The sequence below is a fragment of the Pleurodeles waltl genome, chromosome 8, assembly GCF_031143425.1.
Source record: "Pleurodeles waltl isolate 20211129_DDA chromosome 8, aPleWal1.hap1.20221129, whole genome shotgun sequence".
Taxonomy (NCBI): Eukaryota; Metazoa; Chordata; class Amphibia; order Caudata; family Salamandridae; genus Pleurodeles; species Pleurodeles waltl.
The window spans coordinates 1,231,376,913-1,231,449,001 of NC_090447.1; positions in this window are offsets into that span (position 1 = coordinate 1,231,376,913).

Consider the following 72,089-nt stretch of genomic DNA (forward strand, 5'->3'; position numbering starts at 1 on the left):
CTCCATAGCTAGGAAGATGGAGCTATGGCGAAGAATAGTGGACAGGGTCAACGCAGTGGGACAGCACCCAAGAAATAGGCATGACATCAGGAAGAGGTGGAACCACCTACGGGGGAAGGTGCGTTCCGTGGTCTCAAGACACGACCTTGCGGTTCAGAGAACTGGCAGCGGACCCCCACCTCCTCCTCCACAACTAACAACATGGGAGGAGCAATTCTTGGCTATTCTGCATCCTGAGGGCCTCGCAGGAGTAGCTGGAGGAATGGACTCTGGTAAGTCAAATCTTTAATACTATATCCCCCACCCTACCAGCATGCCATCACATACACCCCCATCACTCCACCTCCTCACAAATGCCCCAATATCACAAACCAACCATCCCAACACCAAGCCCTGCATGCAACAACAAAGCATGGACACCCATCACCAAAGCATGGCCACTGCACATACCCATACACCCCCCTAAACCATCATCACACAAGGTCCCACACAGGAATGCAAGCACTGGGGTACACGGTCACCCACCCATTGCACACCATGACACACAGAGATGCAATAATCATGCTTTTACACCCCTGCAGGACACCTACCCAACATCACCGGTCAGGAGGGTCCAGACATGTCTACAGCACCAACAGAAGAGGCCCACAGCGATGACAGCAGCTCTGTCCAACTGGAACTAGACGACCAGCCCGGCCCATCTGGGACCTCGGGACAGTCGGTTCCCCTGACACAGTCACAGGCCACCACCAAGCTTCCCCCCTCTGGAAACACCAGCAAAGCACCCACCCAGCGGGCCCATACCTCTGTCCCCAGGACATGTCAATCAGCAGTGTGTCCACCACTACAGGGAACCCAGGCTAACCCACCACCCCAACAACACCAGGGACCTGGGGGCAGTGGGCACACGGTTCAGGGGACAGAGGCACAGGGAAACAGGGGAACTGGGAGGGTTGCTGTGTGACAGGGGGAGGACAGGCCCAGGGAACCCACTCTCCACGAGGCCCTCTCGAACATCATGGCAGTTTACCATCATTCCCAGGAGACGATGGCAACGGTACTGGCCAAGTTTCAGGAGACCCAGCGGCTGCAGGAGGAACAGTATTTGGGCTTCAGGGAGGAACTCAAATCCATCAATTCCACCCTGGGCACCATCGTAGGGGTGCTGAAGGAAGTCCTCAACCCCAGGAGGGACATTGTGGCACAACAAGGGGCCCCTGACACTAGCCTGGATGATGAACTGCCCACCACCTCCACTGGCGCTAGTGGACAGGAGGCACCGCCACAAGACCACCACACCAGCACCCCACACCCTGCAGATGGAGAACCACCCCGCAAACGGTCCCTGAGATCCAAGACAAAGACAGAGAACGATGCCAAGACCCCCGCCAAGAAATGAGACCACCCTGATTGTCATCCTTTTGTCCCACCTTGTCACCCTGTCCATCCTCAAACTGCCCCAGCTCCACTTCTTATGTCCCTTTGGACAATGCACCTGTGAGACTAATAGCTTGGACTCTGCCATGGACATTCCTCCACCATCACCCCTCACCATTTTACAACCCCCTCCAATATTGAACGCTTAAATAAACACCCTTAAAGCACAAAACAATCTGGAGTCTGTCTGTGATTTCGAATTAGTGTATTAGCAATTACATTGACAAAATGCTCTTTCAAATGTAATGTCAACATACCATTGTCACACAGCTCGAGTCCATGAGGAAACAAAGCAGATGTCACACAGTGGGACCCACATCTGTGAAAACGTAAGGGAAAGTGAAAACTCAGTGACCATACACTGGGTGAAAAGGACAGACAGTAGAGAGGTAGTATTGTTAAAGTACATGTAGCAGGCAGGTTTGTCTTCTTACCTGTGTCTCACTGGAAGTATTGCAGGATCACCGAGTTCCTGTTGTCGATGTCCTCTTCTTCTGCTTCCTCGTCTTCACTGTCCACAGGCTCCACAGCTGCCACAACACCTCCATCTGGACCATCCTCCTGCAGAAAAGGGACCTGTCGTCGCAAAGCCAAGTTGTGAAGCATACAGCAGGCCACGATGATCTGGCACACCTTCTTTGGTGAGTAGAATAGGGAACCACCTGTCATATGTAGGCACCGGAACCTGGCCTTCAGGAGGCCGAAGGTCCGCTCTATAATCCTCCTAGTTCGCCCATGGGCCTCATTGTAGCGTTCCTCTGCCCTTGTCCTGGGATTCCTCACTGGGGTCAGTAGCCATGACAGGTTGGGGTAACCAGAGTCACCTGCAAATGGCGAGGGACAACTGTTAAACACACACTAACTCTTAGGGATCCAGACAACTATTCCCACTGATTTGGTTCCAGGTGCTCACCTAATAGCCACACACGGTGCCTCTGGAGTTGCCCCATCACATAAGGGATGCTGCTATTCCACAGAATGTAAGCGTCATGCACTGAGCCAGGGAATTTGGCATTTACATGGGAGATGTACCGGTCTGCCAAACACACCATCTGCACATTCATCGAATGGTAACTATTCCGTTTTCTGTACACCTGTTCACTCCTACGGGAGGGGGACCAAGACCACATGTGTCCCATCAATGGCACCTATGATGTTGGGGATATGTCCCAGGGCATAGAAGTCACCTTTCACAGTAGGCAAATCCTCCACCTGAGGGAAAACGATGTAGCTCCGCATGTGTTTCAGAAGGGCAGACAACACTCTGGACAACACGTTGGAAAACAAAGGCTGGGACATCCCTGATGCTATGGCCACTGTTGTTTGAAATGACCCACTTGCAAGGAAATGGAGTACTGACAGCACCTGCACTTGAGGGGGGATTCCTGTGGGATGGCGGATAGGTGGCATCAGGTCTGGCTCCAACTGGGCACACAGTTCCAGGATTGTGGCACGATCAAGCCTATAGGTGATGATCACATGTCTTTCCTCCATTGTCGACAGGTCCACCAGCAGTTTGTACACCGGAGGATGCCACCATCTCCTCACATGCCCCAGCGGACGGTGCCTATGTAGGAGAACAGCGAGCACAGAGTCAACCAACTCTGAGGTACGTAAACACAGCTTACTCAGAAAACTATTCATAAACCGAAATTTGCCTGTTGGAGTGTTGAGCCAAAGCCTAGGTATGTGTGACACAGTTAAAAATAAAGCCATGTGGGCCCCTGAAATGGCGGCTGCCTGACCTGTAAAGTGGGACAATGGGATTTGAGGTAACTGCGCTGGCGTTGTACACCGTTGCAGTAGGCGGTCGAAGACCGCAGCACAATTCTGCATTGGTTAACATTGGACCCTATGGGTCCCAGGAGCCAATGACGATGTACGCCGGCGGTGACGGTACGCACCGCCGCGGACGTGACCGCCATTTTCTATCTGTTCAATCACTCGATACCTGATCTTCGACAGGAGAGGACCTACACTGCAAGTGCTGTTGTGTCCTCAGTTTGGAAGAGACAATGGCTCGTGCGTCTGGGGAAAGGGCCCCTGCCTTCAGCACGAGGAGTTGGAGAAACTCGTGGATGTGGTCCTCCCCCAGTACACGCTACTCTACGGTCCTCCAGACAAACAGTTAAGTACACTGGGAGCATGCTGTATGGGCAATACCTTTGTGGAGTGGTGTGGATGAAAGATAGTGGGGGGAGAATGAGGCGTGCATGAAACGACGGTGAGTGCATGTGCCACAAGACAAGGGTAGGGATGCTGGCCAATGACTGTGACGGTGCAGTTGGTAATAACTTCTCTTTTTCCCCTGTACAATTCCTGTAGGTCAGCGCCCACCAGAAGAAGGATATTTGGCGTGCCATCGCCAAGGAAGTCCGGACCCTGGAGGTCTACCACAGACAGAGCACCCACTGCCGGAAAAGATGAGAGGAAATTCGCCGCTGGAGCAAGAAGACGGCGGAGGCCCAGCTGGGGATGGCCTCCCAACGTGGGAGGGGGGCCTGTTGCACCATGGCCCCCCTGATGTTCAGGATCCTGGTGGTGGCGTACCCGGAGTTGGATGGGCGCTTGAGGGCATCACAGCAGCAACAAGGGGGTGAGTACAATCTCATTCTGCTGATTCAGCGTGCATTGGAGGTGTCTGGGTGGGGAGATGGGCTGTGGGTTCCCCTAGGCCAGGGCGAGTTTGCTAGTTAAGTCCCCTTTTTCAGGCAGACCCTGTGGCACCCCACCCCATCTGTGTACAGTGCCAACTACACCTAGTCAGGCTCCTGTGACATCCATGTGTGCAGAAATCAGCCATAGCCTTGTAAGCCATGTCCCAGGGATTGAATAGTGGACCCCAAGTGCGCGGCGTAGTGCATGGGGCTTCTGTGTCTGTCGTGTCCGCCAACGGTAGCGGTATTGCATGCACTCAACATGTCTTTCTTCTGTCTTTCCCCCCCTTTTTTTGGTCTCCCTGTACTTGTGTGTATTAGCATTATTAGGCGGAGGAGCAGTGACACGGAGCAGGATGGAGCTGCATCCCACATGGCCCTGGAGGGCGAGACTACGGACTCCGAATTCACCAGTGGGACGGAGGGCGAGGGGAGCTCCACGGCGGGGACAGGAGCTGACACCACCGATATGGACTCCTCCTCTGATGGGAGCTCCCTTGCGGTGGTGGGCCCATCTGTGCCCCCGCATCCACTCCCCCTCCAGCACCACCATCCCAGCAGCCCCTCAGCCTTTGCCCCGTGCCCGCTCACCCAGGAGGGTGAGCATCACCTCCGCCCCAGGCACCTTAGCCCCTGCCCCTGTCACCCCTGCTGCCCTCAGTGAGGAGGCCATTGACCTCCTAAGGTCCCTCACTGTTGGGCAGCCTACCATTTTGAATGCCATCCAGGGTGTAGAAAGGCAGTTGCAACAAACCAATGCATTCCTGGAGGGCATTCATTCTGGTCAGGCAGCCCTTCAGCTAGCTTTTCAGATTCTGGCCTCTGCACCAATGGCAGCCATTGTCCCTGTCTCTAGACTCCCCCTCCAACTTCCTCCACCCAGACCCACACCCCTGTACCTCAGCCTATCCCAAGCACACCATCAGACCAGCATGCACATACCTCAACACACAAAGGAAGCTCAGGCAAACATAAGCACCACACATCCCACAGGCACTCACACAAGCATCACACACATGCAGACATGCCAACATCCACTGCCTCCACTGTGTCCCCCTCCTCCTCATCTCCCTCATCCCTCCCTGTCTCGTCTCCACTCACACCTGCATGCACTACATCTTCAGCCACTACGTCCATCACCAGCACACCCACAACTGGACCCGCTCACGTGCAGTCACCACACCCACTCACATTCACACATCCCCTGTGTCCTCTCACAGTGTGTCTGTGAGCCCACCTCACAAGGTACACAAACGCAGCCACACACCCACCCAACAGCCGTCCACCTCACAACAGCCTCCAGCCCATGCACCGTCACCCAAAGTCAGCAAACGTACACCTCCTACGACCACTACCTCTTCCTCCACTCCCAAACTCCCTCCATCTACCCGACCCAGTGTTCCTAAGAAACTTTTCCTGGCCACCCTTGACCTCTTTCCCTCACCTCCCCTACCCCGTCAGTCTCCTAGGGCCTGACTCTCCAGGTCCCAACCTAGCACCTCAGCCACAACATCGGCGGGACCAGTGGTGCCACTGGATTATGGCGTGCACCAGGCAGCAGGGCAGGCAGTGTGGCAAGGAGCCACAGCACGGACAGTCCCCCACCTGTCAAGCATCAAAAGTTGGCCAGTGCCCGGCGGGAGAGGGGGAAGACACCAGCCACCAAAGCCGTTCCCAGGGGTCCAGTTGGGATGGTGGAGCCAGCTGCGACACCTTCCAAGGTGGGGAAGGGCCACAAGAAAACCGACAAGTCTGGGAAGATCAGCACAGCAGAGAAGACCGCCATCAGCCCTACTGCCCAGGAGGCGACTGCCAGCAGCCCCACTGCCCCAGAAGGACCACCAGCAGCAGCCCCACTGCCCATGAGGCGACTGCCAGCAGCTACACTGCCCCAGTCAGGACCGCCAGCAGCAGCCCCTCTGCCCAGGAGGCCACTGTCAGCAGCCGCACTGCCCCAGACAGGACTGCCAGCAGCTGAACCGCTGCCAAGAACACCGCCGCCACAGGCACCGCTGTCAAGGACACCGCCGCCACAAGCACCGCTGACAAAGACACCGTCGCCACAAGCACCGCTGCCAAGGACACCACCGCAACAAGCACCGCAGGCCCATGAGCGCCAAAAACGCTACTGAGGCCACCACGAGCAGGATGAAGCACTCTGGGCACAAAGCCCTCTCCAGAACCAGTGGAGACTGTTATCCACTACCTCTGTCCTTGGCAGGATGAAGCACTCTGGGCACAAGGCCCCCTCCAGAACCAATGGAGATTGACATCCACTACCTCAGTCCTTGGCAGGATGAAGCACTCTGGGCAAAAAGCCCCCTCCAGAACCAGTGGAGATTGACATCCACTACCTCAGTCCTTGGCAGGATGAAGCACTCTAGGCACAAAGCTCCCTCCAGAACCAGTGGAGATTGACATCTACTTGAGAGACTGTGGCTTTGCACTCCCCAGGATATAGCAGTGGGCAAACCACCCACTGTAGAGACTTGAGAGACTGTGGCTTTGCACTCCCCAGGATTGAACAGTGGGCAAACCACCCACTGTAGAGACTTGAGAGACTGTGGCTTTGCACTCCCCAGGATTGAACAGTGGGCAAACCACCCACTGTAGAGACTTGAGAGACGTGGCTTTGCACTCCCCAGGATTGAACAGTAGGCAAACCACCCACTGTAGAGACTTGAGAGACTGTGGCTTTGCTCTCCCCAGGATATGGCAGTGGGCAAACCACCCACTGTAGAGACTTGAGAGACTGTGGCTTTGCACTCCCCAGGATTGAACAGTGGGCATGGGGCCCCTTCGTGGATTTGGTGTCGTGCACTCAACCGGCTGAGGTGCCCACCCTTTCCCTTCCCCCTGAGGTGCCTGTTTTATTTCTATCTGATGCCCCTGCAGTGTTCTCTCCATCTTGTTCGGGTATCTTGTGTGGGCCTCGCCCATGCCTTTTGTGCCCAGTGATCCATGGACTATGATGGTGGACTCCCTTCGACTTGTGTTCTTGGTGTATTTAATTGTATATAGTATAAATGTATATATTTGTAAATATTTTGGATGTATGTAATTGAATATATCGCAATCATTCGACTCATTTCCTTTTGTCCTTGCATTCTTCCGGGGGGGTTGGGGGTGTAACTGTGATGTATCATGATGTATTAGCGTGTGTGTTGTAGTGGGTGAGGGTGGGGGTGTTGCGTGTGTGTGTCAATGTTTTTTCCCTCCCCCTTCCCTGTGTCATAGGTGCAGTTATCTCCGTGGTCTTCGCCGCCGGTGTTGTTGCTCCTGGTAGAGGAGCAGGAAGATAAAGGCTGGAAAAATCTGGAGCTCTGGTTCCATGGCGTCCTGGTTTCTCGTGGGGTGTGCAGAGGTGAGCGTTTTCCCTTCGAAGTCCGGTTTCAGCTGTGTTTTTTTTAGCTGTGAATCCGCCCCGGAAAATGTGGCGGATTGGTGGGTTGTAATTCTGTGGGCGGTACATTGTCCTCCGCCTGTCTGTTAGCGGTGACCGCCGCTGTGTATGTTTCTACCGCCGTGGCTGTTAAAGTGGCTGTCTATGTTGGAGGTTTCCGCCATGGTCGTAATTCCATTTTTTTACCGCTGGCCTGTTGGCGGTCTTACCGCTGCTTTAACACCGACTTCCAGTGTTGTAATGACCACCTATATGTTGTAACTATACCCGCATGTTTGGATGATATATAGTGACGGTCTGGGCTACTCATCCTAAAACCCCAGAGGAGTTAATAAAACATTGATGACATCCGTTGGTATCTATTGGCCACAATAACCACCCGCCAGGACGTATCAGTGATGCATTAAACGTACCATTCTGGACCCATTCGCCTAGCTGATTTTCAGTTGCATTTGTATCATCATCATCATCAGCTTTATTTCGGTAACAATATACCATAAAAGCACATTACAGAAAAATATTTAAGAAGCTAAAACATAAAATCTATGATTTTAAAAGAAAAAAAAAGAGAAAAAGACTTTAAAATACAATCAAATTTAGGGAACTAATCAAAAATACATACAGGTTTAAATAAATAAGTAGGTGTGGGCGCACATTATCTAGTCTATACAATTAATCCTGTATTATATTGCACAGCTATATAGTTACATTGCCTGCTGTCTGTGGCAATGGTTAAAGTTTGCCTTTTAAAATTCCAAGTCGGGAGGGCCAAATTGATTTGAAGAATTTTTCCAAAGAGCATGCCAATAGCGCAGATGGATCCGATTTTAGTATCCTTAAAGCTGTCCGGCAATTCCTAAATCCCATCCGCTTGTATAAAGGGATTATCCAACGAACCCTCTGTTTTGAGTATGCGGGACATTGGAAAAGGACATGGGTCATGGATTCTTCGTAGCCACATCCCATTGGACATAACTTGGACTTATCAGCTGAGTTGGACAATTTGTAAGTTAAAGTGCGCAGGGGGAGAGACCTTACTCTGAATCTGATGTACAAAGGGCGTGCAAATGGGGAAAGTATTGTGTCCATATAATATTCAAACTCATAATTGCATTTAATTTTCAAAAAACTGCCAGTCATAGTGGAGAGAGAAGCATCAGTTAAGTTCAAAGTTTGTACATTGAGCCAGTATGCCTCCTTTAGGATCTGAATGGCATTTTTTGGAATGGAAAGTGGATCTGTCCAGTAGTTCCCCAGCCCAAGTGCAAAAAGAGTTCGCTCTACATAAATGTACTACTTGAGTTTCGCAGTGGCGCTGGTGCTCGCCAGGTTTCTCAGACCAAGTCTGTAGGGTATAAGAGAATCCAAGGTCCAGATCCGAATCCAGTGCAACAATGGCCTTAGGGCAGCAATCTGATTTATTGGAAGAAGATTTAGATCCATTCGAATTGGCAAAGATGGAGTACTAGGAGGAACCCTTAATAGCTTCTTTAGAAAGGAGTTTTCCACTCTTTCCAGGTCCTCCAGGTTACAGTAACCCCATAGTTCGGCTCCATAAACAGCCCCCCCACTTGCTTGGGATTTATATATTTCGATAGCCGAAGTAACTGCAAAACTGGGGGACCCGGCTGCAAATCTTGCAATTCCACCCGCCCTTTGTTTTAGGCACATTGCTGATTTTTGGAGGTGGGCATGTCATTTATGTGAATCTTCCAGTTTTAAACCTAGCTAATCAAAGGCTCCCACTCTTTCCTATAGGGTTCCCTCCAGGCAGATGTGTCTCCTCATCTTGTAACTTGCATCCCCGAATACCATATATTTAGTTTTGTTTGAGTTAATTTCTAGGTCATGGTCTTTACAAAAAGCGACGAACGCCGTAAGCAGATTGGAAAGACCAGTGGCCGTTTGTGATATTAAAAGTGTGTCATCAGAGAATAGCAGACATGGGATCCTTTGCCCTCCCAGTCTGGGGGCATCATTGGAGCATTCTAGAAGGTAAGGGATGCAAGCGTTTATAAATAATAAGAATAGTGTAGGAGCCAGGACGCAACCCTGCCACACGCCACGATTTGTAGGAAACTCAGATGTTAACTCACCATTCAGGCCCCAACGGATTCTAGCACAGTTGTCGATGTAAAGATCTTTAATTATGTCTATCATGGAACCAGGGACCCCTGTGGTGCACATTACTTCCCATAACTTTTGGCGTGGGACAAGATCAAAGGCAGATTTCAAATCCACAAATGCCACAAAAGACGGCCTGAGTTCACATCAACTGTTTTCCATTTGACACAGAGGAAATGGAATACCTGGTCAATTGTGCTCACTTTATCTCTAAACCCCGCCTGAAGATGGCTGAGCACTTGGTTATCCACTATCCATTTCTTTAATCTATTTAGGAGCAGATAGCAAAACATTTTTTGTGAATTATCTAAAAGGCTTATGGGTTTATAGTTCCCTGGAATTCCTCTCTCTCCCTTTTTGTGTATAGGCACAATGGTTGCTTCTTTCCAAGATGGAGGATATGATCTGTTTTCCAGAGCGGCATTTGAGACCCTGTTCACGTACGGTCCCCATTTGTTCAAGTCAGCTTTATACATATCAGAGGGGATGCCGTCTGGCCCTGGAGCCTTCCCTGATTTTTGCGCAGTAATGGCAAGCTCGGTTTCTTTCAGTGAGAAGGGTGCCAGGACAAACAGGGCTAGATTTTGGGATAGTGGCTCCCCCGGACTTGCAAAATCACAGTTGGATAGAGATCCATACAGTTCCTTGAAGTGGTTAAGCCAAACTTCAGGAGGAATGTAACACTCATTTTTACAAGACTTACACGTGGAGGCATAGTTTCTTCTAGCTTTGATAATTTCTTCTCTATCCTTTGTCCTCAGTGCTTTTAACAAGGAACACTTGGCCTCTCTACTTCTTTTGTCAAATCACTTATTGCTGGGATGGAAAGATTAGTGGGCTACAACATGGCAGTCGAAAAGAGGTCCAAGTGAAGAGACATAACCTCAGTAGGGGTAAGTGAAAGAGAATCAAAGAAGAGCTGGTGACTAGACACTAAAATGCATAGTTTGCCCCACACTTTATTAGAGTTCTGAAAGGAGTCCCATCTCACCACACGCTTACTGCCAGACTCATTCAGCGCTCCAAAGGATACGGAAACAGGGGGAGGCACGGTCACTAGTATACTGATTTCCCACTTTCATATCTTTTATATGATGCCAGACCCTTAGGTAAAAAAGAACAAAATCCAATGTACTGCTATAAAGTCCCCTAAAGAAAGTCGGTCTTGCAGGATTATCAGCAGGAAAACGCCCATTACCAGGGCGATGACCGTTAAGTATCATAAGATCAATCATCTGCATGGCCCTAGTACTAGCTTTGGGGGGATTTGTCTGAGGAGTATAGGTAGGGATGTTCCCTATGGCATCTTCAATCTGTGTAACCTCCGGAAAAGCAGAGTTGGGCTCGATTGGGGTATTAAAGTCCCCGGCTATAATAATATGGTGCGTTGGGTGAAAACTCAATGCAATGGTGTTCAGAAGCTCTATGGTAGAAGACCGCTGGTGTGAGGAATCCAGTTTGTTGTAAATATTTAAGCACATGACAGGGGGACCTGGGTTTGGCTGTATAATTACGGCCAAGATATCGTAGGAATCTACCTGTAATTCCTTTACCCCACCCACCTCCGTCATTTTTACCCAAGTGATGATGTCCCCAGCAGCTCTACCAGCGGGGGGCGGTTTAGCTCTTTTAGAAAAAGAGAAAAACCCCTGCCTATGCATGCTGTCGATAGCCCAGGTTTCCTGAAACATACAGATGTTGAAGTTATCAATGTACGCCCCCCAATCTGTAACAGCTAGTTTGCTGCTGATGCCAGCTACGTTCCAGGACAGGAACTTAGCTGTCGATGGAGCAGTAAGATAATTAAGTTCATGAGAAGCTTCAGCTGGGAGGGGGCTACTAGAATGCTCATCAGGATTTGTACTTGTTAAGGTATCTGTGGGGCCAGATAACGGCCTCCATGAAAGAGCAGGTCCTAGAGCTGGAGGGTTGTTAGGAGATGGTGATACAGCTGAGAAGAGGCTGGTGGTAGTATTGCGGGGCAGAAGCAGGTGTAGTCAATCAATGTCAGAAGTGACCCCCTGGTAGTCAAGATCGCACATATTATCAGCTTTGGGGACAGGTCCGAAGGCCTTCATACAAGCTCGTCCAGGTACTGCCCCATTAAAAACAGGGTGACCCAGAGCCTTGAGCGATGTCGTGGAAGTCAGAATTTACAAGGGGTTTGGCCTTACAGTACCAGTATCGCTGAGAAAAATAGCAGTTCCCTTTTGTATATAATTGCGTGCTTCCATATGTAACAGCCCTCTTACCAGTTGGGAGCTAGTAAGATTGTTTTATAACGTCTCAAGCACCAGATCTACTAGGTAGGCGATCAGCTGATAATATGTCCGGATGAATAATTGAGTCACAGCCTCTAACATGCCGTAGCCAATGCGTGGCCTTATTGATGAGCGAAAATGTGTCTTCCTGTAGATTCGGGGATAAAGAAGGTATATTGCACATATAAATATACTGGCCACTACTAGAATGCGCACGCTGGTCGTATCCCGATGTAGTGTCCCATTCCAAATTCACGCGGGAGTGGGTTTCCACTGGAGGGTGTATTGCACTTTCAGAGATGATCGCTGGAGTTTTGCGGCAATGTGCTGACTTTGTAATGCCCGAGCAATCATTGGAACTTGGAGACGGGCCAGAAGAAGAAAAAATATCAGTGTTAGGAAGGACAATCTTAGTTCCATGAGCGCAGGGGAAGTCTCTCCTCGATGCGATGAATCTGAGGGAGCTAAGAATTTATGTCATTAGGGTTTTCAACTCTCCTACTTCATTTTTCAAGCTGGTCACCAAAGATGTTAAGTCTTTTTGGAGAGAAGCACACGCAGATTTAGATAGGGTTGCTCTGGGGGAGGGTGGTAGTGAAGCAGGATTTATTTGGGTGTGATCCTGGTCTTGTACCTCCAGTAGCGAAAAGCGATTAGAGCACGGAATTTCGTGAATAATGGCGTCTATTTGCGGAACTTCAGATATGGGGTGAGTTGCAGAGGGTATTGGGCTAGCGTCCATAGAGATACGTTGAGGAGCCGGCACCAGTTGGGAGTCTCTATTAGATTGTGAGCCGCTGTTGGTATGAGACCCAGCAACTAAAAATGGAATAAGAGTGCCCGTCCTCGGCTCCTTCAGTGTGTTTCTCTCTTTTGTGCTCAAAATTAATTCCACCTCTTCTATTAATGTGTCAATCTCTTTTGTCACACAATTTGACAAGGGTCTCATAGCTTTAGTGAGTTTAGGAATCTTTGGTGAGCTGAATCCGGAGCGGGCTGCCCCTCGCCTTGTGTTTCCCCATTAAAAGTATACATACACAACGCAAACAAAGGTATCGTGCTTTAACAGTTCTAAGAATTAAGTGAGCCACGGGCCCTACCTTGGGGCTCAGAGGGGATGCCCAGACCGGCCTTGAATGGTCTTGGACGGGCACGGATGGGCCCGCCCTTGGCCCGGGCTTCGCCCGGCGCGTCCCGCCATGCCTGGTATTACTATATCATTCATTGATAGTTTGAACACATACGGTATTTGAATAACTGCTGTGGGACCATATATATCAAACATTACTCTGTCCCAAACAATCCCATCAGGAATTGGTACTGCGGAAATGTTCACAAAGGATAAGTCTCTTCGGACTTTATGTGATGAAAAATGTGGCTTTAAAACCTCCTCCATCATTTCAACTGTTGATCTTTCAGGGAGGCAGTAACCATGTATTCATAAGAAAAAGGTGATGACAAAACCAGTCCAAAGTAGAAAGGCTAAGACAGTCATAGAGAGCCATAGATAGTTCCATGGAAAGATTAAATAAGTTTCTTTAAGCCAGTTTTGTATCTTACGTGCACTTGACAAGTCAGCTGTCGAAGAGGCGAATGAGTCTGAAAAGTCATTGCTGAAGTCGGCAAAATATCCAGAGGCAGTTCGTGCAAATAGCGGAGCCGTTGTCAGTGGTGGAGGTGGTGTTTCCTTTGGTGGCACACTATAGATAGCACCATCCGTCTGTGTTGGAGTTGGGTCGACTTGGTCAAATATTTCTAAATTGTTTGATGTTAGTGGAACCAATGCAAGATCATCTTCCACCCTACCCAAGCTCAGAGGGTTGGTATAACAACTTGTAGAGGAACTTCTTTGCCAGTAGTAAGGGGGATTCAGGAGCTACTGGGTGTTCCCCTTGGTCGGCTGTATAGGATCGGCCACATGGTGTAGTTTGACATTGTTGATGGAGACAAAACGATTTTCTTTGGCACCTGCCAACGGTGGTAGAATTACAGTTCTGGTACCATGTATCCCTAGTACTGGGACTGGTGCTCGATAGGAAGGGCCAAATTCCTTTTTCACAGCAACTTTCTCACTTACAAGATCCCCAACTTTGGGAATCCAACCCATAGATGTTACAGGCATATCCTTGATTCTTGTGGAGGCAGAACTGATAGAAGAATTATCGTCACAGAACTGTTGCAATTCCTGTAAGACAGTGACATGTTTATTTATGTCAAAAGGTGTTTCTGGTGCCTCCACGCCAGGACCATCAAGATCCGGAACATACATTTGAGTTCCGAACAGGCAGTCATGTGAAGTACCACCCCCCAGGGACCTTCTAGGCAGATTATTAAGTGCTCTCTGGACCCCATATAGATGATTAAGCCAACTACGACCCGTACCTAAGACTCTGGCTGTTAAGGATTGCTTTAAAGCACAGTTTAATCGCTCCACAACACTATTTCCCTCAGGATGAAATGGAGACGAGTACTGGAGTTGGACCCCCAATGAAGCCATGGCGTCCCTGAAAGCCCTTGAGGCGAAAGCAGGGCCCTGGTCTGAATGGAAAGCCGCAACCGCATATGTACCGATAAAGACTCGAAAATCTTTAATAACAGTCCGAGCTTTAGCCGAGCGTTGTGACCCCATACAAATCTGGAGCAAGAATCAACCGCAACTAAATTATACGTGTATGCACTATCTGGTATTAGGGGACCAGAGTTGTAACGGTTTGTTTGAAATTAAGAGGGGTGTCTGCGGCGGGCGCTTGGCAGTGGAAAGTTTTATTTGTTGACAGATGTCACAACAAAGGACATACTGCTTGGTCTCTTTTAGAGACCTGGCCACCAATAACTGGCCTGCAAGATCAAAATTGTAGCCGCCACACCAGCATGGGCAAATGCCACTCCCTCATGCGCTGCTTTAATCATTTGTGATCTTATGTCTCTATTTGTAATGTCTCATACACCTATGTCTGGTATCTTAACCTCAGCGTTCAGCATACGTCCCATTCTATAGTGATACTTGTTAGGAAATCCTTTGTGATAGGGCGTACCATCAGCGGTAGCTGTCACTGCAGCCCAAATGTCTGCATCCGGTTTTGAACTCAAATGAGTCACTGCGCTACAGTGGCCACTGCCACTGCTGACTTTGCGGCTTCATCCGCCAATGTATTTCCAGCAACATGTATCCCAATGTGCTGGTGTCCAAGTGTATGTACAATGTGGACATTTGGTAGCGTCTCTTTCAGATCTGCTACTTTCCCACTCAGAAGTCTGGGTTTGATGGTGTTGCCTTTGGAATCTCTGAGCCCATTCTGGTGCCAATAATGCAGGTATTCATTAAAGGACTGGACACAATAATATGAATCACAAACAATCAGCGTAGGCTGTGCAGGATCCGTGTGTTCCAGTGCCATCAGCAGAGCTTTTAGTTCTGCCAACTGTGCTGTGCAATCCCATAGGGTTTGCGTAAAGGTATGTAGAGGACAACATTTATCACCCTCCATGTAGCCACTTACGATTGCACAAGCAGCAGAATATTGTTTTTTATTACGAACTGCAGGTTGTGCTGAGCCATCGGTGTACATGACTCTACGATATTGTTCAATGGGCAATGTATTTGCTGGAACTGGGTATTCTATTTCGTATTGTAAAAATTCTTGAGCTTGTAACTTTTGGGTCAAAAATGTAGTCTACATCAGTGTCTGTCAGAGACATAGCCCATTGTATCCAACGTGGATGTAATGTTTTTGCGTTTGGAAAGCTGGCTTTTGTAACAGACTCTAGGGCTGGGATTGGAGAAACGACAATAATGCGTTTTCCTTGGGCAAGAGGTTTTTCTTTAATGACAGCCATCTGTACAGCAGTGAGAATTTTCTCAGTGGGAGCAAAGCGTAGTTCTGCCGCTGAATATAAGTGTAATTTGTATGCAGTCGGGACTGTCTCACCTTCTTTGAATGTCACAAAGGTGAAACTGATGGCCCCAGCTATTACTCTGATGAACAAATGTGTTTGTTATCCCTCGTGTGTAAGTGTTGTGCTGCAAGCATGTCTGTCTGCAACTCTCAAAGAATGCGTGTATGTTCAATTGTCCAGAATTTACTTGAAAAATCGGGATGTATTAGATCATATAAAGGTTTTATGTGTGTAGCATAATCTGGAATGTAAGTTCTGCCAAAATTTAGGAAACCCAATAAAGATTGGAGTTTTTTAATCGTATTTGGTGGCTGTAACTGTGCGCATTTCTCTAAGAATTGTGGCGCTAGGCTCTTTCCTTCACTTGACAGCTCATATCCCAGGAACAGGACGCTGACTCCGATGACACTCTTCAAGATCATGCTTACAGCAAAATATTTGATGAATTGACTTGCCATTCTCGATTCAAAATTATGCATTTAAATTAACATTGCTTTGGCATGCTGTGCTTGTCATGGTTGACATTAACATCTCTGTATGTGTTTTAGCGGAATTGTTTTTATTATCTTTTTAACACATTATCAAGATTTTGTAGCTGATTTTTATGCTTTTAGCTTTTTAGTTCAGAGCAATTTTAGTGTTTGGGTTCCTGTACCTTCATCATACCTGTTACGGCAATGGGGAGGGTGTAGTGAATCCTAGTTCGTTTTAATGGGACAACAGGAGTTAGCTTAGCCTCTGGCTTGCAGACTCGTGCCCCCATCACCTAGTGACGTTTAACCTACTTAGCTTGCTCTGTCTTAGCCCATTTAATTATTTAATTCTTCTAAGATAGCTGCCTTGTTTATAGTTAGGCCACTTGTTATGCTTTGCATTATCAGTGTCACCACGCTAAGGCGTCAATATCAAGCAACAAAGACAAACAAGCAGTAGGTGTTCACACTTAGGGATTTTCCCTCTCTAGACTTTCGAGGGATTGTTTATATTAATTGCCGTCCCAAGCATGTCTTTTATCTATTGTTTGGGAACACACCTACGTCAGGGGTCCTTGTAGGTCTGTATAAATACATCGCACTTTAGACAGATAATCAGAGGGATTCCGACCAGAGGGCATCGCCACCATCGCTGATATTGATGCTGCACGTCGTCTTGACGCTGACCCAGTCTTCGTGTCCCTGCGGAGTCTGAGATAGAGACCTCATTCCAAGGTAACGAGGGTTGGGGGCTCCTCTCATGGACATGGCATTGGCAGATTAGGTTTAGCAAACCCAGCTCTCCTTTAGGTAGGAGGTTAGGCCTTTCACATTAGGGTATTAAGGCATATTACATCTCGTATGTCTTTTCTATGCATTGCAAGATGGTGGGAGTCTTCGTAATAATGACTCTCGTCTTCACGAGTCTTGCATTATTGATTATCCTAATCATTGCAGCCCATGCAACTTATCGCAAATTGCAGTTATGTTAAATAAAAACTATTTAAACTTTACTGCATCTTTATCATTGCCTGTGTTTGTATGAGACATGATATATCTGTGAGAAAGGGGTAATCTCCGTTTAACCACGACACTCCCTGAGATGTCTTATTCTCGAATCCATGCGTAAAGGCTGCCACAAATCACCTTTTACTATTGTGTTTCTGGTGAGGTGCTGTTGGTGAGCCGGTAAGGTTGGGACAACAGTTGCGACTTGTTGTAGGAGAGGCATAGTCGACTACAAGCAAAAGTACTATCATCCTTTAACCAGCAGTCTTGCCCAGAGCAAGGGTCCAAACTACGACAAGGGAGGTGATTTTTGTTTTTTTTTAAGTTGAATTTGGAGCCAAATTTGGCAATTCTGACAACAATGCGGTTTACCCGTCTTAAATGTTGTAGCAATTCATCATCCGTAAGATAAATATCATCTACATAGGGCAATGCTTTAGGGTTAATCTCATGCAAAATTGCAGTAACATGAGCTGCGAACAGTCCTGGGCTGTTCTTATACCCCTGAGGTAAACAACAGATTTTTTTTGGGGAGCCTGGTGCACTGAAACTTGTTAAGTCTCTACTCTCAGGTGCTATATTCTGGCAGAAAAAACCCATTGGAAATGTCCAGTGTTGTTTTGTATTTTTTACGCACTATGTTTTTCATTAGTGCTGTGCTATGCGAGTTTTGGATAGCATAAGTGCATCTATGACTGTTTAAATGTCTGTAGTCTAAGACTATTCTATATGAATGGTCTGGTTTAGCTACTGGGAATAATGGATTATTCATTGGCGAGACACAGGGTTCAATTACGCCCTGGTACTCTAATTGTGTGAGTATTTCTCTCACCGGTGCTTTTGATTCATGTTTTATAGGATACTGCGGTTGTGGTTGAGGTTCACTTTTAATTGGAGTTACATGGTAGGGGGATTCTTTATCCCATCCTACATGATTTCTGTATAATGCAGGTGCATGTGCTAAAGCCCATTCAATGGAATAGGATTTGGCGAGTTCCTCTGGAACAAGGGGCGAGAAGGAAGGCTTAGTGACATCTTCTCCATATGGGCAGGTACGGACAGATTTAGGTGGGCAATCTTGTTCGGCCAACAAAACATCAAATACGTTCACCACACGATCCCAAAAGATTGCGTCTATTATGCGTTCAACGTTTCCTTCTAACTGCAGTGTTACTTTATACACCCTATCAGGCGTGGAGACACGCATGTCTGCAGTTTCTACTTATATAAAGTCATCAGTTGCTTTCACCTTTAGATGCTCTAGAAGATTCCGGCGAACTATTGTGACCTCTGCCGCACTGTCTAGCAGTGCTAGAGCCCATTTCCTGTTCTTCAAGAGGACCCTCTTCCTGAGTGGCATGTCGAACTGCGACTGCTGCCACCTTTTTCTTTTTGAATTGTGGTTTTTGTTGGGCGGGTTTCTCTTCCTTTTTAACAGAAACCTCCGAAGAGCGTTGTGATTCCTGTCTCAGTTTCATGTACTCTGTCCTTTGCTCTGATCGCCCACCTTTCTCATTTCTTTTTCCTGATGAGTCCTGAAAGGAACGAGATTGGCGTGTATCAGTATATTGATATCTATCAGGCGTTTTATCTCTATTTCTAAGATTATGGGGGTCATTACAACATTGGTGGTATGAGGCGCTTACCGCCGTGCAGAAGACCGCCAATACACCGCAGCGGCCGCGGTAGACCGCCACAGCTATTATGACACACATCACCGAATCTGCCGAAATTCAGACACCCACACAACACCGCCACACCAAAGGTCAGCGATAAAGTGGCGGAAACAAATCCTCCACCTCCACGCCAACAGAAACACGCCCATGTTATTACGACCCACGAATCCATGCGGCGGTCTTTCAACCGCGGTATTCCATTGGCGGTACACACCTCTGCGCTCAAAATACACACACATATACAAAACACCGCCACATTGGGCAAATCAAAATACACACACCTGATACACATATACACACCACTCCCACACACCCAACACAATATAAAATACACACCCACATCACACACAAACCCCTACAACCAGAAATTCTGAGAGAAGGCCAGAGAGACAGCACAGCTATTGACAACCCCATCACACAGAGGCACACAACACCATCACCCACACAACATCCACGCACAAAATACCACATACCACTACACTCACCACACTCATCAACACATACACCACCCCACACATCACACATAACACCCCATGTCACGCCAAAGACACCCCCGCTTCTCCGAGGAGGAGCTCAGGGTCATGATGGAGGAAATCGTACGGGTAGAGCCACAGCTATTTGGCTCACAGGTACAGCACACATCAATAGCCAGGAAGATGGAGCTATCGCACAGAATAGTGGACAGGGTCAATGCCGTGGGACAGCATCCAAGAAATAGGGAGGACATCAGGAAGAGGTGGAACAACCTACGGGGGAAGGTGCGTTCAACGGTCTCCAGGCACAACATCGCGGTGCAGCGGACTGGCGGCGGACCCCCACCTCCTCCCCCACAACTAACAACATGGGAGGAGCAAGTCCTGACCATCTTGCATCCTGAGGGCCTCGGAGGAGTCAGTGGAGGATGGGACACTGGTAAGTCAAATCTTAACTATCACATCCCCCACCCTACCTGCATGCTATCACACACCCCCACCCTCATACCCTCCCCTATCACCCCAAATCCTCACTAATCTACCCATGACACCAAGCACCCATCCCAACACCAAGCCCTGCATGACACAACTAAGCATGGGCACCCCTCACTAAAGCATTCCCACTGCACATACCCAGAACACCCCCCCAACCATCACCACACAAGCCTCCACACAGGAATGCCTGCACTGGGGATCACGCACACCCAACCATTGCACACCATTACACACACACATGCAATAATCATGTTCTTATACCCCTGCAGGAACCCGAAGGAACATCACCACACCAGAGGGTCCAGACAACACCACTCCACCCCCAGAAGAGGCCCACAGTGACGACAGCAGCTCTGCCCCACTGGATCCTGATGACCAGCCCGGACCATCGTGGGCCTCAGGACATTCTGTTCCCCTTGCCCAGCCACAGCCCGACACCAAGCTCCCACCCTCTGGTAACACCAGCACAGCACCCACCCAGCGGGCCCAAACCTCCCTACCCAGGACAGGTCAAACAGCGGTGTGTCCACCACTACAGGGCACCCAGGCTAACCCACCACCCCAACAACAACAGGGACCTGGGGGCAGTGGTAGTGGGCACACGGTCCAGGGGACGGAGGCACAGGAACACCGGGGAACTGGGAGGGCTGCTGTGCGACAGAGGAAGGACAGGCCAAGGGAACCAACTCTCCATGAGGCCCTATCCTCCATCATGGGAGCATACCACCACTCCCAGGAGACGATGGCGACGGTCCTGGACAAATTGCAGGAGACCCTGCGTCTGCAGGACGAACTGTATTTGGGGTTCAGGGAGGAGCTCAGGACCATCAGCTCCGCCCTGGGCACCATCGTAGGGTTGCTGACGGACATTCAAAAGACCTTGAGGGACACCGTGACACTCCAAGGGGCCCCTGACACTAGCCAGGACGAAGAACTGCCCACCACCTCTGCCGGCGCTAGTGGACAGGACGCCCCGCCACAGGACCACCATACCAGCACCCCATCCCCTGCAGATGGACAACCACCACGCAAGCGGGCCCTGAGATCCAGGAACAGGACAGAGCAAGATGGCAAGACCCCCGCCAGGAAATAAGACCACCATGATTGTCCCCCCACTGTCCCACTTTGTCACCCTGTCCAGATTGGAACTGCCCCAGCTCCACTTCCAATGCCCAGATGGGCAGTGCACCTGTGAGACTAATAGACTGGACTCTGCCATGGACATTCCTCCACCATCACCCATCCCCATTTTACAACCTTCCTTGATTTTTTTTTGCACTTAAATAAACACCCTTGAAAGCCACAAAAATCTTGAGTCAGTCTATGATTTGGAACTTTTGTATTAACAATTACAGTGTCATAATGGGTTACCCATTGTAAGGCTAACATAGCAATGTCACACATCACAAGCCCTTGAAGGAAGCAAGCAGTTGACACGTAGGTTACCACACTTGTGAAACTGAAATGGAAGGGTACAACTCAATTAACAAATAGTGAGTGAAATGTAGGTACAGGATAGAGGTAGACGTGTGAAAGTTAATGTAATGTTAAACCAGAAAATGTTCTCACCTGTGTGTCACTGGAAATATTGCTGCATGACTGACTCCCTGTTGTCATTTTCTTCATCCTCAGCTTCATCCTCATCACTGTCCACTGGCTCCACAGGCTCCACAGCTGCCACAACACCGTCATCTGGATCATCCTCCTGCAGAAAAGGCACCTGGCGTCGCAATGCAAAATTATGGAGCATGGAGCAGGGGATGATGATGTCGCACACCTCCTTCGGTGAGTAGAATAGGGATCCACCTGTCATATGGAGGTACCTGAACCTGGCCTTAAGAAGGCCGAAGGTGCGTTCGATTACCCTCCTAGTCTGCCCATGGGCATCATTGTACCGTTCCTCTGCCCTGGTCCTGGGATTCCTCACTGTGGTCAATAGCCAGGAAAGGTTGGGGTAACCAGAGTCCCCCAATAGCCATACACAGTGCCTCTGGAGTTGACCCATCATATCAGGGATGCTGCTATACCGCAGGATGTAGGCGTCATGCACAGAGCCAGGGAACATTGCATTTACCTGTGAGATGTACTGGTCTGCCAAACAGACCATCTGGACATTCATGGAATGATAACTCTTCCGGTTTCTGTACACCTGTTCACTCCTGCGGGGGGGACCATAGCTACATGGGTCCCATCAATGGCACCTATGACGTTGGGGATATGTCCAAGGGCATAGAAGTCACCTTTCACTGTAGGCAAATCCTCCACCTCAGGGAAAATGATGTATCTCCTTACGTGTTTCAGCAGGGCAAAAAACACTCTGGACAGCACGTTGGAAAACATAGGCTGGGACATCCCTGATGCCATCGCCACTGTTGTCTGAAATGACCCACTTGCAAGGAAATGGAGCACTGACAGCACCTGCACGTCAGGGGGGATTCCAGTCGGATGGCGGATTGGTGACATCAGGTCTGGCTCCAACTGGGTACATAGTTCCTGGATTGTGGCACGGTCAAACCGGTAGGTGACGATGATATGTCTTTCTTCCATTGTCAACAGGTCCACCAGCGGTCGGTACACCGGAGGATTCCACCATCTTCTCATATGTCCCAGCTGACGGTGCCTAAGAAGGACAACAGCGAAGAACCAGTCACTATTCCTCCAGGTATGTACCCACAGTTACACACAAGACTACACCAGACAAAAAAGCCTTCCTGAATGTGTGTTGAGTATAGGCCTAGCTATGCGTGACGCAGTAGTAAATGACGCCATGTGGGCCCCTGAAACGGCGGCTGCCTGACCTCTAAACTGGGACAATGGGATTGTGGGGTAACTGCGCTGGCGTTGCACACCGTCGCGGTAGGCGGTCGCAGACCGCAGCGCAATGCTGCATTGGTTAACATTGGACCCTATGGGTCCCAGGAGCCAATGAACAGGTGCGCCGGCAGTGATGATGCGCACCGCCGCGGACGTCACCGCCATTTTCTATCTTTTCACTCACTAGATACCTGACCTTCGACAGGAGAGGACCTACACTGCTAGTGCTGCTGTGACCTCGGTCTGGAAGCGATGATGGCTGCTGCGTCTGGGGAAAGGGCCCCTGCCTTCACTGCACAGGAGTTGGAGAAACTTGTGGATGGGGTCCTCCCCCAGTACACGCTACTCTACGGTCCTTCAGACCAACAGGTTAGTACACAGGGAGCACGTTGTATGGGCTAGGCCTGGGTGGAGAGGGCTGGGTGGAAGAGGGAAGGGGGCAGAGTACATAGAACAGTTATGCATGGGAATGAATGGGCCACATGGCCAGAGTAGGGAGGGGGCCACTCACATTGACGGTGCAGTTGGTAATGACTGTTCCTCTTTCCTTGTGCATGTCATGTAGGTCAGCGCCCACCAGAAGAGGGACATTTGGCGTGCCATCGCCAAGGAGGTCCGGACCCTGGGGGCCCACCAGAGACGGGGCACCCACTGCCGTAAGAGATGGGAGGACATTCGCCGCTGCAGCAAGAAGACGGCGGAGGCTCAGCTGGGGATGGCCTCCCATCATGGGAGGGGTGCCCGTCGCACCATGACCCCCCTGATGTTCCGGATCCTGGCGGTGACCTATCCGGAGTTGGATGGGCGCTTGAGGACATCACAGCAGACACAAGGGGGTGAGTACAACGCCGGCCTGTTTGCGGTATTACCGCACCTTTAACACCGTCCGCCAGGGTTGTAATGACCACCTATGTCTATTCTGCGGGGTCTCCATACGTGGAGATTCTCCAATCTCTTTTTTAGGTGTTTGTTGCTTTTTATTCCGGCGTTTCTTATTGCCCTCAGGTGCTTGCTTCGGAAACCTTTACTCGATTTACCCTGTAATTGTGTTTTTTGTGGTCTGGCCCCTAAACTGTCTCGACCAATGCTAGAATACGTTTCAGCGATTATTTTTCGGAGCAGCCCCGTATTCATCTTGAATTTGTTTCAACACCTCTGGTAAAATTGGCAAGTGTCGGTGTTCCACGTGCAGTTGTATAGAGCGCGGCAAACACCATGCCCCAGGTATTACAGTTATCTACTGTAGGGACCATCCCAAAGGGCAAGCACATTGTTAATATTCTATGTTTATCCTGAGGTCCCGTATGGGGAAATACTGCCTCCAGCGCATTAATCTTTTGTGCTAACCAAAACGTAGTTTCCTCTCGTTTGGTGGGTACTGTACCCACAATCGAATGTACAGTTGCAGGATTTATACCTGTCATTTCTGCATGTGGATGTGCTGGAGCATCACGTGCTGGGTTTATATTTAGTGTTTGCATTACAAATTGCACCAATCGTCTATATATCGCTGTTAATTCAGTATATAAATGACAAACCTCAGCTACCGCTAAATTTGCAACTGCAGGATGTGGTGTATAAGTGGCCAATAAAGGTCAGGTAGGACCATCATTACTTAGAGGACCTAACCTTACTGGTAATATTGTATGGGGTAGGGCACCATCAAGCCAATTATTATGTTCTTGATAAGATAGAGGTATTTCTAAATATGTATATGCTCTGTATTGTCCAGGCACATTTGCAGGTTTATATTGGTGAAATGTATACGTGTTCCCATCAACTGCTGGAAATGTGACCCAAGAATAAAAAAGTTTAGTTCTATAAGCTGCATGAGCATCCACCACAAATGTGACTGGAACCTCCTGGGGCGTTAGGCCATTTGCTAATAAATGTGTAGCTAGAGGTTGTCTCATATTAACCGCTATTTGTACCTGCTGAGGATTCGCCATTGTAGTGACACTATAAGTTCAGAGATGGCACACCAAATAGGGCTTTCCTGTTAAGGTTCAAGCTTAAACAACCTCCAGCTGCAAATAGGATAGCCTACGCAGCTGGGGTGGAAGTCCTCAGTACCACGGACGTCTATACATATGGTATTGAGGCGTCATTATTTATAATGAGACAGTGATACTCCGGAGGACCCGAAAATTAGAGCCTGACCAAACGTTGGCGGCGCCACGTTGCATAGGCTCTCATTATTCTAATGAGACTACTGGATTTTGAGCAGCAGAATCGTCCACGGTGTGGGAGACTAAGGGGGTGATTCTAACTCTGGCGGGCGGCGGAGGCCGCCCGCCAGAGTTCCCCCCTCCAGAATACCGCACCGCGGTCAGAAGACCGCTGCGGTTATTCTGGGTTTCCCACTGGGCTGGCGGGCGACCGCCAAAAGGCCGCCCGCCAGCCCAGTGGGAAACACCCTTCCCACGAGGAAGCCGGCTCCGAATGGAGCCGGCGGAGTGGGAAGGTGCGATGGGTGCAGTTGCACCCGTCGCGAATTTCAGTGTCTGCAAAGCAGACACTGATATTCTTTGTGGGGCCCTCTTACGGGGGCCCCTGCAGTGCCCATGCCATTGGCATGGGCACTGCAGGGGCCCCCAGGGGCCCCACGACACCCCATACCGCCATCCGCCAGGAACAGGATGGCGGTATGGGGTGTCTGAATCCCCATGGCGGCGCAGCAAGCTGCGCCGCCATGGAGGATTCATCTGGGCAGCGGAAAACCGGCGGGAGACCGCCGGTTTTCCTCTTCTGACCGTGGCCAAACCGCCGCGGTCAGAATGCCCTGCGGGGCACCGCCAGCCTGTTGGCGGTGCTCCCGCCGACCCTGGCCCCGGCGGTCCTTATCACCCCCTAAGTCTAACCCACTGAGGGTGACACCTGTCGCTCTAATCAGGGTTTTGCTCCGGCTAACTAGCAGTGCCTCATCTCTATCAAAGGATAGTGATGATTGGGCAGCCGAGCGCATGACTTAGTAGGCTTCTCAGGGAAGTCGTGGTCACTCAGGTCGCATCCGGTTCTCTCATTTACAACTTAGTTTCATATATAAATGACAAACAGAAGCAGTATATGTTTCAATAATGAGTTTAATAAAACGACTGCATCTTAGATAGCAAAGCATGAGCTATAATAATTAGGACGACACAACATGACAGTATTAAAATTGTGACAAGAAGAGTGGAGCACAAAAACAACGCTATCATATTGTCACTATGATCAATGGGCTATTTCCTATTTAGGTATAATTTGAGCACATCATGTTAATCTCAAATTTTGCCTTTCAGGTCCCCCTGGGAAGACATCAACCCCCATACTTGAGCAAAGGCCTGTGGTCTGCGTTAGCATCTGTAGCGAAGCATTCAGCAATCAGCATACAGTCTTGATTCCCTGGCTGGAATCTCCCTCTAACGTGTAAGGGACAAGGAAGTGTTTTTGTAAAAACCCAGCTGATGTTCTGAGAAAACGTCCCTACGTAAGGATGTGTATTTTCTACAAATGTTGGAGACTAAACTTCTACCACGTTCACCTGCAATGTACCGAACTGCAGCCTTGAATGAAGCACAGAGTGATCAAGAATGTCTTGTTTGAGAACAGAGTGCTGGCCTAGGTAAAAACAGTTAGATAGATGAAAATAAAACAAGACCGTAAAAATGGTTATTGTAATAATAATAATGCGAAGCTGAATAAAATATATCTAGGTTAATGTGCACAGCGGCCTAGTGTGTTAAAATAACGTGCATGGAGCTTTAACTAAAATGGCTACACAACATAGGTATAGTTTGTTTATGCAGTTTAGGCGAGGTCTGACCAGGGCAGTGATGATCTGCAGCTTCTGTTGGAAACTTAGTGGAGTGAAAAGACATCATTAAATCTGAATATTATATAATGGAGTTCTTGGGAACGAGTTCATATGGTACTAGGTAAAGGTTGGAGTCCTAGTTCACCTCTAATATTCTTACTTTAGTCATTTTAGCTGGTAGTTGGCCCAGTTCCTTGAGCCGGCTGATTGTAGTCTGATAATTCTTTTAGTCCTTCTAGATTAGGCTCTCATGTTTTGAAGAGGGCAATAAATGGCCTGGGTGAATTTTTAATTACTCCAGAGTAATTAGGACTAATCTCATTAATCACTCATTACTCTTGTGATATAAAAATACCACAATTACGTGATTGCTTCAGTTTAATTAAGACTAATTTGGAGCAATAATTATATGGCAGTAGCACAGATACAATGAACTAAGAGAGGGCAAGCAGCTGCTGGCTAATGCTGTTCAGGTCCTGTAGCATTTAGACTTATTTTCTTAGTGCAAAAAATGCATCCTCTGACCCACTGTGAAAATAACACTAAATACATTTTTACGAGTAATTTTGTGTTGTTTATTTATGATTAATTATGCTAGAGAGAATTACATCAGTTATGCCCACCCCTAGTGGATGCTCTCTATCCAATGCTGACAGATCAGAAGCAGTGGTCTAGTCCTGGTGAAGTTCTTGAATGACCACTACCTGCTGGTTAAGGGATTCACACACTGCTCACCTTCAACCATGTACACCACAAACTCATTGTCAGTCACTTATTCCTCACACCATCATTAACTGACAGACCCCCCTACCACTCAATTGTCCGTAGATGCTCCATACACCAAACCTCCAAAACAACTCCCAAGCTCCTTCACATCTCTCGCAGCTCCATATGCTTTACCTCCACATCACAGAGCTGCAGTTCATGCAGAGCTCTGATTCCACATGCGCCACACCACTCAGAATACAACAGAGAACTTAAAACAATGCATTTACAACTCATATGCCATAATAGAATTTGCTCTTAATAGCACCATTCAACTGAACAGTACCACTTGCCAAGCAGAAAACTTGTTCTTGACATGCTCTGAGGTACTGAGCCAGAGCTGAATATTCTTCTGCAACACCTATACACATCAAGGTTCAGTCAACAACTAGGGGCCTATTCACAAACTGCATTTTGAAGTACACTTTACAATACTACAAAAGTACTACTAACATACTATGATGATGACAATAGTATTCATAAATCTATCTGCAGAGGTTCTACCTCCACCTCTGTGATCTTTTTCTGTGAGGAGATCCCTTCTCGGACTGCGGACTCGGCGCATGTGTAAGTGTACATTTTAGTAGTAAATGTAGGAGTGATGGGAGAGTGGCAGGAAAATGGGAAATACATACTACTAAAGGGGAGGGGTTAAGGAAGGAGTAAGAATGGGTTCAGTGTGAGTTATGAAGGGGTTTAAGGAGGGGTGTGCACTCACTGTGAGAAAGTAGCCTCTTTCAAGCCTTGTTACCCCCACTTTTGGCCTGTTTGTGAGTGTATGTCAGGATGTTTTTCGCTGTCTCACTGGGATCCTGCTAGCCAGGGCCCAGTGCTCATAGTGAAAACCCTATGTTTTCAGTGTGTTTGTTATGTGTCACTGGGACCCTGCTAGTCAGGACCCCAGTGCTCATATGTTTGTGACCTATATGTGTGTGTTCCCTGTGTGATGCCTAACTGTCTCACTGAGGCTCTGCTAACCAGAACCTCAGTGGTTATGCTCTCTCTGTACAAATTGTCACTAACAGGCTAGTGACCATTTTCACCAATTTACATTGGCATACTGGAACACCCTTATAATTCCCTAGTATATGGTACTGAGGTACCCAGGGTATTGGGGTTCCAGGAGATCCCTATGGGCTGCAGCAATTCTTTTGCCACCCATAGGGAGCTCTGACAATTCGTACACAGGCCTGCCACTGCAGCCTGAGTGAAATAACGTCCACGTTATTTCACATCCATTTACCACTGCACATAAGTAACTTATAAGTCACCTATATGTCTAACCTTTACCTGGTAAAGGTTGGGTGCTAAGTTACTTAGTGTGTGGGCACCCTGGCACTAGCCAAGGTGCCCCCACATTGTTCAGGGCCAATTCCCCGGACTTTGTGAGTGCGGGGACACCATTACACGCGTGCACTATACATAGGTCACTACCTATGTATAGCTTCACAATGGTAACTCCGCTTATGGCCATGTAACATGTCTAAGATCATGGAATTGCCCCCCCAATGCCATCCTGGTATTGGGGAGACAATCCCATGATTCCCCGGGTCTCTAGCACAGACACGGGTACTGCCAAACTGCCTTTTCAGGGGTTTCACTGCAGCTGCTGCTGCTGCCAACCCCTCAGACAGGTTTCTGCCCTCCTGGGGTCCAGCCAGGCTTAGCCCAGGAAGGCAGAACAAAGGACTTCCTCAGAGAGAGGGTGTTACACCCTCTCCCTTTGGAAAAAGGTGTTAAGGCAGGGGAGGAGTAGCCTCCCCCAGCCTCTTGAAATGCTTTCATGGGCACAGATGGTGCCCATTTCTGCATAAGCCAGTCTACACCGGTTCAGGGATCCCCCAGCCCTGCTCTGGCGCGAAACTGGACAAAAGGAAGGGGAGTGACCACTCCCCTGACCTGCACCTCCCCTGGGAGGTGCCCAGAGCTCCTCCAGTGTGCTCCAGACCTCTGCCATCTTGCAAACAGAGGTGCTGCTGGCACACTGGACTGCTCTGAGTGGCCAGGGCCAGCAGGTGACGTCAGAGACTCCTTCTGATAGGCTCTTACCTGTGTTGCTAGCCTATCCTCTCACCTAGGTAGCCAAACCTCCTTTTCTGGCTATTTAGGGTCTCTGCTTTGGGGAATTCCTTAGATAACGAATGCAAGAGCTCATCAGAGTTACTCTGCATCTCTCTCTTCACCTTCTGCCAAGGAATCGACTGCTGACCGCGCTGGAAGCCTGCAAAACTGCAACAAAGTAGCAACGACGACTGCTGCGACCTTGTAACGCTGATCCTGCCGCCTTCTCGACTGTTTTCCTGGTGGTGCATGCTGTGGGGGTAATCTGCCTCCTCTCTGCACTAGAAGCTCCGAAGAAATCTCCTGTGGGTCGACGGAATCTTCCCCCTGCAACCGCAGGCATCAAAGAACTGCATCACCGGTCCTCTGGGTCTCCTCTCAGCACGACGAGCGAGGTCCCTTGAACTCAGCAACTCTGTTCAAGTGACTCCCACAGTCCAGTGACTCTTCAGTCCAAGTTTGGTGGAGGTAAGTCCTTGCCTCCACACGCCAGACTGCATTGCTGGGAACCATGTGTTTTGCAGCTACTCCGGCTCCTGTGCACTCACCGAGGATTTCCTTTGTGCACAGCCAAGCCTGGGTCCCCGGCACTCTAACCTGCATTGCACGACCTCCTGAGTTGTCCTCCGGCGACGTGGGACCCTCTTGTGCAACTTCGGGTGAGCTCCAGTTCACTTCACTTCGTAGTGCCTGTTCTGGCACTTCTGCAGATGCTGCTTGCTTCTGAGTGGGCTCCTTGTCTTGCTGGGTGCTCCCTCTGTCTCCTCACGTAATTGGTGACATCCTGGTCCCTCCTGGGCCACAGCAGCATCCAAAAACCCTAACTGCGACCCTTGCAGCTAGCAAGGCTTGTTTGCGGTCTTTCTGCACGAAAACACTTCTGCACAACTCTTCACGACATGGGACATCCAGCCTCCAAAGGGGAAGTTTCTAGCCCTTGTCGTTCCTGCAGAATCCTCAGCTTCTACCATCCGGTGACAGCTTCTTTGCACACACCGCTGGCATTTCCTGGGCATCTGCCCACTCCCGACTTGATCGTGACTCTTGGACTTGGTCCCCTTGTTCCACAGGTACTCTCGTCAGGAAATCCATCGTTGTTACATTGCTGGTGTTGTTGTTTCTGGCAGAAATCCCCTATCACGACTTCTGTGCTCTTTGGGGAACTTAGGTGCACTTTGCACCCACTTTTCAGGGTCTTGGGGTGTGCTATTTTTCTAACCCTCACTGTTTTCTTACAGTCCCAGCGACCCTCTACGAGCTCACATAGGTTTGGGGTCCATTCGTGGTTTGCATTCCACTTCTAGAGTATATGGTTTGTGTTGCCCCTATCCCTATGTGCTCCCATTGCATTCTATTGTGACTATACATTGTTTGCACTGTTTTCTATTGCTATTACTGCATATTTTGGTATTGTGTACATATATCTTGTGTATATTTGCTATCCTCATACTGAGGGTACTCACTGAGATACTTTTGGCATATTGTCATAAAAATAAAGTACCTTTATTTTTAGTATATCTGTGTATTGTGTTTTCTTATGATATTGTGCATATGACACTAGTGGTACTGTAGGAGCTTCACTCGTCTCCTAGTTCAGCCTAAGCTGCTCTGCTAAGCTACCTTTTCTATCAGCCTAAGCTGCTAGACGCCCCTCTACACTAACAAGGGATAACTGGACCTGGTGCAAGGTGTAAGTACCCCTTGTTACCCACTACAAGCCAGGCCAGCCTCCTACACTCACCCACAACAGAGTATGTCCATTGCTATTTACAAGTAGCACTTCTGAAGTTACTACATCTGAAAAGACCCAAAACAGTCATAAATATACTTCAGCTCAGAATTGGAGTAAGCCCAGCACTACACGTGACCATTAACAGGTACTGTAACGCTCTCCTATAGAAAATAATGGAGGTAGGAACTCAAAACATAGCCCCGTTGGGAACAATATTAAATTAAATTATAGAAAATAGTTAAAAATATAAATATGTTTTTTTAATTTTAACTTATCTAAAATGAAAGCATATTTTTATTGTTATTATATTTTGACATACGTTAATAACTTATTTTAATTTAAATATTAATGTAACATGTTTTATTACAATATACTTAAATTAATTTTAATTATTTCTTTATCACTTTAATTGCTGATTAATAGAGCACACAAATTCATGTTTTACTGAACGTGGGATCATGTTTTAGTGCACATTTCTGAAAAAATAATTTTAATTTCATTTAGTGCATTACAAAAATACAATTTACATTTTAATTAAGTTATTAGAGCTGTGACATTTTTCCTATTTTGTTATACATTTAAAACAAACACATAAAATTAGTTTACACTACTATTTAACATAAAAATATTTTTTGTATTCTTTTTTCAAGTTTGTTAAACTGTTTTCTTTTCCCTATACCTTTCCATAGTGAGGTCTGCTGTATGGGGGTGGAGATCTCCCTATGTTAACATGTAGGAAAAATTTAAAACATTTAGTAAGACTGAAAACAATGGAAAACGTATTTTCTTATTTGTATTTAAACTCAAGGCAAAAAAGATGAAAGTGGCCCTGTGCAGAGGCCACAGCAAAGCCAGTCGCCATATCTGGCTTAAAATTTCACAGTCATATATTGGATTTGTACGGATGTGCAGCACAAGATCTTCCTGTAATACTAACAAGCCTCTTCTATCCCAATGGATGAAATGTGAAGGAGGGATGTATTTGCAGAATTTATGTGTGGTGAACGCCAGTTATAATGGGTATCTATTATGTTCTTTGGTTTGTACTGATGAAGATTAGGTTCGATGACTCACATGGTCCTACTATTGATCCATGCTTGTAATTTGTGCTCTAGAAGCCCTGAAGAAGTGGCATAATATGCTGTGAAACATGTGCTGGCTGAAAATTATCAGACTATTATTTTAGAATACAATGATGTTTAGTTTGTTATTTGCAATATATTGACATGATCTCATGGAAATACTCAAGACAATTGTCTGACTGTATATGTGAAAATAGTTGCACTATGATATGTTAGAAATAAAAGGAAAATCAGAAAGGAAAAATGTTGAATTTATTTTTATGTTGAACAATATAATAGATTCATTTTACATACTTATTTTAAATTTAGACCACAAAGAACTAAAATACCATAATATTGATGTTGGATTAAATATAAATAAATTAAATTCACATTATGGGGGTCATTCTGACCCCGGCGGTCATGGACCGCCGGGGCCAGGGTTGGAGGGAGCACCGCCAACAGGCTGGCGGTGCTCCACAGGGTATTCTGACCGCGGCGGTTCAGCCGCGGCCAGAAAGGGAAAACCGGTGGTCTCCCGCCGGTTTTCCGCTGCCCTGGGAATCCCCCATGGCAGCGCATGGGGGATTCTGACACCCCATACCGCCATCCTGTTCCTGGCGGTTCGCCCGCCAGGAACAGGATGGCGGTATGGGGTGTCGTGGGGTCCCTGGGGGCCCCTGCAGTGCCCATACCAATGGCATGGGCACTGCAGGGGCCCCCGTAAGAGGGCCCCACTTAGTATTTCAGTGTCTGCCTTGCAGACACTGAAATACGCGATGGGTGCCACTGCACCTGTTGCACCTTCCCACTCCGCCGGCTCAATTCTGAGCCGGCGTCCACGTGGGAAGGATGATTTGCACTGGGCTGGTGGGTGGCCTTTTGGCGGTCGCCTGCCAGCCCAGTGCAAATCCCAAAATACCCTCAGCGGTCTTTCGACCGCGGAGTGGTATTTTGGGGGGGGGAACTCTGGCGGGCGGCCTCCGCCGCCCACCAGGGTGAGAATCACCCCCTATGTTTTTTAAAGATAACAAACATCCATACTAACGTGAAATGCTTATATCATCACCTATGTATAAAAAATTATAAACAGTTAATTACAGAATTAAATAAAATTATTTAATATTCTTAAAAATAAAGTTTCCTTTATTTTTAAAATAAAAGCATTATTGAAATGTTTTATCATGAAATTATATTGATTGTTAATACTATTTAATTTTTTAACATTAAATTAATTTTTACATCTATTTAAAAAGTCAAAATCATTTAATTTAACATTATTTCCTATAGGACGAGGCTTCAGTATTAGTGGTGCTGGACTTACTACAGCTCCTGTTTGGCAGTAACAACTTTACGCTCTTATATTTGGCTCCACTTCCTGTTTGACTATTGAGATATGTAGACTTACATATCTCCACTTTTGAATAACTACACTCATGAATGGTAAATAGTCAAAAGTATTGTTACTCGAAATTGTGAGAATAAACTTACATAAATAGATTTGCTTATGTGTAGGTTTACCATTGTGAATAGCCCCTCAACCAGTGGCATTGACACCCATGCTTCCAATCACTCATTTACACTCAGCATTACCTATCAATAGAGATAAGTGATACCAAAATGGGAACAAAGAGAGAAGAGCTGAGTTAGGCATTATTACTAAGGGCAGTAATAGGGTTGCAATGTGGTTTTCAGTGTGTTTGCTTAATAACTCTTCTGGGCCAATAAACTGTAATAGAAAAAGTGAAAACCTAAGAAAGTAGCTATGAATGAATCGTAGCATATCATAAAACAGCCCTGTGCAGTCCAATTGTTATTTATCGCCGGCTCATATTGGAATAATATAAAGCCATCCTAATGTCATCTGTCATCATCCTGAAGTTGTCATAGGATTATCCTGGTGTGGTATAAATACATTTAGGGGGTGATTCAGACCTTGGCGGACGGCGGAGGCCGTCCGCCAAGGTTCCGCCGCCGAATGACCGCAACGCGGTCAAAAGACCGCGGCGGCCATTCAGACATTTCCGCTGGGCCGGCGAGCGCTCTCCAAAAGAGCGCCCGCCGGCCCAGCAGAAATGCCCCTGCAACGAGGACGCCGGCTCAGAATTGAGCCGGCGTAGTTGCAGGGGTGCGACGGGTGCAGTTGCACCTGTCGCGTATTTCAGTGTCTGCAAAGCAGACACTGAAATACTTTGCGGGGCCCTCTTATGGGGGCCCCGCGGCACCCCCTACCGCCATCCTGTTCATGGCGGGTTTCCCGCCATGAACAGGATGGCGGTAGGGGGTGTCTGAATCCCCATGGCGGCGGAGCGCGCTCCGCCGCCATGGAGGATTCAATGGGGCAGCGGTAAACCGGCGGGAGACCGCCGGTTTACCCTTTCTGACCGCGGCTGAACCGCCGCGGTCAGAATGCCCTCGGGAGCACCGCCAGCCTGTTGGCGGTGCTTCCGTGGTCGGTGACCCTGGCGGTCACCGGCCGCCATGGTCAGAATGACCCCCTTAAAGCCATCCATAAATCATCAATTGTACATTCCGATCCTGAAGTTTTCATGGGATAATCCTGATATTATCATCTCATCATCATGGCATCATCCTGCAGTAGTGCAAGACCATCGCCTGTTTTCCAATTAAGCAATTAGAACATCATGTTGAAGTGTTTTTCTGGTGATTGGGGTCATTACATTTAGATAACATGTCCTATACACACACTTCAGGATGGTTTTGGATAACTTCACAAGATCATTACAGATTACAACAGGATTGTGGGCCTCATTATGCGTTTGGCAGTCCATGCACTGCCATGGCGGTGGTGGCAGTCCGACCGCCATCGGCTTGGTGGTCAGACTACTGGATTGAGTCATGCAGACCTAGGGAGTAAAGACCGCTTCAATCTCGCCGGAACCACCAGGCAGTGAAGACCGCCGCGTTTACGAGGCAGCACAAACAGGCCAGGGGAGCCTGTGTTGCCACCGGACACATTATGAGGACACAGTCAATATCACTACGGTGGTACAACCACCACATCTCAACAGACAGAAACGGACAGTATAAAGGGAGCAACTCACCTGCAGGCAGCCTTACACATCCTATGGGTCATGGAGCCCATCACACATGTCCTGTCACTATTGTTGCTCATTGATGGAGGCCAAAATCCAAACTGCTGTGGACACAAGTGACCCTAAGTATACACACCTACCTGTGTCATTAAACTCAACATCAGATCATCGCACCGTCATCTTCAGGATATGGGGGTCACACTATGTGGGACAAGTACACTTGTCATTGTATACGTATTCTGAGTCATTCACAAAGAAGGACATATTTCCAGCCACAAAATGTCCCCTTTGGGCAGGTCACTCACACTGCACCGCAACACTACACAAAAACACACGGCTGCAAATCTTAAGCACAGAGACAGTGAAGTGTACACAACATTGTTTCACACAACACCAACAACACAGTAATCTCACATCTACAAATACACTGACACCCTCACATTCCACACATGACATGGACTGTTGTCAGCTACAACACACATATGTATGGATGTGTCATGGAACACAAACACCTCTCCCACGAACCAGCCCTACATTAGACCCACACATCACCCACATTGCAACACAATAGAAGGACAATGAGATGCACAATAGACAGAGAGACAAACATACAAAGATCACTATGCAAAAAGTACCTGCACAATAGGGGTGGGGCATCAGGCGCACTCAGGGAAGGATACTGCACTGGGACACTTCACACTTTTCACATGCCCCTAAAACAACATTTGCTCATGAACTGTCCCTACATGTATCTCAGGGACAAACAATACTTGAGCCAAGTGACATGCCTATCTGCAGAATGTGGAAGTGCAAGTCATGAAAGCAAATTAAACTGCATGGGACATACATCTAGATGAAGTAGCTGCACAGTACACACAACAAAATGGGCACATGCACAGTTAAATACAAACAATGGTAGCACAATTAAAGATCCCATGTCTGCACAAACATTTACCATACCAAAAAGAACACAATGCAATGCCACAACAATCACATCAACAAACACATATTCATTCAGTCAACATATACCTTTGTCTTGGGTTACACCAGCACTGCCCACAAAGTCAGATATTGCAAACAACAGCAAATGGATTACCAAGCAGGCTGAAACACACACAACTGTAGGCAGACAACACAAGCTACTCAAAAACAACATAAAGGTTTGAAAGGAATTGCAGGACAAATGTATACCCACAAAAAACAACTGTTTGGGTTTATTGCAAAGGAAATGTTAAATGTCCAAGGCCATTGCCCAGTCCATCAGTCTTTCAGTGCCCACTTGACTCCTTTTACTGCCAGGAAACATCCATCAGAAGAAGCATCAAGTGGGCAGGCAGGCACCTCAGGGATCATATTGGGGTGGGTCAGATTTGGGATGGGTGGGTTGTGGAGGGGTGGACTGTTTCTTTGGAAGGGTGATCTTTTTCTTGGAGGGTATGGGTGCTTGACAGGGTAGCAGATGTGACAAGGGTAGACTTGGAGGTGGATGGGATGGGTTGCACTGTGGGTTGGGGTCTCTTAGGTTCAGGATGAGGTGGAGGGAAAAGGAGAAAGGGCAATGTCAAACAGAAAACTTTCCTTGGGAATACAAGGCCGGTCATGAAAAGTAGGTGGGGATTTGAGGTTGAGGGAGTGTCTGGCTGGTGTGTTGGTGTGGATGTTTTTGGGTGTGTGCATGTGTGAGGTATGTTTATGTTTGGGTGGTGCCTGTTGGGTGTGTGAGTGTGGGCATTTGTGTGTTTTGGGGGCTGGGAGGTGGAGGTGCTGGGTGATATGGGAGTGGTAGATGTGTGTGTGTGTGTCTGTTGGGGTGGTGTTTGCCTGTATGCTTGTAGTAGTGGATGTGTGTGTGTCTGTTGGGGTGGTGTCTGCAGGTATGGTGGATATGGTAGATGTCTATGTGTCTGTTTGGGTGGTGTCTGTGGGTATGGTGGATGTGGTGGATGTCTGTTTGTTGGGGTGGTGTCTGTGGCTATGGTAGGTGGGATGGATGTGTCACTGCCTGTTGTGTTGATGCCTCTGGGTATGCTGGATGTGTGTGCCGGTGGGGGTGGTAGGGTTGTCTGGGGAAGTGGTGGCTGATTTTGTGTGTGTGGGTGTATGTTGAGTGCTTGTGTGCCGGTGTGTTTTGTGGTGTTTGTGTTTATGTGTGCTGCTTCTGTGTGCTGAGGTGGGTGCATGCGGATCTGTCTGTGTGCTTGCGGTAGGAGGGGGATGGGGTATTTGGAATGGGAAGATGAAGGTGCGGGGGGACAGAAAGTGGGGCGTGACTGGCTGCCACCAGTGAGGAGGCCAGAGCCTGAAAAGATCTCTGTAGGCCAGACATGGCAATTTAAATGCCTTACAGAAAAGCATTGGTCTGCTGAAGTTGGCAGGCCAATCCCTGGATGACATTCCCAATAGCAGTCTGACCCACAGAGATGCTCCTCAGGATGTCAATAGCCTCCTCACTCAGGGCAACCGGAATAACAAGGGCTGGGGTGGAGGTGCCTGTGGCAAAGGAGGTGCCCACCCTAAAGTGAGCAAGTACGGCCAACTGAGTGAGGTGCAACAGAGAAGGTAGCGATAGAACTGGGGGTGGCAGACAAGGATAGTACTGGAGTATGTCCCTGTGGGTCCACCACCACTGGGTGGTAGCCACTGGAGGAACAATCTGATGATAATGATGTAGATCCGGTCTCCTCCGTGGCACTTCCCTCTGCCTCCAGGCCCCTGGGTCCCGCTATGTCGGTGGTGTCTTGACCCAAGGACCCATGGCCAGATGCTTCCCCACTCGGCTGTGCTCTATCTTCTTCGCTTGCCAGGGTTGATGCTGCAAATACAAAGAGAAATAGGGTCATCACATGTCCATAATCATACTTGAACAACAGCTGTGATTATCAAACATCACCATGATGTCAAGTAGGCCCTAGCAACAAACTCCACCTAAGTGTCCCCTACATGTACCATACAATATGCATTGATGCCATTCGAACTGTCGTCTGTTGCCCACAGGATTATCAGGTTCTCATGCATCTACAATTGCATGGCTGAAGTTGGGCACTCACAGTAACCACTGAACAAGTAAGAGACCTTCAATGCTTTGCCTCATGAAGCATACATCACTTACCTGTTGTCATACAATAGTAGCCTAATGCCAACTGCATTCTCAGAGATCCCACACAAGGTCACACAGACATCTATTTGTCACATATACAATGCTACAACATTGTGAAATCATGCTCCCAGAACATGCCATGTTGCTGACAACAGTACAATAGCCTGGAGAAGGTGTCATAGAAATACTCATAGCACACTGGAAACAGATCCAAAATGCACACTTCACCAAGTTTTATTTGCCCCAGTGGAGTCATGGAGGTAGCACCAATGTTGCTCTGATAGGCCACACATTTGGCATGGAAGTGTACACTGTAGACATCATGTGCAAATTAACAGGGATATATGTCCCTAAAATCCACAATAGAATGTTTCAGCAAGCCTTAGGGAAATTACCACTAACGTCTACCACCCCTTAGAATTACATACTAATTAGTAGACACCATTAGTCCTTTGTATGTTGGAGAGACACAGAGATTTGCAAAAACCTGTAGTAGGTCCTCAACATGTTGCCCTAATGGGAATCTACATCACTGTCTTCCTTTTGGTCCTGCAAACCGAGATGTCTGTGGATGAATAGTTGTACCCAAGCACATGTGATTTCAACATAACTGCAAGACATTCCATGATGCATGCTAAGATTCAGGCAAAAAATTTTTACCCATTACCCATGTGCAGTGCACTTTCCTTCATGATGCCACATCAATGGCCTGGAGATGCACGAGTGACCAAAAAATCTAGTCCTACATGTATTGTCTCTCATTGCTGCTGCAGGTGTATATGCCAAATGACATGCAATGACAGTTGAGGGTTTGTGCCAGCTGACAATCCATGGTGACACACTCCTGTCTGTGGCACCACATGAAATGTACTCCCATTGTAAATGTCCTATTCAAAACACAGGTTGGCATGTTTATATATGTGAAGGAATACAGGAATCATCCCATTAACACAGGTAGCCAATGCATTAAACAGCAGTGTGCATATTTGTCAAAAGAGAAAGGGACACATCCTAACATGTAGGCAAAAGGAATGTTGGCAGTGGTTATGGTACAGAAATCATGTCCAAGAACATTCCCCACTTACCAAGGGAAAGTATTGATCTGTAGCTGCATGCTATGTCACATGTATGATGGCCATCTTCACATTACAGACAGTAGTGAGGTACCAGCACCCAGCACAGTGGGTAAAGTGTAATTCCTGTCCTCCAATAATTCACCTTGTGTTAGCAAGTCAAGATGGAGCTATGTTGACAGATACGTCTGTGATTTGGGCTTGATCTGTGCTTGATCAGTCCAGGTAGTATACTTCTTTTTAAATTTGACAAATAAGGGTATTTGGACAAGTGGCCACTGTGGTGATGTTTGGAGTTAGAGTTATGGGGCCTTTTGGGCTTTGCAGTCATGTCACTCCCAGCACTTAGCAAATGGTATCCTCCCAGGTGAGCATGCTTCAATTGAGAGTAGCCAAACAGGGGTCTTTAGATAAGAGAACACTGGCCTAGTGTTTGGAGTTGCTGAAACAATGCCTCCTGAGAGATGCAGTCAGATAATTCCCTCTACTTCACACACTTGACAAATAGTATCCTCCCAGGTGAATACACTTGATTTGTGGTTTACCAAACAATGGTATTTGGGCAGGAGAACACTCCAGTCTACGTAGAACACTAGACTGGAGTAACAGTGACAAAGCCTTCTGGCCTCTGCAGTCATGTCACTCACTGTACTACACACACTACACCAAATGTGGTCTCCCCAGGTGAGTAGACTTTGTTTGTGGTTTACCAAACAATCGTATTTGGACAAGTGAACAGAGGGCTGGCTGTTGCATGTACAGACACAAGGCCTTTCTAGCCTTGGCAGTCATGTCTCTCCCTCTACTTCCCAACAGTTGGCAAATATTATCCTCCCAGGTGGGTGCACTTCAATTGAGAGTTACAAAACAGAAGTATTTGGACAAGAGAACACTGGGCTTGTGTTTGGATTTACAAACGCAGGGCCTTCTTAGCCGTAGCAGTCATATCACTCCCTCTAATTCCCTCTAATTCCTTGGCAAATATTATCCTCCCAACTGACTACAATACAATTGAGAGTTTCCAAATGGACATTTCGGAAAGTCAATACTGGGCTGGTGGTTTTATTTATAGACCCAGGGGCTTCCTGGCCTTAGCAGGCATGTCACTCCCTCTACTTCCCACACTATACAAATGGTATCCTCCCAGGTGAGTACACTTCAATTGAAAGTTTCCAAACAGGGGTATTTAGGCAGGTAAACACTGGGTTTGTGGTTGGATGTACAGATATAGGGCCTTCTTTGTCTTAGCAGTCATGTCACTCTCTCTCCTTCCCACACTTGCAGATAATATAGTCCCAGGTGAGTACACAACAATTGAGAGTTTCAAAACAGTGGTATTTGGGCAGGTGAACACCGAGCTGGTGGTTGTATTTACAGACACAGGCCCTTCCTGGCCTTAGCAGTCGGTCACTCCCTTTACTTACCACACTATACAAATGGTATCCTCCGAGGGGAGAACACTTCAATTGAGAGTTACCAAACAGAGGTCTATAGACATGTGCACATTGGTCTAGTGTTTAGAGTTAGTGAAACAGAGCCTGATGGGAGTTGTAGTTAAGTCACTCTCTCTTCTACATACACTATATAAATTGTATCCTCCGAGGTGAGTTCACTTCAATTGAGAGTTAGTGAAATGGTGCCTGCTGGGAGTTGCAGTCATGTTTCTCTCTCTGCTACACACACTGTACAATTGGTATCATCCCAGTTGAGCGCAGTTCAATTGGGGGCTGCCAAAAAGGGGTATTTGGACAAGTGACCACTGATCTGGTGCTTGCCGTTAGTGAAACAATGCCTCCTGGGAGTTGCAGTCATGTCACTCTCTCCACTATATACACTATACAAATGGGATCCTCCCAGGTGAGTGCACTCCATGTGGGAGTTCACTAACTGATGTATTGGGCCAAGTGTATACTGTGTTGGTGTTTTGAGTAATGGAAACTGGGCCTGCTGGGAGTTACAGTCATTTCAATCTCTCTACTACACACACTATACAAATGTTATCCTCCCAGGTGAGTACACTTCAATTGAGCGTTAAGATACAGGGGTATTTGTATAAGAGAACACTGTTCTGGTGTTTGGAGTTGCTGAAACAGTCCCTCCTGAGAGCTGCAGTCAGGTAACTCTCTGTACTGCAGACATTATACAAATTTTGTGTATAACATATCAGTATGCACACTGCATTTTGGTTTGGGCATGCATTTACCTATTGAAACATACCATGAGTCTTGTTATCATTTTTTGATATTGAAAGACTTACAGGACCTATTTCGACTTATGGTTTGTGATGGCCCTTTGTAGCTGTGATGTTGGGTCCAACAATGCAGATGGACAGTATTTAGACTCAGATACTATGGCTATTGAATGTTGATGGGGTACATGTACAACATAGTGGCAAACGGTGAGCTGTGCGTATGCATGACATGGCATTTTGGTTACATTTTTTGTGTTGTGACTTACCAGACTCTACTCCCCCAGGTATTCCTGCAAAGCCCCCAGGAGGCAGGATGGCCAAGACCGTTTCCTCCCAGGAAAACCGACATAATGGGGCAACAGGAGGGCCACTACCAGTCTTCTTGGATTGCAGCTGGTACCTAGAGACCAGGGAACAGACCTTGCCCTTGAGGTTGTTCCACCTCTTCCTAATGTCATTCTTGGTACCCCGGGTTGTGCCTACAGCATTACTCTGTCCACTGTCCAGTCCCACATTTGCAATTTCCTACTGAGAGGAGTGTGCTGGACTTGTGCTCCAAACAATTGTGGCTCTATTCTTATGATTTCATTCACCATGACTCTAAAAGCATCTTCTGAAAAACGTGGATTTTTCGACTGTGACATGGTGGAACAAAAATGAAAGGGTGACTGTGACTTACTTAACAGGGGAACTGCAATAGGATGTGAATGTACAAAAGCTTGTACAGGTTGCTCCATAGAATGGTGAAAAAAGGGTGCCTAATCTATGTAGTGTATGGAAAATAATGTGCTCTGGCTTCAGTGTTTGGCGCTGATAATGTAAAGGATTGTTGTCTGTGAAGGGGTGTCTTTTATAGTGTCCTTTGCAGGTGTGTCCACTGTGACAATCTGTGTCAGCTGTATTGTTTTCAAATTCATCCAGTGTGCAGTTGTGTATTACTTTGCTGACTGCAAACCACCGTGGTTCGGACTGCTATTGGCTGACCGCCATGAAGGGTCCACCACAGTGACTATGTACTTGTAATATGCTTGGTGGTTGGCCACAGTGCTGTTGGCGCTGGAGTTCGGACCTCCTGTTTCCAGGCCGCCACACTGCTTTTTTTGCTTGGTGGTCCTGCCTCTATGACTCGTAATAGAGTGGTCTGAAAGACCATCAACATGACAGTCTTTTCAGGACCGACAACATGGTGGTCTGGCAGTCCGACTGCCAAACTCGTAATGAGGGCTGTGTCTTTATTACATCCTGAATATGGCATAGAAGAATTGCCAAACATTCTAATTTCTTTCCAAAATAAGAATTTGTATAGGAATTTTATATGGCTTTACATATCAATTAGTTAACAACAACATATCATCCTCAGCAGCAATATTAATGTGGTCCTTGCAGCACCTAAATGGCCAGCACCCCTTTGGAAAACATAATGACAATGCCTTTCAAATGTCTGAGAAATGGTGGCTTGCTGCAAAGCAGCCTTTTATACCTTAGCCATACTTCCTTTGGCTTCAGATATACACTGAATGTAGTGCTTAATCTCAGTCTGGTGGCACTGGTTGTCTATTTCTGGGATGAGCACAACAATAGCTGTTTAATACCCACCTCCTAAGCCATTCTTCTAGCTTTGGGTGTCCTGGAGTAGTCTGAATTGTCATGCAAATGGAGTATGATGGTTAGTAGTTGTGTTGGCATGGACTGATACCCCTGGCTAGCCCTTTGCAAACCCCGGCATTGTCTTTGTGACCCCTGCCCTCTGATGTGGCAAAATCAGTGCCAGAAACACAGATGCAGCTCGTACTTATAGATGTCAGTTGTGACTCCACTCTCTTTGTTTTCTGTCAATTTTTACTACACTGATTGTGAATAATAACATTTGGGGTACAGTTAGCTGGAATATGCCCTTGCACGGCAGGGGAGGTAAGTAAAATGCTTTTAAATGTTTGTTATGTGCATGCTTGCGGGTCAGATTGTGTTTATGTGAGAGAGTGTGTGTGAGTGTGAATTTGTGTATATGCTTAAGTGTGTGTGTGTGAGTGAAAGTGAAGGTCAAAGGACACATGATGTCACTTCCGCTACCCCTGGCATTTTAGTGAATTGTCCATGGTTGCTGGTACTGTCATTGGGAGAGGCAATAGGTGGGGCAAGCTCAGTGTCTTCCTAACACTGGCCCTGGCACTTATGTTTTTTTACGAGTTAAGCACTGACTGGATGGCAATGGCACTTTGGAACGCACTTGTGGAATGTGTTTTAATGCTAATCTATAACTGAGCACCTTAATTCCCTTAGGCTAAATTTGCTCTGTATGAAGCTGCAGACCATAAAAAAACAAAATCGAGGTGTAATAGTGTGACCCTGCAGCTTTACACCGTATGAGAATTTAGGTCAGTGACGTCTTCCCAGGCCCCTGCCTCATGCCACAACACTAAACAGCAGACCACCATCTTCGGCAAAGGCTCCGATTTCTGAATATAAGTGACCCATGGTGTCTGGAGTGCTCAAATGTGCAGAAACCCTTTCCTCTCAGTCCCTGGAGAAACATCTTTACAAGGGAGAATTTGCTGTATGTTGAGAGCAATGGGGAAGAGCTGTTTACAGTAGAAGGCTGGCCTGGTTTGTAGTGGGTACCTCCGGTACTTACACCCTATAACAGGTCCAGTTATCCCTTATTATTAAAATGTAGACAGTGTCTAGAAGCCAGGCTCTCTACAGGTAGCTGTGGATAAGCAGCCATGGCTTATCTAGGAGACATGCAAAGCTCATGGAATATCACTTTAGTCACACAGTACTCACACACATGAAAGAAAATACACAATGTTACAAAAATAAAGGTGCTTTTCTTTTGGTGACACGAATGCCAAATATACCATAGAGACTACACTCCCTTAGGAGGTAAGTAATACACAAATTACGTACACTAGTATAAAAAACTGGTGTAAAAACGGTTAGAAAACAGTGCAGTTAGTGAAAATCACAAAAGTTAGGAATGGGCCTTGGGGAACACAAACCATATACTAAGAAAGTGGAATGCAAATGTTGGTTTCCCACCTAGGCAAGTGCAGTGTGTAGAGGGGAGCTGGCAGTACTAGAAAACCCCAGAGGTAAGTACTAGAATCCACCCCATTGCCCAGGAAAGCAGGAGTAAAACAAAGTAACTTTCCCAGAACACACACAGAAATGAGAAAGAAGATTATGCAAGAACCAGAAGAGACTGCAAGACACCAACAGTGGATTTCTGCACCTGAGGTTCTGTGGAAGAAGGGTGCCAAGTCCAAGAAGCACAGCAGAGTTCAGGGAGAACAGGAGCCCCTACTAACACAAATGAAGGTGCAAAAGAAAAACCACCGGTGAAGAAGAACAGTCAGTATAGCACCCAAGAAAACAGAGTCGGGTTCCTGGCTGGTGCAAGTGATGTCCCAAGCCAGATGGAGGATTGCAGTCTGGTTTGCATTGCAGGAGTCCACCAACAAGCCTTTGCACACGCAAAGCTTGCGGTTAGCAGAAAATGGCGCTGCCTGGGACAAGGAAGGACCACGTGGACTCTAGGAGGGGCAGTTAAAGGGGCCTCTCAGCAACACAGAAGACCAGGCAGCATACACAGGAGTCGCACAGCACGGGGACAAAGGAAGGTGAAAAAGAGGCCTATGCAGCACTACAACAAAGGCTCCCACAGCGCCAGAGAACAACTCAGGAAGCTGTGCATCACAGGATCGAGTGCTGGGGGACAGAGCTGCAAGATGCACAAAGAACTTTGTGGAGGGATGCCAACAAGCTTTGGCAACTGCAAAACATGCAGTGCAGGTGGCTACTGTCTTGCATGAGGAGGCAAGCTCTTATCTCCACCAAAGATGGACAGTAGGAAGTCAGGACCATCAGGACCACTTCAGTCCACCACCTGCAGTGCAGGATCCAAGCAGCTCAGCAGGAGAGGGGATCCACGCAGCCTGTTGTTGGTGCAGTAGGGTGCCTGCTGAAGCAGGGGAGTGACTCCTTCATCCCAAGGGAGATTTCTTCACTCTTCTGGTGCAGGTTGAAAATGGGCTGTCCTCAGAGGATGCATGACTGGGAAACGGTTGCAGTTGCTGGCAAGAGCTGAAGATACTATGTTGCAGAAGGCGTCTTGCTTCTTTGTTGCAGTTTGTAAAGTTCCTGGAACGTCCAAATGCAGTTTCTTCGGTGAGAAGTTGATGTGGAGAATGCAGAGGATTACTGCTGGAGTCTTGCAATCCTAATCTGAAGACCCACCCAATAGGTGAGAACCTAAAAGGCCCTGAAAGGGGGATTGGTCAGCTAAACAGGTAATCCACTATTAGGGGAGGGCTCTGATGTTACTGTAGTGAATCCTAGTTCGTTTTAATGGGATAACAGGAGTTAGCTTAGCCTCTGGCTTGTAGACTCGTGCCCCCGTCATCTAGTGACTTTTAACTTACTTAGCTTGCTCTGCCTTAGCCCATTTAATTATTTATCTCTTCTAAGATGGCTGCCTTGTTTATCGTAAGGCCACTTGTTATGGGTAACATTATCAGTGTCACTGCGCCAAGGCGTCAGGATCAAGCACCAAAGACAAACAAACAGTAGGTGTTCACACTTAGGGATTTTCCCTCTCTATACTTTCGAGGGATTGTTGATATTAATTGCCGTCCCAAGCATGTCTGTTATCTATTGTTTAGGAACACACCTACGTCAGGGGCCTTGTAGATCTGTATAAATACATCACACTTTAGACAGATAATCAGAGGGATTCCGACCAGAGGGCATCGCCACCATCGCTGATACCGATGCTGCAGTCGTCTTGACGCTGACCCAGTCTTCGTGTCCCTGCAGAGTCTGAGATAGAGACCTCATTCCAAGGTAACGAGGGTTGGGGGCTCCTCTCATGGACATGGCATTGGCAGATTAGGTTTAACAAACCCAGCTCTCCTTTAGGTAGTAGGTTAGGCCTTTTCACATTAGGGTATTAGGGCATAGTACATCTCATATATCTTTTCTATGTATTGCAAGATGGTGGGGGTCTTTGTAATAATGACTCTCGTCTTCACAATACAGTTTCTTGCTTTATTGATTATCCTAATCATTGCAGCCCATGCAACTTATCGCAAATTGCAGTTATGTTAAGTAAAAACTATTGTAACTTTACTGCATCTGTGTCATTGCCTGTGTTTGTATGAGACATAATATATCCGTGAGAAAAGGGTAATCTCCGTTTACCCACGACACTCCCTGAGATTTCTTATTTTCGAGTCCATGCGTATTGTCTCTGATGACATTTAGAGGAAAGAGAGCATAATCACTGGTAAACATGTCAAAAAGAGGGCACTTTCCTAAATTTACATGTTTTCCATCAGAGATTGAGCATTGCAAACTATTGCCCTGGATTCTGCTAATGAGTGTATAGCTTGCTTCCTCATATATCCGGCGTGGAAATGAATGCACATGTTTATTTACCCATATTTTGTTTCAGTCTAAAACGATTTTTTTTGTGCTCAAGAGGTGGTTTATATAGAAATCAGCGAATAAAACTATACATCATATAATGTGCCACCACAGAAACAGGCTAAAAAGACAACCATATTGTATTCCGCGTTTCAGAAAGTGGATTGTTACGCGTTTCATTTTCTTTATAATTCATGTATTCTATCTTTTGTTTTTGTAAGGTTTTTGTTTTACACATGGGGGGCTCTCTGCAATTGTTCTCTTCATATGTATCCTGTCGGTGGCAGGCTGGCATTTCATTTATCAAGACCCGTTACTTCTTTCCATTTCAGCACAAGTAGGACAGCAAGCCCCCAGCACGGGGCTGATGGAAGGTGTTCTGTTGTTCAGTTAATAGATTCATGATGAGTGTGATTAGGCTTTAAGCACAACTGAGAGGGCCAGATGTAAACGTATGTAAGGGTAGTAATTCTTCGCATTGCGCCTATTTTTAGCACCATTGATACACACTATTGTGTAACTATTGGTATTTCTAATAAATTTACAAAAACCATTACAAAACAATACACAGCATAAAATTAGAGATGGGTATAAAGTGGGATGTTTTTCACCTTGGCGTTTAGAGTGACAGTATAGACATCTCTAACTTCCTCTCGTTTTCTATCTGATGTCACTCACAACCCCTCGGTGAAAAACATTCCCCTAATTCACTGCTACCCACCTATAATTCTATATACTGATGCCGGTTTAGGCCTGCTTATGCAGAAATCAGAGCACCACATTTGCATTCAGCCTTGAGTTAAAGATCACTACTATTAGCCTTAATAAATACATTGTACTCGGCAATCATTTTCAATGAAATGCGTACCCAGTGTCCCGCTTGCAAATCCGCCTCCGCGTGGGAAACCCTCTTTATCATTAAATGCCCGCTTAGAGTCAATCCCCAGAGCTGTTAAAGCAGATTAAGGGGTGGTTTTTAGATGTGCTAGTAAATGTACAAGGCCACTCCATCCCCAGGTTTATCATCACAATTGGCAAAAAAACGAACCGGCAGAGAGAGAAAAAAATAAGAGAAATCAACGCAGTACATTTACCTCATTTATGCACGCATTGGTGTGGGCGGCAAAGATCTTCTTTCAGCTGGACGGCAAGGTCGGTCTATTCAGCATCATTAGAGGTCAGGTGTCAAAGACATGGAGGTTTGCAGGAATGATTTGTATTTTCTTCTCGGAAAAAATCGTGTGCAAAGGCAATTTCCACTGGTGAATCACTTCCATAAAGTGTTTTTTTGCCACAGTATTTGCATTGTTCAGTGGGACTCCTACGCGGCCTTAAGACGTTATCAACTCGCAGTGGATACAAAAGAAAGAGATGAGGGAAGGGAGCGAGAGAGAGTGAACGAGAGGAAAGGAACGAGAAAACAAGACGCACGAGGCCCTGCCACTAATTTGTATTGCACTGTTAACATTTATGTAGCGCTTACCATACCTATGTGGGGTGCTGAAGGACAGCTTTCATGGGTTGCATTGAAATGAGGTTTTTGTTTTGATTCATCGTGGGAAGTGTTCTATGACTCTCCTGATCCCCACCAAAGTGCAGTTATCTTATTATGGGGCAGCGCTTAGTACTGTCATTGATGAGGAAGTGAAAGGGATAGGAATAAGCATTATGGTTTTCGCTAAACTGGCGGCTTTGGACAGCTCTGCTGGTCCCTTTATGTATTTCCTATGATCATATGGGCATATATATTAGCCACTTGTCGGCACCTTGCGCCACATTAGCACATTTTTTTTTAATGCTAATGTGGCCAAACGAGGCCAAAATCCTAGCGCCATATTTACAAAGTGGTGCAATGCATGCATTGCGCCACTTTGTAACCCTTTGTGCTACATTATGCCTGCGCCAGGCATAATGTATGCAAAAGGGCGTTCCCCTGCTAAGAGGGCCGAAAAAATGATGCAAGGAAATCTAAGAGATTTTCTTGCGTCATTTTGTACAGCACTTTTAATGCCTGCTCAGAGCAGGCGTTAAAAGGGGCTTCCATTATTTATAATGGGCCCCTATATACTCTGCAGGAGTAGCACCAACATTTTGGCTCTACTCTTGCAGAGTACATCAATAGCGTCATGAAAAATGACGCTATTGCCCATACCCTGCGCTATGGTGCACCATATTTTAAATACGGCACACTCATGGTGACGATAGGGGGGGCGCTAAGGGCCGCAGGGAAAGTGCCGCTGCACTTGATGCAGCGCCACTTTCCATAAATCTGCTGCATAGTCTACAAAGTTGGTTAACACACTGGCTGTCCTTTCTAAGATTTTAAGATGAAGGTTTATGGCCTTGAACAGGCATAGGTTTAAAGTAGAGATGTTGGGGAGATCTGCTGGGTTCAACTTTGTTACTATCAACCTATATATGACTGTCACTGGGAGATGTCAAGCAGCAGCCATAGTATAAGCTGGTTGGAACCTGCGACGATAGACTACATTAGAATCCTCTTTTGTCAAGCAGTATGTGGCAGATGTCTTCAGCTATTCCATTCCTGTTCAGATTGTCATAGACAGTTTATTCCTGTGGCCTAGTACAGTAGTGGGTGATTGACATGACCTGGTTGTGTCTTAGGTGAGTATAAGCGGGTCAAGCGGTGTAAGAGAGTTAATGTTATTATGCAACCCACTTGAACTGTAATGGCTGCCTGACTGCTGTTATGGTATTTGAATTGGCAAGGACTAGAAGGGTTATATATGAGTTGGTTCTTAGTATGTAGTACTTAAGAAATGTATTATGATTAACAGCGTACAAGTGAATTATGAGTAATGGTGAACTTGTGTTCCGAAATGGCCACTGAAAAGGTCTGAAGGAACAAATAAACTAGTTTTAAAGTCTTTTGCTTATACTACAACTGTTAAACTGCTGGGGTATATATTGTATAATCAGCATGGTGCCCCGTATCATGAACAAAGCCAATGTGAGGCTAAAATACCTTTTGCCTTGATCATTATCCTCAGCATTGATTGAGTGACTTGTTAATAGATGCATGCTTATTGGAAACCGCATCCAGGAGTGCTGCCTCTTCTGTATGGAAGAAAGGAGTTGTGGGTTTGTGAGGCATGAAGGTGGACACGTCAACTACAAGCACCTGCTGTGCTCAAGTGTACGCTGATACATGCCAACAGCAACAATTTATAAAGGCCAGCGTGTACCTTTGAACGAGGTGTATATGCAGGAGCAGCTCCTTTGCAATGGCGAAGGAGCGTGCCCCCCTGGCTAAGGGAGGGGTGCGCTGGGTCATGAGAGGGGGAGGAGGAGAGAGTGCCCGTAAGTGTACATGTGTGTTAGGCCCGCCGTCTCTGGCCAGCCAAACAAACATGCAGACTTAGGTTTTCCAGCCCAGCTATGTTGAACAGCCGGGCTGCAGAAACTGCACAGAACCGAGGGTTGTGTCTGAGTGGCAGTCCAAGCCATTCAGACCAATTCTGACACTGCTTTCATGCTAACTTTAGCATGAAAGCTGCACCAGGATTGCTAGAGAGCCTGTGCTGGTGTCCCAGTCCCCCCCATCACTGTCCCTCCCCCCTGCTGCCCATCCCCTTGAGATATGTGGTGGCCGCCGCTTTGTATACAAACAGTCCGGAGATTGATGCATGAGAGAGGAAGGTTAGAGGGAGCTGGGCATCTCATCAAACTCCCCCTGTAACTGAATATTTACACCAAATAGTCAGAGCCATTACAATGCTGTGTGTTGCCAAAGGCCAATGAGCGATTGCATGCAGTGAACATATTTTGGGAAAAAAATGTGGAAAAATAGTTTCTCACCCTTCGTGCAACCACTGTTTATTTGACATCAGGACAACCATATTGAATATGGCATCCATTTTGTGAGTGTTTTAAACACCCCGTCGCAGAGGAAATAGGCAGAAAAAGATGCAGCTTGAAAGCAGCTACATCGTGTAATATGCCTAAGGCCGAATACCAGACCGGCCACATACCTGCGATTAAGCCAATTTTGAGAAAAACTAATTTCCACGGAATAACCTGCAATTGGAACAAGGTCATACCTGCCATTTACTACACACTATTATACGCTTCAACTGTTTGCACATTTTTGTTTGTAAGCAATCTCCCACTCCTCTCCCCTGAGGCATACAAATGTTTTTATACCTAACTAGTGGAAAATGATTGAACCTCTGCCATTTGTTTGCATGTAGTAGAAAAATGTATAAAAGCTCTATGCTGCGCGAAGTAAGACAGACTACTCCCTAACCCGCTTGGTGAAGGAGCTCTCCCTTAACTCGAGTTATTGAATAAATCCCGATTATTCTCTACGTCTCGGACCCCGTCACTTTCCTTTATTTTTTATTATTTAACTTACAAGGCAAATTCAGAGGTATTTTAAATTATTTACCACAAAACAACATGGCTGAGGATCAGTAACAAGTAAGATAAAGCCGCAGAGGAATTATTTAGCACAAACATACAAGAAGAATCAAATGCAGACATAAAAGACCTGAGGGTTGATAGTAACAGAAGGAATTTGCAGCAACATTTACATCTATTAGGAAAACTTTTGAGACAGGGACCATTCAAATGGTGGGAAAGTATGTCCTTAAAGAAAAAAGTTGAATTTGGAAGGATTCCGAGATGAAATAGAGTTATGATAATCCCTAACTGTGAAAGACCTAATCTTGATTTAATAAAAGAATGGGTATAACATAGCAATAACAGCTTGATGGGAATGTCGGGAATACTAATCAGATTTGCTGATCTTGATCAATGTAAGATATTGAAAGAAATAGAAATGGTGAAGGTCACAAGGATGAGAATTCGACATATCTGAATACATTTAAAAAAGAAACGAGTGAAAGACTTAAAAGATATGTGGAGGAAATTAAAATGAAGAAAGCAAGAAAGTTCAAGAGAAATCGCATGGAGTTTGAGAGAGGACATAATTACATATTTGCAAGGCACTTTGATGGCTTAAGAAAGCAAAGAATGAATGAACAGAAAAGAGGGGGGGAAGAAGTAACTATGACTGATATAGGTTCTTACATAAGTTCTGATTTCGAGCAAAGGGACATTTTTAAAGGTGATAGCTTGGACAGAATACAACACCCCTCAATTTCAGATGAATATTGTTTTTTAATGTTAGGTAGAGGAACAGATCACAGAATAGGAAGAGACAGATAAAAATTAGGCACAAGAGGAAATAAAGGAGAGGGAGTCAAGGAAGGAGAAAGTGTATAAACACTAAGTACAAAGAGGATGAGGAGCAACAACAGACGATGGGAGAAAATATATGATGATGAATCTAACATAAAGGACATTATCCATGACAGAAATGTAAATACTATCATTGGAACTTTAATTTTGCCAAGAATCAGTTTTGGATTACATGCAAACCAAAACTGATGTGTATTTATTTAGAAGGAAATTAAGGGTACTAAAAGGATTTGAGGAACAACAAAGAAAATGAAACATACCCAAATCAGAAAAAGAACTGGGAATTGTTAGACACTGCAATTTATTAGAATGATATACTGTGCATGATCACATTCATACCTTCTCTCAAGCTGTTATTAATGATGCAGAACCCGGCAGAGTGAAAATAAGTAATAAGAAGGAAGTTAATGATCTTGTTAAGAAACTATCTGAAGGCAAAAATTGTGTAGTACGGAATGCAGATAAAAGGGAAATGTGGTACTTTGGCCAAACAATATGTATCTAGAGGAAGCTTATCAACTCTTTAATGATGTGACCTGCTACAAAAAGATAGAAATTGCACATTATCTAAAAGTAAAAATTGAATACTACGTTGAGAAAATGACATGAGAGAGAATTAATTAGTGATGATGAGTTCACATTTTTGAAAAATGATTATCCCAAACTACCCATAATCTATTTGATGCTTAATATACATAAAAGTCAGAAAAACACTGGGGAGACCCATCATAGTTACAGAAGGTAGTTTGTTTGAAAACACATCAAGATATATAGAGCATTATCTGTGACCTTTTGTGGGAGATTTACCACCGTATATAAAATATACTACAGAATTTTTAAAAAGGATATTTGACTTTCTTTAGGAAGAATGACATGGCAATGATGACATTAGATGTCTCGTCACTGTATACTAGCATAGCATATGAAGGTGGCCTTAGAGCTGAAAGGCACTTCTTTTGAGCTAGGCCAATCAGATTTTACAAGCACAATGAAATGGTTTTTTTTAATTATTTTTTTACATTTTATTTATTTTGAGAGATGCACAGTAGGATACAATAATAAAAAAATATAAGTTAATTTATTCATATTAGACAAAACAAATCAATGTTACAATATTGACAGCCATCAAAAATTAAAGTGCTGACATCATACAAGCATTTCATCATTCCATGTTACCATCATAGAAACAATTATGTTCTGCTTAGCCATTGTGTTAATGGAGCCCAAATTATTTTGCCCATCTTCCTGCGGGCGTTGCCCAAAAACGCGTAACACCGATCTGCAAGTAATACATTGACCAAAGACGAGCTAACCCTTAATTAAAAGTGGGTGATGCTGGTTTCAGCCAGTCTGAAGCAATGCAGCAGCGAACTACGGCCATGGCTAAAAGCAAAAACCTCTGAGACTGGCCAACGCACACCTCTCCATCAATCCCCAACAACATAAGTTGAGGAGTTAAACCAATTACCTGTTTCATGACCATTGACAGATACTTAGCAATATCGGTTAAAAACACTTGAAGCATGTCACACCTAAAAAACATACAAATAAATTTGCCCCGTGCTGTTGCTGCGGGGGCATACAATCCCCCTTGACTTTCCCCATTTGGATAGCCTAGCGGGGGTATAGTATAAATTAAATATTGTTTTGTAATGTTGGGTTTGTGGCCCAGCAAAAAGCAAAATCCGCTGGGCCATGTCGAAGGAGGTTATAAAAGAAACTTCCGAAGCACCTATACTTCACCCCATCTCTCTATATGTCTCCCCAAATCATCGGGCATACAGTCCATTAGAAGTGGGTAAAGCGACCGAACCCACCAGTCAGCTGAATTATCAAGGACCTCCAATACTAAATTTCTAACCCCAAGTAAACCATTCCTAAATGAGGACAACACAAAATCCCTAATTTGCAAGAATTTAAAAAACTCCTTGCTATCAAGAAAAAAATTATCTTTTAAATCACTAAATGATTTTATCTGCCTACCTTTGTAAAAGTCACCAACTTTCCGAACACCCCCTTGTACCCACTTGGGCCAACATTTATCATAAAAAATTCTGGGAGAATTAACGTATTCCGTATAGGCGTATAGTAGCGGAGCCGCCCAATTCCAATTCTGCGTTTCATATAATGCCAGACCTTAAATGCAGACCGGACAGTTTTAAATTTAACTTTTTTAAAGAAACTTGGCTCAACTATTCTCATGAAAGCAGAATTGGCTATGCTGCCCCATATCATTCTGTAAATGGTTGGCCATGCTTCCCCACCCCCTTTACTGCCATCATCCTGTATAATTAATGGCTGAATGTATTGAGGGCTGCCGCTCAATAGTATAGGTGAAAATTGGGAGCTGCCCACCCCCCTTTTGTTCTTGGAAGTACCAAATACTTAAATGCTTGGCGAGTTCTGGAAAAAGACCATGTGAAGCAGTTAGATAGGTTTTCCCATACATTTGAGTCAATCATTACTGATTCCCAATGGAATAGTTCTGAAAAGGTATAGAACCCGGGGCAGGAAGAGCATTTTAATAAGGTTACATCGTCCTGCAATCATGAGATGCAAATTGTTCATACATTGTAATTCCTTTCTAGTTTTGGCTAAATACTGGGGCGAGATTGCTATCAACAATCCGATCAAGATTAGTTGTTAACCTAAACCCGAGATAGGTCACTTGCTCAACTTTTCTCTTGTCTTCGAAGGATACCCATTCATTAATCATTATTTGACACTTAGCCTTATTTAGTAAATACCCCAAAACCTCACCAAACTCAACCGTTGATTTCTCTATTTCTTTTATCGATGTCCTTGGGTCTTATGATGTATTAGCGATATCATTGGCATAAGCCAATATTTTAATTGTACCCACAGCCATTTCCATGGGAGCAATTAATTTACTATCGAGCAGCCTTCTAATAAGTGGGTCTATATAAAGTGCAAAAAGCAGAGGTGAACAGGGACACCCCTGTCTTGTGCCCCTTATAATATGAATTGACTCAGAGCCCACCCTAGCCATTCATGCAGTGGGATTCTGATATAAACCCTGAATAGCCCTTATAAAACCGGGGTCTATATTACATTTAAGGAGTACTGCCCATAGGTTTACCCAATTCACCTGATCAAAGTTCTTTTCTGCATCCAATAAAATCGACTACATTGGTGTCGCTATGACCTGAGATGCATCTAACATGGCAATAACCCACCTCACATGATCGGCAGTTCCTCGCCCAGGAATAAAACCATGCTGCCATGGGGAAACCAATTTACTAATCACTCGATTCAATCTAGGGGCCAGAACCTTAGCATAGAGCTTGGCATCTCTGTTTATTAAAGAAATAGGGTGATAATAGCCTGGTAGTAAAGGGTCTTTATATTTTTTTAGAAATACTATAATATTAGCAGCTAACCAGGAGGCCAGAGCCTGTAATCCATCTTGCACCGCCTTAAACAGTATCAGAAGTTCGTCTTTCAATTCACTAAAGAAGATCTTTAAAAACTCCAAGGGAATCATATCTGGGCCAGAGGCCTTACCACTGGGCAAGGAGCTTAATGCTACAAGGATCTCCTCCGATGTAATGGGGGTAGCTAATTGGCACCTTTCATCCTCATGTAGCCTCAGTCCTGGAGTTTCACCCAGATATTGATTAATCCTCTGTTCTAAGTCATGAGGATCCTGGGCTTCCTGCTGATATAATGTGGAATAATGATCTTTAAAAACCCTTAGCGCTGCCGGGTTCCCCTGCACTATCTGTCCATCTTTATCCTTAATTGAGCTAATAAAATCTTGAGTCACCTTTTGTCTAGTTTCATAAGCCAAAAGCTTGCCCACCTTCTCGCTAAATTCATAGCATTCCTGCCTACGCGTCTGAGCCTTGATAACATCCCGCTCTAAATAAATCTGAGAAATTCTGGCTTTTACCGCTGCTATTTGATTTAAAACATCTTGCAAAGGAGGGTTATTCCTGACCGGGTCCGTGATCTGTGATTCCAACATAACCAACTCAGTCTGGGCAGTGCTTATGACTATGGAGTGCTGCTTTTCCTTGCTTAAGCTATAGCTTGAAGTTTCTCCAATGATTCCTGCCTTTAAGGCATCCCAAACCACCCCAGGAGGTGCAGAACCCCAATTAACTTTCAAAAACTCTGGCATCCACTTTTTCATGCATGCACATATGCCTGATCAAGTATTAGACCCTGATCAAATGACCAACTCTTAAAATGCTGTTCCTTACTTAATACAGATATTTATATCACCAAGGGGCTATGGTCAGACATAAATCTCGGATATTTTTCAACATAAAGCCCCTCACACAGTGAAGCTGACAATGAAAAGTAGTCTAAGTGGACAGACTTCCTGTGTGGGTAGGAGAAAAAAGTATACCCAGGGTCAGGAGCCTTACAATGCTGCCAGGTATCAACAAGTCCATGACTCTGCACCAAAACTTGTAAAGCCTGAAAAACTTTCAGTTTTCTCCCCATGTACTGTTCCTGACTCTGCAGGGGGGTACCACTATCAATATGTATATTCAGATCCCCACAGATAATGATCAGCAAAGCCCAGGCTGCAAGCTCTATGTTAAGGAACTTAGGGCCAGATGTAGTAAGCGTTTTGCATGGCGCAAACTGCGAAAATCGCAGTTTGCGCCATGCAAAATGAGCATCACGATGCACATTCCCATTTTGTGAGTCTGTACCGACTCGCAAAATGGGAATGCGACTCGCAAATAAGAAGGGGTGTTCCCTTCCTATTTGCGACTCGCACCGCAATGCAGAATTGCTTTGTGACCGCGAACGCGGTCGCAAAGCAATTCGCAGTTACCACCAGTGTCACACTGGTGGTAATCCATTTGCAAAAGGGAAGGGGTCCCCAGGGGACCACTTCCACTTTGTGAATGTCGCCATAAATGTTTTTTCAGAGCAGGTAGTGGTCCAATGGACCACTGCCTACTCTGAAAAACCGAAACCAAACGGTTTCGTAATTTTTTTGTATTGCAAATCGTTTTCCTTTAAGGAAAACGGGCTGCAATACAAAAAAAAACTGCTTTATTTAAAAAGACATAGAGGTCTGCTGTCTCCAGCAGGCCACCATCCCTGAGAGTGCAGGGAATCTCAATGGGGTCGCAAAATGCGACCCACCTCATTAATGTTAATGAGGTGGGTCTTTGCGACCCCATTGCGTTTCGCAGACGGTGTCTGAGACACCGTTCTGCATCCGATTTTGCGATTCGGAAATTGCGAGTCACACTGACTCGCAATTTCCAAATCGCAAAATCTGAATTTGCTACATCTGGCCCTTAATGACTTCCGGCTCATCAACATTAGATCTGTAGATTGAACACAGAGTAAATCTAGATATACCAATAATACACTCCAGAATCACCCATCGACCCAATTTGTCCACAGATTTCTTAACAACTTCTAGCATTTTATGTCGTGCCATTACTGCTACTCCTTTTGTTGTAGTTCCTTGAGCAGTGTGGGCCAGTAATTGATACCCAGGGAATTCCAGCAAATATTTTTTACAACCAAAAACATGCGTCTCCTGCATACACATTATATCCGCCCTCAATGTTTTTAAGCCTTGTGCTACAAAGCGCCTTTTCGTAGCATCATTTAGCCCACTAATGTTTATCGTAGCCATTCGCACATTGTTACCGTATCCCATTTAAATCTCTGTCTACAGCCACCTGAATCGTAGCAGCACCGACCTTGAATATACAGAGTACAAAATATTGCCTATTGTGCATCTCCCCCACTCCACCCTCCCCAACCCTCTCTACCCACCCCCTACCAACCCCCCAGACCCACACTCTCCAGACCCCCACCCACTTAAACCATCCCCCCACTCTTACCAAATGAGACAACCAGGCTGAAGGTCTGTAAGATGGATAGGCCCCCTCCCCTCGGGAGACCCGTAGAAAAAATCATTTCTATCCTAGGATCCTAAATTCATACTATCACATAAAAATACATCTAATGTTGTACACCCAGGAAGAAGTGAACAAATAAGAAAATAAACAACATAACATCAAGTGACAGTTACCATCCACAACAATACATAAGCCTTGTAGTCCAATACAGTAAGATCTTTTGGTTAACCTTAATCAAGTCAGGGTTTGCAAATACTCTTTGGCTTTGACTTCGGAGGAGAAGACCCATACTGTGCCTTTGTAAATCATTTTAAGATGAGCAGGGTTCAATAGATAAGCCTCTATCTCCTTATCGTGAAAAGGGTTTATCATTTGACTCAAGCACCAACACCTTTCTACCGTGGCATGACAATAGTCAGGACGGGTAAAAAAGAAAACCCCTCACAGTTGATTTTTAAGTCAGGATGGGCTTTATCAAAAACTACTTGTCATAGCAAATAATTGCCGAAATAAACAATAATGGCCCTAGATTGTGGCTGATTCGCCGTGGCCTCTCTTGCTAACCGTTGTTTCTTCATGTACAATGGATACCAATGGCCCTTTGTATCTCTTTCTCCCAATCCCAACGAACTAGCTCAGGAAAGGCAGTTTTGAATACTTTAACTTTAAAAGCCCTTGTGTCTTGGCCTACTGCTCCTTCTTGAATCCCCAAAATGCACAGATTGTTACGTCGTTGCTGATTTTCAAAATCCTACATTTTCCACTGAATGTCTGTGATTTGCGATTCATGCATAGCTGACTGCTGTGCCACCAACCCCAGCTCAGTTTCTAACACACTAGTGCAAGTTTAAATCGTAGCAATACGCTCCCCAATCTCTGAACAAGTCTTTGCAATCTTACTTACTGAAACTTGCAGCTGCTTGCTAGCAACCCTGGCTTTCTTATTATCGCCTTGCGTCTGTTTATGCTGTGCCATCACAGTTTGGTAGATAAGATGCAGAGATGGAGGCTCGCCATCACCAGCAGAGCCAGAGACCAAATCCACCGGTCCTTTAAACACATTGTCTCAGTTATGTGGACATTTTTGAGTATCTGTGTAATTCCATGACATCGCTCTTACCCTACTTACAGGTTTATTCTTTTTCTTCTTCTCTTTGACTTTGTCCGACTTCATTTTTGCAAGATCAACTTCAGTGGCTCCTTCCCTAAATTTTATTACAGTCCCCCTGTCAAAGAAGTTGTAGAGGCAACAAGACTGCTGTGAGACTCTGAGATGATTGATGAGCTAGCACTGGAGTCATCCGAATTCCTGGATTGATATGATAACAAGAAAATGTTTTCTATAACCTCGCTTTGTCCAGGAAAAACATCCTTCCCAGCCCTAATACTGGAGGCAGCCACATGAGTACTCCCAAGGCTCCTGGGACCTTTGTTTGCCAGAGAGTGAGCCATCGCCGCCCTTCCATTGCCTCTCAAATTCTCAAAGCCTTGTGCTAGCATTGTAGTTTCACCTAAACTGGGAACCTGCGGTGTACAGTTCTCTCCCTCCTCAATCACAGTCGATATGCTCTCAATGTTAGAGCTGGGAGCGAAGACGCATAAGCCAGTCAGAGTAAGGTCCACTGAGGCTGCAGTCATATTAAGACAACATTCACTACTATCAAAACTGACCTGAGAAAGGCTTTTATTACTTGCAGAAAATGCCAATCTGATGTTGAAGTCACTGTCTTCCATCAACTCCTGTGACTGCATCAAGGTTGTAGACATAGTCATCCTCCCGGCTAGGGGGGGTGGATAGGTTGTGGGTTGAGGGTTTTTGAAGATATCCAGGATGATTGGCACATCCCCATGGTGCACGACACCCTTAGTCCCAGAGACAGGGTACACAGTTTGTGCCAACTGTTTGTTACCCAGGGCCCCCTGGGGCTTAGAGGCCGTTTTCTTCCCAGCATTGGAAGCTACCCCCAGAGGCAGAGACTGGGGCAGTCTCCACTCACCAACTCCAGGCTTCATTTGGTTGCTGCGAGGATTCTTAGGGGCCAATATATTCACCTGCTCCCGTCACCCATTTCGGAGATTGTCGCACACCTGAAGCCCATGAAGCCAGCTCCACCACCGCAAGTCAGTTCCTCAGCTGTCCGAGCGGCTGCCCTCCGGTAATCCAATAAGGCTGAGGTGGCGGTGTGAGCCGGCACTGTGATATAGCTGTGTAGGAAGGTAGCCTCTTTCTAGCCTTGTTACCCCCACTTTTGGACTGTTTGTGATTATATGTCAGGGTGTTTTTACTGTCTCACTGGGATCCTGCTTCCCAGGGCCCAGTGCTCATAGTGAAAACCCTATGTTGTCAGTGTGTTTGATATGTGTCACTGGGATCCTGCTAGCCAGGACCCCAGTGCTCATAAGTTTGTGGCCTATATGTGTTCCCTGTGTGGTGCCTAACTGTATCACTGAGGCTCTGCTAACCAGAATCTCAGTGGTTATGCTCTCTCTGCTTTTAAAATTGTCACTGCAGGCTAGTGACTAATTTTACCAATTCTGATTGGCACACTGGAACACCCTTATAATTCCCTAGTATGTGGTACCTAGGTACCCAGGGTGTTGGGGTTCCAGGAGATCCCTATGGGCTGCAGCATTTCTTTTGCCACCCATAGGGAGCTCAGACAATTCTTACACAAGACTGCCACTGCAGCCTGAGTGAAATAACATCCACGTTATTTCACAGCCATTTTACACTGCACTTAAGTAACTTATAAGTCACCTACATGTCTAACCCTCACTTAGTGAAGGTTAGGTGCAAAGTTACTTAGTGTGTGGGCACCCTGGCACTAGCCAAGGTGCCCCCACATTGTTCAGGGCAAATTCCCCGGACTTTGTGAGTGCGGGGACACCATTACACGTGTGCACTACATATAGGTCAATATCTATATGTAGCGTCACAATGGTAACTCCGAACATGGCCATGTAACATGTCTAGGATCATGGAATTGGGGGGACAATTCCATGCATCCCCGGGTCTCCAGCATAGAGCCCGGGTACTGCCAAACTAACATTCTGGGGTCTCCACTGCAGCTACTTCTGCTGCCAACCACTCAGATAGGTTTCTGCCCCCCTGGGGCCTGGGCCTGGGCAGCCTGGTGCCAGGAAGGCAGAACAAACGATTATCTCTGAGAGAGGGTGTTACACCTTCTCCCTTTGGAAATAGGTGTGAAGGGCCTGGGAGGGGTAGCCTCTCCTGGCCTCTGGAAATGCTTTGAAGGGCACAGATGGTGCCCTCCTTGCATAAGCCAGTCTACACCAGTTCAGGGATCCCCCAGCCCTGCTCTAGCACGAAACTGGACAAAGGAAACTGACGAGCACCTCCCAGGGGAGGTGCCCAGAGCTCCTCCAGTGTGTCCCAGACCTCTGCCATCTTGGATGCAGGGGTGTGAGGGCACAACGGACAGCTCTGAGTGGCCAGTGGCAGCAGGTGACGTCAGAGATCCCTCCTGATAGGTGCTTACCTTTCTCAGTAGCCAATCCCCCTATGTGGGCTATTTAGGGTCTCTCCTGTGGGTATCTCACCAGATAATGAAGGCAAGAGCTCACCAGAGTTCCTCTGCACTTCCCTCTTCGGCTTCTGCCAAGGATCGACCGCTGACTGCTCCAGGACACCTACATAACCACAAGAAAGTAGCAAGAAGACTTCCAGCAACATTGTAGAGCTTCACCCTGCCGGCTTTCTCGACTGTTTCCTGGTGGTGCATGCTCTGAGGGCTGTCTGCCTTCACCATGCACTGGAAGCCAAGAAGAAATCTCCCGTGGGTCGACGGAATCTTCCCCCTGCCAAAGCAGGCACCAAACTTCTGCATCACCGGTCCTCCGGGTCCCCTCTCATCCTGACGAGCGTGGTCCCTGGAACACAGGAGCTGGGTCCAAGTGTCTTTGACAGTCCAGTGGCCCTTCTGTCCAAATTTGGTGGAGGTAAGTCCTTGCCTCCCCACGCCAAACAATAATCCTGTGTACTGCGTGAACTGCAGCTGCTCAGGCTTCTGTGCACTTTTGCAAGTCTTCCTTCATGCACAGCCTAGCCCAGCTCCCCAGCACTCCGTCCTACATTGCCCAACTCACTGAGTTGGACTCCAATGTTGTGGGACCCTCTTTTGTGACTCTGAGTTGACCGCTGTCCTCAGATCTTCTAAGTGCCTGTTCAGGTACTTCTGCGGGTGCTGCCTGCTTCTGTGTGGGCTCTCTGTGTTGCTGAGTTCCCCCCCCCCCTTGTGTCCTCCTGCAAGGGGCGACCTCCTGGTCCTTCCTGGGCCCTAGCAGCACCCAAAATCCTCACCTGTGACCCTTGCAGCTAGCAAAGCTTGTTTGCGGTCTTTCTGCATGGAAACAACTCTGCATCCTCCAGCACGCCGTGGGACATCTTCTGACCAAAGGAGAAGGTCCTGGCACCTTCCGTTGTTGCAGAATCTTCAGCTTCTTCCACCAGGAGGTAGCCCCCTTTGCACCGTCATCCGGGGTTTAGTGGGCTCCTGCCCCCCTGGACACTTGCGTGACTCTTGGACTTGGTCCCCTTCCTTTACAGGTCCTCAGGTCCAGGAATCTGTCTTCAGTGTTTTGCAGTCAGTTGTTGTCCTTGCAGAATCCCCTATCTCGACTTTACTGTCTTTCTGGGGTAGTAGGGTAACTTTACTCCTACTTTTCAGGGTCTTGGGGTCGGGTATCTTGGACACCCTTAGTGTTTTTGTACACTCCTAGCGACCCTCTACACAATACACTAGGCCTGGGGTCCAGTCGTGGTTCGCATTCCACTTTTGGAGTATATGGTTTGTGTTGCCCCTAGGCCTATTTCTCCCCATTGCATTCTATTGTGTTCTACATTGTTTGTACTACTTTTCTAACTGTTACTTACCTGATTTTGGTTTATGTCTATATATTTTGTGTATATTACTTACCTCCTAAGGGAGTATATCCTCTGAGATACTTTTGGCATATTGTCACTAAAATAAAGTACCTTTATTTTTTGTAACTCTGAGTATTGTGTTTTCTTATGATATAGTGCTATATGATATAAGTGGTATAGGAGGAGCTTTGCATGTCTCCTAGTTCAGCCTAAGCTGTTCTGCTATAGATACCTCTATCAGCCTAAGCTGCTCAACACCTCTAATCTACTAATAAGGGATAACTGGACCTGGCACAAGGTGTAAGTACCACAAGGTACCCACTATAAGCCAGGCCAGCCTCCTACAAGCTGGTTATGCACCACCACAATGCCGAGCAGCTACTTTCAGTTCCTGCATTCCCACATTCCCCAGAGCGGGCTGGCTCACTGACACTCCCCGGGACAGGAGGGGAGGAAACACCAACATCTGCTAGACGAGTGTGGCCGCCATCTTGTCTCTAACCCCATCACCCACAATGAAATGTTATTGAAGACAAAGGAATATTTTTTTTTAAAGGAATATATTCTATTGCAATGGGGGCATTTTTAAACAACAGGAAGAACTGAGATGGGCACCTGTTTCACCCCTAGCTATGCAAATTTGCATATATGCTAGTGGGCGGAGGAGGTAGTAAATGAACAGATGGAGATGTGGGCAACGCATATAGAGCTCTGGGTGTGATTTATAGATGATTTGTTCATTTAATTGAGAGCTTGTATGAAGGAAGCAGAGAGATTAGTGGCAGCTATAAATGACAATGATCTCAATTTGACTTTTACTAGCACTATCAGTGCTACAGAAATATAATTTTTAGATGTGAAACTATGGCTAGAATACAGTGAGAAAAGCAACAGCAAGAAACAGTACATTACATGCACAGACATGCCACCCAGACACCTTGAAACAAAATGTACTACATGGAAACTTTTAAAGAGCTAGAAGCATCTGTAAAACAGAGGAACCATACAGTGCATCCGCAAAAGACAAAGCATGTAGATTTAGACAACAAGGATACGCTGAAGAAATACGAAAGACAGCACAAGAAAAAAACTCTACATTAGTCATGAGATGGCCCTATTTAGTAGAAACAATTGTGATGGGGGCATGAATAGTAGTTTCAGATTCAGTACCACATATCATACTTACCATCTGAAAGTGAGAAAGATATTGAATAAACACTGGCATTTACTTAAGAGTCATCCTGTGATATGGAACTTGATTTCCAGGAAGCTACATGTTGCCTCTAAGAGAACCAAGTTACCAAGGGATCGATTAGTTAAGAGTGAAATTATAGATGAAGTGGAGATGTGTCTAAAACCCAAAAATGGATTTACGAAGTGTAATTAATGCAAGGCATGCAAACATGGTGAGAATGCCACTTTCATTAAGACACCATTTGGAAACTTTAACTTAATAAAATTAAAGGCAAAATAACATGTAAAAGTGAATTTTCTGTTTACATACTACAGTGTCTCCGCATGAAGTTGTATGTAGGCAGTACAATTTTATAAGTGCACAAGCGTATATTGCAGGGTCTTAGAGCCATCACAAATAGAGATGACAGTTATAACATTTCTGGAAAGAACACAAGGGGAATGCTAGCAAACTGAGGTAATAGGTAGTATTCCCAAACAGATGAGAGGAGGCAGAAGAGAAAAAGAACTATGGCAAGCGGATTCCAGATATATTCTTAGATTAGAGTTGCAGGAACCTAGAGGTTCGAATGATAGACGAGGAATTCCATACACATATTTAGAATCTCTGCAGCTTGACTATTGAGTGTGGGAAGGGGTTTTAACAAAAGAGCAAATGTATCTAGCTGGAGGTTCTGGGATTTAAAGGGAGAAGTAATTGCAATAAGTTTTCTTTTCCTAGGTATATCACAGGGCGGTATCAGGGAAGACGGAATTGTGACTGAAAATAATTGTTAACTAGACATTGATTTTAAATCTACGATGAATTGCCCACTGGCGCTTGCAGTGAACAAACTATTACTTTGTACATAAAATGTGTCAAGTAATAGGCCATGATGAGCTAGATATCAGGGTACATAACTTGGTTGAATAATGATTTCTGTTTGACACGTTTGAGCACAACATTTTTTATGATTATTATTGGGTGATTGTATTTTATGAAATTGTAATGCCCTTTCACGATGGTTGTCATGAGAATGACATATACAGTATGAGTTTGTAAGACATTACGGGGGACCAAGACGACCCACATGTGGGTAAAATTGACTGTTATGAATGATTTACTGTTCCAATTGTGAACTCACAGTAAGTTGCTAGGAAGATAATGAATCAAAGCCATGTGTACTTTAGGAAACAAGACACAATAATAATGCTGATCAAATTGTACAGATCAGTTAACAAAATTTTGATAAACAGATTACGTAGTACTGAAGAAATGTATTACGATCAGCAACATATGTATGAATTAAGAGAAATAGGTAACATGATATACTGTTCCAAAATGGTTGATAAAGAAGTCTCAGGAAGCTAATGAGCAAGGTTTGAAGCTACAACTGTTTACCTGCTGGGGTATATATTGCATAATGGACATTACTCCTGACATCATGAACAAGGCCAATGTGAGGTCGAAACACGGTGTTTTACCTTGGCATTGATTGATTGACATTTTAATAAGTACACGCTTATTGGAAACTGCATCCAGGAGTGTCTCTTTTGTATGGAAGAAACGAGTTGTGGATGAGTTGGCATTATAAAAAAGAGCTAGGTAAGATAAATGTCAGTCTAGCATAACTTATTGGACCTTAAATGTTTTTTACTAGTTGGGGTCTTCCATATCAGTGTGCTGCAGAAGTATTGAATATGCAATTATTTTTCTAGGCTCTATCCCAGTGTTATGGGGTGATATATTTGTCTTGGAAATAGCAGTGTTTTCACCTCCTCATGAAGTGTAAATGTTTCTGAATACGTAGGATTGTGGCTGGTAGTGAGTTCTAGAGCATGGTAGCTTGTAATGAGAAAGCAGTGCCTCCTGTGGATTACTTGCATTCTTTGAATTTAACTCCTGGAGTTGAGGTAAGTACAAGGAGGGCCACAAGACAGCACCAAACTTACACCCTCAGCAGCACAGGGGCGGCTGGATGCAGAGTGCCAACACAGCGTCTGGCACCCAATGTTATCCAATGGAGGAGATCAGTTTCAGAACCCAGCTGCAGGTTATGGCCAGGAGGCCGGGTGAGGACAACCCACAGCTGCCCAGGTAAGCAGATATGCCAGGGGTCGTAGGGACACCGACATTCCAGTTCTGCAAGACCCAGGGGCTCTGGGTGCAGGGGTCTTTTGGCATTGGAAACAGCTTACTCTGTGGGTCACAGTCGGAGGGAGTCTTCGGATTGAGGCTGCAGTCGTCGCTGTTGAGTCCAGCAGGGGTCAACCTACCATGGACTCTTGTTCAGAAGTGCTGGGGAACCTTCACACAACCAGTGGACCACTTGGACTTGGGCTATGGGTGTCAGGCACAGAGGTGGATCAAGAGACGGTTTGGCTGTTCCTCAGGCAGACTTCTTCTTCTTTGGCGTTGGTTTCTTCTGGACAGGTCAGCTGTTCACCGGAGTTCTTGTTCTTTATCGAAGGCAGGCAGTCCTCCCAAGGCAATGGAGGTTGTTGGGCTGCAGGACATGTTGTTTCTGATGCAGGCTCTTCTAAAGCTGCAAACAGGCCAGTAGGGATGGGGCCAAGTCAGTTGGTGTCTTCAGACTTCTCTTGTGGTGCGACTTTGTAATGTTCGGCTCTTCTCAGGTCAACAGAAATTTGAATTCTAGGCTTCAGGGGTGCCACGTAAGTACTGAATTTAGGGGCGTTACAGGGAGTGCCAGGTGGTACTCAATGGGCTACTCACCTTTAGGGTGACTGTGCCCTTCTTATGACCACTTCCTTTGGGAAGAAGGCATAGTACTAACCCTATATGCCTAATTCCTTCCACACAAAATGGAGGGATTTAAAAAGTTCTGTTAACTTCAGCTTATCCACCTTAGGGGTGGGACTGGCATGAAGTGGGCACGTCTCCTAATTTAACTAATTTTCCCACCAGTTCTGCCACCAAAGGTGGGGTCAGGAACGGAGGGGGTCAGCATTCTTTACTATTAGGAGAGGCCTGGGTCACCGTTTCAAAAGCAGCAAGGCCTTTGAAGCTTCCCAACCTGGAATGTCAATCCTACCTGAGAGAGGAGGTCACACCTCTGCCCACAGCAGGCCTTTCTTCTGAGCCCTCGAGAGCACTGGCTTTCACCTCAGGGGGCATGAACTCTGTCTAAGGTGGCTGTACTGGTTTTGACAATTCAGTGACCTTACTAGGGGTTGATAGGTTTTCACGGGACACCTCTGAGGTGCCCTCTGAGGGCATGAATTAACAAATTCATCACTGGATACAGTGAGGGTATATTAACATGAGATGCTTGTTACCAAACATCCCTATTGTAAGTGAAGCCATTGAGTAGCTGGGGAACTCGTAATGACCAGTGTCTAGCACATGTACTTAAAATGGCTTCACTGTTCACTTACTGTGTCTGAGAATCAACAAAGACATAGCAGGGGCATATCTGCTTATGCATGTATGCCCTCACATGTAATATAATGCACCCTGACGTAAGGGCTGGAAGACCTGCTAGAGGGGTGACTTAAATATATTGCATGTAGTGTAAAGGGGATAGGGCACACAGGCTGTGTGCTATGTCATGTTTTCATTTTAGTGCTGCACCAAGACACGCAGCCTCTAAAAGGATCACTCTTGGCACTTAGTGAGAGGGTCCCTGAGGGTGGCACGATTGGTGCTGCAACCCTCAGGGGCCTTCCTTTAGTACCCCATGCCCTAGGTATTGGGGTACCATTTACTACAGACTTACAGTGGAAGCCAAAGGTTTGTCAATTGGGAAAGACGACTGTGCAATTTGGGGAAAGAGATCTTGCACTGGGGACCTGTTTCGCAGGGACCCTGTGCTCTTCCAGTTGAAATTACACCAGAAACCAGGCAAAAATGGGTGTGTGAACATGTCAAAAGAGGCACTTTACTAAAATGAAACTAGGAGCTCCAAAATAAAGGCTTTCTACATGATTAATCTTACAGGTCATATGTGTGCCCATTGCAATGCACGCTTGGGGGGGAGTTGGATGCAGGTCCTGGCCTGGTGTCGTGCTGCCCTCACCCAAGCTTGTTGGTCCTCCCCCTTCCTCCTTACCATCCATTGTCCACGTCTGTGCACCTGGTCCCTCATTTCAGCCATGTATGGCTGTTGTTCTGCCACTGCCTATCCTGCCTACCCTGAACAGCTAGCGTGCTGCCCCCTCCACCTCCTACCTACCCTCTGTTGTCTGAGACCATGCACCAACTCCCTCCCTCCTGCCCTGCATGGTCTGATGTGCTGCCACTACCCTACATTTATCTTCATGTCCCTTTCCAGTCCTCCTGCGCTCCATAGACCAATTCTATTCCGAATCATAATGCTGCTGCTTAGCCTCTGTGCTTAGTTTGCTGTCCCTACCCTCCTTCCCCCGGCCCTCCGATGTCTGCGTGTTTGCCCCTTCTCCCTCCTTTTTGCTCACCATGTTCCATAGACCTACCACTGCCCTCCTATCTACGCAGTATTCTGTTGAGCTGCCACTGCCCCTCCACCTACCTAGCATTGTCGAATAACTGACACCTGTCTCTGTCCCTGCCACCTCTATGCTGCCTGTCAGAATTTCGTGACCTGATCCCCTCCCTCTTGTCCTCCATGGTGCATTTTGCTGCCACTCCTTTCGGCCCTCCATGTTCTGTTTTGCTGCAACTGCTCCTCCAGCTTACTCGCATGGTCTGTTGTGAAGCCCCTTCCCCTGCCCTCACTTCTCAATGTCCAGTCCCTACCCATACCTTCTGTCCTCCATGGTGGTTTGTGCATGTCCCTGCCCCCTCCCCCTTGCCCACCATGGCTGTTGTGCTGCCACTAACCCTCCAACTTGCCAGGCATGGGCTTTTGTGCAGCCACAGCCCCTCCCACCTGTCCAGTGTGGTCAGCTTGCTGTCCCCGATCCCCTCCTCCCTTCCCTCTGTTGTCTGTGTGTATGCCATTATAGGCTCACTGTTACCCTCCATGGTGTTTTGTGTTTCCAGTGCCCATCCCGCCTGCCCACCATGGTCAGCTTGCTGCTCCAGCTTTGCCCCCTGCCCTCGGTTTTCCATGTGCAGGCCCACTACCCCATAGTACGTTGTCGTGCCCTTGCCCCCTCCCTCTTGCTGTTCATGGTCCGTTATGCTACAACTGTCCCTCCTGTCTGTCCGGTATGGTCAGCTTGCTGCCTTTTCCTCTTTCCCCTCTGCCCTCTGTTGCTCATGTGCATGGCCCTGTCCCCTTCCTATTGCTTTCCATGGTCTGTTGTGCTGCACTGCCATCCCACTTGACGTGTGTAGTGTATTGTGCTGGGGCAACCCCTGACTCCTGCCCTGTAAGATCAGTTTGGTGCCCCTGCCCATCTCCACCCTGCCCTCTGTTATCCAAGTCCATTTCCCTACCCCATTCCTCCTGCCCTCAGTGATCAAATGTACCATACTTGCCAACATGAATTCGGTAACAGGGCGATTTTGAAAACAAACCTGGGGAATTTATTTTTCCCTTTGAATTACATTGAAAAAGAGGAGATGTTAGGCAGGATGCAGATAAAATAAATCCATTTTGGGCTTAAAAACATTGAGGTGGTCATTCTGACCGCGGCGGGCGGCGGTCGCCGCCCGCCAAGCGGTTCCCGCCGAATGACCGCTCCGCAGTCAAAAGACCGCAGCGGCCATTCCGGCTTTCCCGCTGGGCCGGCGGGCGACCGCCAGAAGGCCACCCGCCGGCCCAGCGGGAAAGCCCCTTCAACAATGAAGCCGGCTCCGAATGGAGCCGGCGGAGTTGAAGGAGTGCGACGGGTGCAGTGGAACCCTTTGCGATTTTCAGTGTCTGCTTTGCAGACACTGAAAAACTTTATGGGGCCCTGTTAGGGGGCCCCTGCACTGCCCATGACAATGGCATGGGCAGTGCAGGGGCCCCCAGGGGCCCCACGACACCCGTTCCCGCCATCCTGTTCCTGGCGGTAATTACCGCCAGGAACAGGCTGGCGGGAAGGGGGTTGGAATCCCCATGGCGGCGCTACAAGCAGCGCCGCCATGGCGGATTCCCTGGGCCAGGGGTAAACCGGCGGGAAACCGCTGGTTGCCCTTTTCTGACCGCGGCTTTACCGCCGTGGTCAGAATGGCCCTGGAAGCACCGCCAGCCTGTTGGCGGTGCTTCCGCGGTCCCCGGCGTCTTCTGTCTGAATCGGGTCTGTTGAGAAGTATGGTTGCGTTACCACTGCCTCTTCCTTCTGCCCTCAATGGTAATTTCTATTGACACAGCCTCTCTTGCATGTCCTGCACGGATGGTTTGCTTCCCCTGTTCCCCTTTCCCCCACCATCCATGGCCCATTGTGCTGCCACTGCCCCTCCCACCTGCCAAGAGTGGTCACCTTGTTGTCTCTGCACCCTCATCCCTGCCCTCAATTATCCAAATCCCTGCCCCTTACATCTGCCTTCCAACAGTATTCTAATGAACAACTAGATTGCTAACATTCTATGATTATTACAAAAATGTGGCACGTCAGACGTCATCTTGATGTATTTAAAACTGTAATACCTAAAGCATTTCCTTTAGAAATTATAAAAGTGAGAGGGTCTTATTCCAATAGAAATTATGGTTTGTGCTCAAAATGTCAGTGCGCCACGGTCTCAATGACCCAACTACTGCGGACCCTTTAATTTGTAAAGCGTGTGGCCTACAAGGCTGTGTAATGCACCCTTAATGACTGCTCATCGTTCTAGAGTCTTCCCACATCCTTACCTGTTTCATATTCCTGCTCCAGTGTTTCCAGCGGAGCTCTCTGCCTTCAGGTTCTTTGGTTTTCTTACCTGTCGGCGTCTGTCCTCAGCTCCTCCTGCGTGCTCGGATAGTTATGCTTTTCTTCTCCAGATTCACTTCGGGAACCTTGGCATTCTTCTTTCCTGATGCACAATGTCCTCTGCTGCCTGCACTCTAGCAAACATCTTGCATACAAACATACCATCATTTGAATTTTGACTGCTCACTTATCATGGAATGGGGGCTCTGTAGAAATGCAGCTACTTGTAGAGTTGGGGGCCACGGGTAATTTCATGGATCTATCTTTCAATTTTTGTTATGATATTCCAAATGAACTGAAAGCCCAGGTTGATGACGTCAGGACTATTGATGGCAGTGCCTTACAGTCAGGCCCATACCACTGCTGTATGGCTGACCTTATTGGGAAATCATAGAGAAACTATTCAATTTGATATGATTCAAGAGACGCATTTCCAGGTTATCTTGGGAATACCATGGCTAGAGTCCCACAATACAAATATTGACTGGCAAAGACATAGGGGGTCATTAGAACATTGGCGGTAAAAGCCGCTTACCGCCAATACACCGCCGCAGAATTCCGCCACAGCTATTATGACCCACATCTCGGAATCCGCCGAAACTCAGACACCCACACAAGTCCGCCACACCAAAGGTCAGTGATAAACTGGCGAAAACAAATCCTCCACCGTCACGCCAACAGAAACACACCCATGCTATCACGACACACGAATACACACACATCTACAAAACACCGCCACATTGGACAATTCCAAATACACACACCTGATACACATACAAACACCACTCCCACACACCAAACACAATATAAAGCACACACCGACATCACCCACAAACCCCTACGACCAAAAATTAGAGACGAAGGCGCCAGAGAGATAGCACAGCAATAGGCAACCCCACCACACAGAGGCACACAACACCATCACCCACACAACATCCACGCACAAAATACCACACACCACTACACATCACCACACTCATCACCACATACACCCCACACACATCACCTACACCACCCCATGGCACGCCAAAGACACCCCAGGTTTTCGGAGGAGGAGCTCAGGGTTATGGTGGAGGAAATCGTACGGGTAGAGCCACAGCTATTTGGATCACAGGTGCAGCAGACCTCTATAGCTAGGAAGATGGAGCTGTGGCGGAGAATCGTCTACAGGGTCAACGCAGTGGGAC